This window comes from Oncorhynchus mykiss, chromosome 8, assembly GCF_057628025.1.
Source record: "Oncorhynchus mykiss isolate SJ-2025 chromosome 8, ASM5762802v1, whole genome shotgun sequence".
Taxonomy (NCBI): domain Eukaryota; kingdom Metazoa; phylum Chordata; class Actinopteri; order Salmoniformes; family Salmonidae; genus Oncorhynchus; species Oncorhynchus mykiss.
Genome location: NC_143029.1, coordinates 50,055,763 through 50,127,851, shown reverse-complemented (window position 1 = coordinate 50,127,851; position 72,089 = coordinate 50,055,763). Strand labels below are relative to the sequence as shown.

General features: G+C 42.8%; 1 pseudogene; it reads right to left on the bottom strand.

Annotated features, from left to right (window-relative positions):
- Nucleotides 1-43,910: 43,910 nt before the first annotated feature.
- LOC110530923 (opsin-3-like) lies at nucleotides 43,911-71,885 on the bottom strand (annotated as a pseudogene).
- Between the last annotated feature and the right edge of the window lie 204 nt (nucleotides 71,886-72,089).

Genomic DNA, 72,089 nt, shown 5'->3' with positions numbered 1-72,089 from the left:
TAGCCTAGTCAAATAATTAACATCCAATCACATTAACCGTTACTCTCTCGCAGGAATTCCACGAACAGCCAAATGTAGCTGCTCCTCATGTTGGTATCTGTAGTGATGGCGCAAAAGCCATGACAGGGAGACATAATGGAGTGGTAACGCGTGTGCGAGCAGTTGCTCCCGACGCCACTTGGGTACACTGCAGCGTCCACCGAGAGGCTCTTACTGCCAAGGGAATGCCTGACAGCTTGAAAGATGTTTTGGACACTACAGTGAAAATGGTTAACTTTGTTAAAGCAAGGCCCCTTAACTCTTGTGTATTTTCTGCACTATGCAGTGATAGGGACAGCGACCATGTAACACTTTTACAACATACAGAAGTGCGCTGGTTATCAAGGGGCAAAGTATTGACACATTTTTTTTTTAAATTGAGAGACGAGTTTAAAGTTATATTTACTGACCATAAGTTTGACTTGTCTGACCGCTTGCATGATGAACGAGTTTCTCACACGACTGGCCTATCTGGGTGATGTTTTTTCTCGCCTGAATGATCTGAATATGGGATTACAGGGACTCTCTCTATATATTCAATGTGCGGGACACAATTGAGGCTATGATTAAGAAGTTAGAACTCTTCCTTGTCTGCATTAACAAGGTCAACACATACAGTGGGGCAAAAAAGTATTTAGTCAGCCACCGATTGTGCCAGTTCTCCCACTTAAAAAGATGAGAGAGGCCTGTAATTTTCATCATAAGTACATTTCAACTAATCCAGAAAAACACATTGTAGGATTTTTAATGAATTTATTTGCAAATTATGGTGGAAAATAAGTATTTGGTCAATAACAAAAGTTTATCTCAATACTTTGTTATATACCCTTTGTTGGCAATGACAGAGGTCAAACGTTTTCTGTAAGTCTTCACAAGGTTTTCACACACTGTTGCTGGTATTTTGGCCCATTCCTCCATGCAGATCTCCTCTAGAGCATTGATGTTTTGGGGGTGTTGCTGGGCAACAGACTTTCAACTCCCTCCAAAGATTTTCTATGGGGTTGAGATCTGGAGTCTGGCTAGGTCACTCCAGGACCTTGAAATGCTTCTTACGAAGCCACTCCTTCGTTGCCCGGGCGGTGTGTTTGGGATCATTGTCATGCTGAAAGACCCAGCCACGTTTCATCTTCAATGCCCTTGCTGATGGAAGGAGGTTTTCACTCAAAATCTCACGATACATGGACCCATTCATTCTTTCCTTTACACGGATCAGTCGTCCTGGTCCCTTTGGAGAAAAACAGCCCCAAAGCATGATGTTTCCACCCCCATGCTTCACAGTAGGTATGGTGTTCTTTGGATGCAACTCAGCATTCTTTGTCCTCCAAACACGACGAGTTGAGTTTTTACCAATTAGTTATATTTTGGTTTCATCTGACCATATGACATTCTCCCAATCTTCTTCTGGATCATCCAAATGCTCTCTAGCAAACTTCAGACGGGCCTGGACATGTACTGGCTTAAGCAGTGGGACACGTCTGGCACTTCAGGATTTGAGTCCCTGGCGGCGTAGTGTGTTACTGATGGTAGGCTTTATTACTTTTGGTCCCAGCTCTCTGCAAGTCATTCACTAGGTCCCCCCGTGTGATTCTGGGATTTTTACTCACCGTTCTTGTGATCATTTTGACCCCACGGGGTGAGATCTTGCGTGGAGCCCCAGATCGAGGGAGATTATCAGTGGTCTTGTATGTCTTTCTACTTCCTAATAATTGCTCCCACAGTTGATTTCTTCAAACCAAGCTGCTTACCTATTGCATATTCAGTCTTCCCAGCCTGGTGCAGGTCTACAAAATTTTGTTTCTGGTGTCCTTTGACAGCTCTTTTGTTTTGGCCATAGTGGAGTTTGGAGTGTGACTGTTTGAGGTTGTGGACAGGTGTCTTTTATTCTGATAACAAGTTCAAACAGGTGCCATTAATACAGGTAACGAGTGGAGGACAGAGGAGCCTCTTAAAGAAGAAGTTACAGGTCTGTGAGAGCCAGACATCTTGCTTGTTTGTAGGTGACCAAATACTTATTTTCCACCATAATTTGCTAATAAATTCATGAAAAATCCTACAATGTGATTTTCTGGATTTTTTTTCCTAATTTTTTGTCTGTCATAGTTGATGAAAATTACAGGCCTCTCTCATCTTTTTAAGTGGGAGAACTTGCACAATTGGTGGCTGACTAAATACTTTTTGGCCCCACTGTAGATCTTTCCATCATTGCATGAATTTTTGTGTGCAAATTAACTCAAGCGTGACATAGCAAATCACCTGAGTGAGTTGGGTGCGCAATTACTTTCCAGAAACGGATGACACAAACAACTGCATTCGTTAACCCGTTCATGCCCTGCCTCCAGTCCACATTTTTTTCTACCGTTATATTAATAAGAACAAATTCTTATTGACAGCCTAGGAACAGTGGGTTAACTGCCTGTTCAGGGGCAGAACGACAGATTTGTTAGCTCGGGGGTTTGAACTTGCAACCTTCCGGTTACTAGCCCAACACTCTAACCACTAGACTACCCCACACTTACCCCACCCTTACCGATATCTGATCAAGAGAGCGTCATTGAAATTGCAACAAGCGGTTCTGTGAAAATTGAATTTAATCAGAAGCCACTGCCAGATTTCTGGATTGGGCTGCGCTCAGAGTATCCTGCCTTGGCAAATCGCACTGTTAAGACACTGATGCCCTTTGCAACCACGTAACTATGTAAGAGTGGATTCTCGGCCCTCACTAGAAAATAATTTAGGACTGAGACTCTCTCCAATACAACCAAACATGTATGTTATGTGCATCCTTTCAAGCACATCTTTCTCATTAACCTGTGGTGAGTTATTCACAATTTTTGATGAACAATAAGGTTTTATATGTAAGATGGTTAAATAAAGAGCAAAATTATTGGTTATTATTATTTGTGCCCTGGTCCTATAAGAGCTCTTTGTCACTTCTTACAAGCAGGGTCGTGACAAAAACTCATACTCATTCTTATGTTTAATAAATGTATCGTATAGTGTGTGTGTGGCAGGCTTACAATGATGGCAAAAAAACTATTAATTACATTATTTTGCTCACAAACTAGGTTGTTTTTCAATGTTTGAGTTTGCTTCAACGGTCGTCGGCTACTAGTCAGAATCCTCTCAATCTCACAGGCACTTGACTTGAGGGTGTTGGCACTTACCGCTTCTCCTTCTTCTTCTTCAGGATTTTAGGGCGGACTATATCCCAAAATTGTGTATTGCCGCCACCTATTGGGTGGGGTGAATAGTTCAAATTTTAACATAGAAAAGGGGAATTGGAGAAAGGGTGAAAAATAAATCCCATAATCAACAAAAATGTATAATAAACAAAAATCTATACATTCCTACATTCAAAGTGAAATGTTTACTCAGATCCCATCAGGCTCAGGAGCCTGAGGGGGGAACATATTGCGACAAAATTGTGTGCAATGCTTGGGCTATGAGGTCTTGCAGATCAAATAATCCTTTAGCAGCATTCACAATAATGTCCAGTTTCTCAGAATTTTTGTTAGTTTGGCCAGGACAAATCAAATCAAACTTTATTTGTCACAACAATTACAACATGTGTAGACCTTACTGTGAAATGCTTACTTCCAAGCCCTTAACCAACAGTGCAGTTCAAGAAAGAAGTTACCAAATAAACTAAAGTAAAAAATAATAAAATGTAACACAATAAAATAACAATAATCAGGCGATATACAGGGGGTACCGGTACCGACAGTCAATGAGCGGGGGTACAGGTTAGTCGAGGTAATTTGAACATGTAGGTAAGGGTGACTATGCATCAGTTATCACCTGCACAATAAAAGCAACAAACTCCAGGCCTGTTACCACATTAACCTACCACCCTTCAAGGGGCAGCTGAACATTTGTGTCTCATCTGTGATATTTTGTTTAAAAGGCTCGGGTCACAAAAAAATCTTCAGACCAGATAATCTTGTTTCTCATGATCTGAGAGTCTTTAGGTGCCTTTTGGCAAACTCCAAGCTGGCTGTCATGTGCCTTTTACTGAGGAGGGGCTTCTGTCTGGCCACTCTACCACAAAGGCCTGATTGGTGGATTGCTGCAGAAATGGTAGTCAGAGTGACCATTGGTTTCTTGGTCACCTCCTTGACCAAGGCCCTTCTCCCCCGATTGCTCAGTTTGGACGAGCGGACGGCTTTAAAAAGAGTCTTGGTGGTTCCAAACTTCTTCCATTTAAGAATGATGGAGGCCACTGTGTTCTTAGGGACCTTCAATGCTGCAGAAATTCTTTGGTACCCTTCCCCAGATCTGTGCCTCGACACAATCCTATCTCGGAGCTCTACGGTCAATTCCTTCAACCTCATGGCTTGGTGTTTGCTCTGACATTCACTGTCAACTGTGGGACTTTATATAGACAGGTGTGTGCCTTTCATGACCAACCAATTGACTTTACCACAGGTGGACTCCAATCAAGTTGTAGAAGTATCTCAAGGATGATCAATAGAAACAGGATGTACTTGAGTTCAATTTCGAGTCTCATAGCAAAGGGTATGAATACTTATGTAAATAAGGTACTTCTGCTTTTTATTTTTAACACATTTGCAAACATTTCTAAAAACCTGTTTTCACTTTGTCATTGTGAAGTATTGTGTGTAGATTGACGAGGAAAAATATTGATTTAATCCATTTTAGAATAATTCTGTAACGTAACAAAATGTGGAAAAAGTAAAGGGGTCTGAATACTTTCCGAATGCAATGTCTGTCAGCTAAATCTGAAATTAACTTTCAATTTAAATTTGCGATATTGTGCTGAACTTGAACGATATGGATCAAATCGAGGGGATTTGAAAGGGATTGATTTCGAAGGGATTGATTTCGAAGTCGCTTTGTTGAGTCCAAAACAGGAAGGACAAACTGGATGATATCCTGCTCCTGCTTGGAGGAGTGCCTAGATATATTTGGGCACCATGAGCTCTCGCAAATAAAAATAAATATAATGAAAAAGCAGAAGTTATATTTGACACATGGAGCATCTGAGATCGTCAACAAATGGCTCTGGCTCCAGCAAACACCAGTATAAAAACAAGAAGGGAGAGTAAAATCTGGGACGCTGACATTCCACAGATTTCGCCAACGTTTTCATGTACTGCCTTGAAACCTTGAACCTTTATTTAACTAGGCAAGTCAGTTAAAGAACAAATTCTTATTTATAATGACGGCCAACCAGGAACAACAAGAACTCATGGTAAAGGCCAATTAATTAAGTAATACTTGTCTTGTTAAGGAGATATATGTAGTGTGATAATGCAGGGGTACAATGGTGCTGATGAGCCTCAGTGTCTACAGGATTTAGCTGTGCTGTTGTACTCAAGGACCAAAAGGTTTGTCACCCAAATGACTCATGTGTTTTTGAGCTGCAGTAAACATGAGTAAGACAGCTATATCGGTCCACTAATACAGGTCTAGTAAAGGCCCAGTGTACTACTTTTGTAAAAAACTATAATAATTCAGATTTTTCAGGGGGTCTCTCAGCACGTCGAATTTCCGTGGCTATGCTTTCTGGTCATTCTTAAAGGTGGACTTTGGGCACAAAAAATTGTCCAACTGCGCCTCTTTCTCAATTTTAAAACAGAAATTGGGTGTGCGTTTGGTAGTTCATTGATGTGATATTTCTGGTCCTGTTTGCCACAACCGACGTAGCTAGTTCATTAGCGAAGCTAGCCACTGTAGCTAGCCAGTAACTCCTCCAGTATGTGTTGAACTCATTTCACAGGATTGGTTTTTGATCAGAAGCTGTAGAAATCGGTAAGAAAATGTATTTGTAGCCAATTATCTTACTGATATTATAAAACATTTTAAGCATTAAATTACCTGGAATTATGGTGCATTATTCAAAAATTGTAATATCCTATGTTTCACGGAATCATGGCGGAATGGCGACATGGATATTCAGCTAGCGGGATACACGCTGCACTGGCAAGATAGAACAGCACAAGATAAGGGGGGGGCGGTCTGTGCATATTTGTAAACAACAGCTGGTGCATGAAATCTAAGGAAGTCTCTAGACTTTGCTCACCTGAAGTAGAGTATAATGTGATAGATTACAGGCCACACTACTTGCCTTGAGAGTTTTCAGCTATACTTTTCGTGGCTGTTTATTTACCACCACAGACAGATGCTGGCACTAAGACCGCACTCAGTCAGCTGTATAAGGAATAAGCAAAAAGGAAACCACTCACCCAGAGTGCTCCTAGTGGCCGGAGACTTTAATACAGGGAAACTTAAATCAGTTCTACCAAATTTCCATCAACATGTTAAATGTGCAACCAGAGGGAAAACAATTCTGGATCACCTGTACTCCACACACAGAGAGGCGTACAAAGCTCTCCCTCGCCCTCCATTTGGTAAATCCGGCCACAACTCTATCCTCCTGATTCCTGCTTACAAGCAAAAATTAAAGCAAGAAGTACCAGTGACTCGGTCTATAAAAAAGTGGTCAGATGAAACAGATGCTAAACTACAGGACAGTTTTGCTATCACAGACTGGAACATGATCCGGGATTCTTCCGGTGGCATTGAGGAGTACACCACATCAGTCACTGGCTTTATCAATAAGTGCATCGAGGACGTCGTCCCCACAGTGACTGTACGTACATACACCAACCAGAAGCCATGGATTATAGGCAACATTGGCACTGAGCTAAAGGGTAGAACTTCCGCTTTCAAGGTGCGGGACTCTAACCCGGAAGCTTACAAGAAATCCTGCTATGCCCTGTGATGGACCATCAAACAGGCAAAGCGTCAATACAGGGCTAAGATTGAATCACACTACACCGGCTCCGACGCTCATCGTATGTGGCGGGGCTTGCAAACTATTACAGACTACAAAGGGAAGCACAGCCAAGAGCTACCCAATGACACGAGCCTAACAGACGAGCTACATCACTTCTATGCTCGCTTCGAGGCAAGAAACACTGAGGCGTGCATGAGAGCATCAGCTGTTCCGGACGACTGTGTGATCACACTCTCCGTAGCCGACGTGAGTAAGACCTTTAAACAGGTCAACATACACAAGGCTGCAGGGCCAGACGGATTATCAGGACGTGTGCTCCGGGCATGTGCTGACCAACTGGCAGGTGTCTTCACTGACACGTTCAACATGTCCCTGATTAAGTCTGTGATACCAAAATGTTTTAAGCAGACCACCATAGTCCCTGTGCCCAAGAACACAAAGGCAAACTGCCTAAATGACTACAGACCCGTAGCACTCATGTCCGTAGCCATGAAGTGCTTTGAAAGGTTGGTAATGGCTCACATCAACACCATTATCCCAGAAACCCTAGACCCACTCCAATTTGCATACCGCCCAAACAGATCCACAGATGATGCAATCTCTATTGCACTCCACACTGCCCATTCCCACATGGACAAAAGGAAAACGTATTTGAGAATGATATTCATTGACTACAGCTCAGCGTTCAACACCATAGTACCCTCAAAGCTCATCACTAAGCTAAGGATCCTGGGACTAAAATCCTCCCTCTGCAATTGGATCCTGGACTTCCTGATGGGCCACCCTCAGGTGGTGAGGGTAGGTAGCAACACATCTGCCACGCTGATCCTCAAAACTGGAGGGGTGCATGCTCAGTCCTCTCCTGTACTCCCTGTTCACCCACGACTGCATGGCCAGGTACGACTCCAACACCATCATTAAGTTTGCAGACGACACAACAGTGTCACAACAGTGATCACTGACAACGACGAGACAGCCTATAGGGAGGAGGTCAGAAACTGGGCCGGGTGGTGCCAGAATAACAACCTATCCCTCAACGTAACCAAGACTAAGGAGATGATTGTGGACTACAGCAAAAGGAGGACCGAGCACACCCCCATTCTCATCTCATTTTCACCTGCTGTAGTGGAGCAGGTTGAGAACTTCAGGTTCCTTGGTGTCCACATCAACAACAAACTAGAATGGTCCGAACAGAGGGTAGTGCGTACAGCCCAGTCGTGAAGAGGGCACTACGTATCCTATTTTCCTCCTCAGGAATCTAAAAAGATTTGGCTTGGGTCCTGAGATCCTCAAAAGGTTCTACAGCTGCAACATCGAGAGCATCCTGACTGGTTGCATCACTGCCTGGCACGGCAATTGCTCGGCCTCTGACCGCAAGGCACTACAGAGGGTAGTGCGTACGGCCCAGTACATCACTGGGGCTAAGCTGCCTGCCATCCAAGACCTCACACCAGGTGGTGTCAGAGGAAGGCCCTAAAAACTGTCAAAGACCCCAGCCACCCCAGTCATAGACTGTTCTCTCTACTACCGCATGGCAAGCTGTACCGCAGTGCCAAGTCTAGGACCAAAAGGTTTTTACCCCCAAGCCATAAGACTCCTGAACAGGTAATCAAATGGCTACCCGGACTATATGCATTGTGTGCCCCCCCTCAACCCCTCTTTTTGACGCTGCTGCTACGCTCTGTTTATCATATATGCATAGTCACTTTACTATACATTCATGTACATACTACCTCAATTGGGCCGACCAACCAGTGCTCCCTGCACATTGACTAACTGGGCTATCTGCATTGTGTCCCGCCACCCACCACCCGCCAACCCATATTTTACGCTACTGCTACTCTCTGTTCATCATATATGCATAGTCTTTTTAACCATATCTACATGTACATACTACCTCAATCAGCCTGACTAACCCGTGTCTGTATTTAACCTCGCTACTTTTATAGCCTAGCTACTGTATATAGCCTGTCTTTTTACTGTTGTTTTATTTCTTTACTTACCTATTGTTCACCTAACACCTTTTTTGCACTATTGGTTTTGCACTACCTGTCGTATTCGACCTTGACACTGGTGCCCCCGCACATTGACTCTGTACCGGTACCCCCTGCTATTGTTAATTACTCCTGCTTGAATTATTTGTTCTTCTTATCTCTTACTTTTTTTGTATTTTCTTAAAACTGCATTATTGGTTACCTTACTTTACCCATTTCATAAGAGAATCACCGAAATTGAAAGAATCCAGGCATTTATAAATAAAATCCAGTCTTACTTCATCAAAGGCCTTTTCAAAATAAATACCAGGCCTGGCTTCTTAGATGTTTCATGATGTTCTATTATTTCTAGTAGTTGTCATCTATTATCTCCAACCTGTCTGATCAGGATGAACAATACCTGGTAAAACCTTTTAAATTCTGAGTGCTATGCACTTCGCTAGTATTTTAGCATTAAAACAGTTTTTTTTGATAGACTGGAACATTATATTTGCCATCTAGGTCTTGTTTTAATACTAGTGAAATCAGACCTTCCTGCTGAGTACCTGACAGACTACCATTTCTATAGGAGTAGTTAAAACAATCTAGCAATGGAGCTTTTAGTATATAAAAAAAGGCTTGATATACATCTACCGGTATTCCATCAAGCCCTGGGGGTTTTTCTAGACAGAAAGGCTTTAATAGCCTCAAAATGTTCTCCCTCTGTACTTTGGCCTTTGCACTGATCTTTCTGTACATATGTTAATTTTCCATTTTTTTATTATTTGGAAAGAATTCCTTACCGTAATCTTCATTCAGTGGGAGAGGATGAGATGGAAAAGAGAACATCTGCTTAAAATATTTAGCTTCCTATTTTAAAATATAATTCAGAGAATCATAGATGACTCCGTCTTCAGTAACGAGTTTCTGCAAATTATGTTTATTAGCCTTCCTGTGTTTTTTTGTAATAGATTACATTGGATCTTTCTTGAATAAGTTCCCCGAGTTGTTTTTGTTTTTCCTCTAACTTATTTTGTATCTCTGTAGTATTGTTTTTATTGCTATCTACCTGTACTATTAATTCATCCTTGTTAGTCTGGTCTCTTAAGCCAGAAAATGCTATATTATACTGGAAAAATTCAGTTATAAATGATTCTGTCTTAGTTATAAATAAGTAAACTTTGATTAAATTTCCAATATCCCCGTCCACGTGAAATTCTATAAGAGTTATGTGAAGGCCAATTAGATGATGATCCAATCGCATTCTGTCTCCAATTAAAACTTGTTTAACCTTTGATGCAAGAGAGAAAGAGACAAGAACGTAGTCAAGACGACTAGCTTGAAGTCTCCTTCATGTATATCTAACTAGGTCTGTTTTTTTTTAGTCTCCAAATATCCATTATTTCCCATGTGTTCATAATATTTGTGATTTCCATCACACGGTGATGATAGTTTGTAGAGTGATTACCTTTATGGTCCATTGAGGTACTTAACACTGTGCTATAGTCTCCCACCATAGTGATTTGATCATTTGTTGCCTGTAAATTTAATGAATTGGTATAAATAGTTTCAAATAAATATGGATCATCCTGATTTGGACCATATAGATTAATGAGCATGATCTCTTTTTCATCCACTTTCATTTTCAGAAAGAGCCACCTTCCTGGCGAATCATTCCTGACTATTTGCTCATTCAGATCGAAATTTGTGTTTGAGTTCCTTGTCCATGACAATGACAGAAAATTATTTCACCACCCATTCCTTTTTTCATGCAACTTCATCTAAAGATGTAGAGTGACTTTCCTGTAAACACTATATGTTATATTCCTATCCTTTTAGCCCAGTAAAGACGGATCTTCTTATAATATACTAAACCATTAAAAATATAACTGGCTATACTTATTTCACCCCTTACCATAGCTAGATACTATTCTCAGTCTAAATTGACCATAATTAGTGCTTGTAAAGTTACTGACATAAGAGGTATCAATGACGATCCAAATTAGAGCTTTCAAATGTCTAATATTTAGAATTCAAGAAATAGGTTTGAGCAATATTTGTTTTATTCCCTTGCCTGTTTGCCTGTGAGCCAATGCCACAGATGTTAGAAAATTGAGACAAGATATTATGTGTGAAGTCAATCTGAGTCGGATGATGTGTATGATATTGGATGTGATTTAGTGAGAGTGTGTACAATAACTGTATAAGAGTAAGACTATAATGTGTGATGTCCAAATAAATAATAACCCCGCCAATTTGCATGGTTGAGTGTCTATGTGTGTAACATGTAGTGCGTATAGCCTTAATATTCAGGATGATAATTTGAATCCATATCGTATCACCATCATAGTTGCATCATAATTACCTTTAACATCATTGAAAAACACATCCCAGCATTTCCATAGAAATTGACGTTTCACATGATCATGAAAGAGACCCTCCATTACTATAGAGACGACTTCACTACAGTACAAATGTATCCCGTACAATATGTTATTATTCCCTATTCTGTACAATATGTTATGTCCCTATTCTGATATCTTACCTTTGCTTGTTGTAAACACATACAGTTGAAGTCGGAAGTTTACATACACTTAGGTTGTAGTCATTAAAACTTGTTTTTCAACCACTCCACAAATTTCTTGTTAACTAACTATAGTTTTGGCAAGTCGGTTAGGACATCTACTTTGTGCATGAAACAAGTAATTTTTCCAACAATTGTTTACAGACATATTATTTCACTTATAATTCACTTTATCGCAATTCCAGTGGGTCAGAAGTTTACATACACTAAGTTGACTGTGCCTTTGAACAGATTGGAAAATTCCAGAAAATGATGGCATGGCTTTAGAAGCTTCTGATAGGCTAATTTACATAATTTGAGTCAATTGGAGGTGTACCTGTGGATGTATTTCAAGGCCTACCTTCAAACTCAGTGCCTCTTTGCTTGACATCATTAGAAAATCAAAAGAAATCAGCCAAGACCACCTCAGAAAAAAAATTGCAGAGCTCCACAAGTCTGGTTCATCCTTGGGAGCAATTTGCAAATGCATGAAGGTACCGCGTTCATCTGTACAAACAATAGTACGCAAGTATAAACACCATGGGACCACGCAGCTGTCATAAAGCTCAGGAAGGAGATGCGTTCTGTCTCGTGTAGATAAACATACTTTGGTGTGAAAAGTGCAAATCAATTCCAGAACAACAGCAAAGGACCTTGTGAAGATGCTGGAGGAAACGGGTACACAAGTATCTATATCCACAATAAAATGAGTCCTACATCGACATAACCTGAAAGGCCGCTCAGCAAGGAAGAAGCTACTGCTCCAAAATCGTCATAAAAAAGCCAGACTACAGTTTGCAACTGCACGTGGGGACAAAGATAGTATTTTCTGGAAAAATGTCCTCTGGTCTGATGAAACAAAAATATAACTATTTGTCAATAATGACCATCATTATGTTTGGAGGAAAAAGGGGGAGGCTTGCAAGCCGAAGAACACCATCCCAACAGTAAAGCACGGGGGTGGCAGTATCATGTTGCGGGGATGCTTTGCTGCAGGAGGGACTGGTGCACTTCACAAAATAGATGGCATCATGAGGACGGAAAATTATGTGGATATATTGAAGCAACATCTCAAGACATCAGCTTGGACGCAAATGGGTCTTCCAAATAGACAATGACCCCAAACATACTTCCAAAGTTGTGGCAAAATGGCTTAAGGACAACAAAGTCAAGGTATTTGAGTGGCCATCACAAAGCCCTGACCTCAATCCTAGGAGAAAATGTGTGGGCGGAACTGAAAAAGCGTGCGAGCAAGGAGGCCTAAAAACCTGACTCAGTTATACCAGCTCTGTCAGGAAGAATGGGCCAAAATTCACGCAACTTATTGTGGGAAGCTTGTGGAAGGCTACCCGAAACATTTGACCCAAGTTAAACAATTTAAAGGCAATGCTACCAAATACTAATTGAGTGAATGTAAACTTCTGACCCACTGGGAATGTGATGAAAGAAATAAAAGCTGAAATAAATAATTCTCTCTACTATTGTTCTGACATTTCACATTCTTAAAATAAAGTGGTGATCCTAACTGACCTAAAAGAGATAATTTTTACTTGAATTAAATGTCAAGAATTGTGAAAAACTGAGTTAAAATGTATTTGGCTAAGGTGTATGTAAACTTCCGACTTCAACTGTATGAACATGTAGACATAGACATAGAAAAGATAGACAGAACTATAGAACAGTCCTCGACAATAGAGAGTGGAGGGAGGGAGAGAAGAGAAAAGAGAGAAAGAGAGTGGGAGAAGAGAGCGAGATCAAGTGTGTATGTTTAAGTCTGTATGTGTAAGCGAGCATGTAATGTGTTCATATCCACTTCATAGTGTTCAGATATTTTTACATTTCCTAAGTTTCTTTTTTTCGTAACCTGAAGACCCTGTAGAATTTATCACAGCCATGGTGTTATGGAGCTGTCTCGGAATAGCTGTCCATCTATAAAGACTTTGTCCACAATGAGAAAAGCACGCTTACCCCTCTCCCTCTGTTGCCTCTGTACAGGATACAATCTCTTGCGATGTTTGTTTATCTCTCGTGGAAATTGGTAATTGAGACCGAATTTGGTGCCTTTAAGCTCCCTTCCCCTGCTTTTGATCAACCCCTTTTGTTGGTAGTGTTCAAATTTTGTAATGATAGGTCGGGGACCCTTGGTCTTGTCGCTCCGAGCTCCAAGTCTGTATACTCAGTAGAAAGCCACCTTGTTTACAGTCTCTAGAGGAAGTTTCAAGGCAGATTGCATAAATTCTCTGATCGCACCCTCTGGATTATTGGATGCATTCTCAGGAATCCCAGAAAAGATTAGATTTTCACGCATGCTACGGCTTTGTATGTCTAGTAGCGACTCCCTCATCACCCTGGTTTCCCTGAGTAGACAATCCATGTTGGAATTGTGAATTTTACCTTGGCTATGAGTGCCTTGTTCTCTCCTTGGAACGTGAGAATTTCACCCTGGCTAAACTCCAAACTCCCCCTCAGCCCAACTACCTCCTCACACAACTTTTCCAGTGTTGCATGGATTCCAGGCAGAGCACTAGCCTCTACTTCAACATTAAGGAAATCGTCCGTGTCTGTAGACTAATCTACATCATCATCATAACTATAAAATAAAACACGTGGAATCATGTAGTTACAAAAAAGAGTTAAACAAATCAAAATCTATTTTAGATTTTAGATTCTTCAAAGTAGCCGCCCTTTGCCATGACGACAGTTTTGCCCACACTTTGTTCGCACTGACTGCAACTCCTTGCTAAGAGTCTCAGTGAACTCACTGGCTGTATGTGCTGATGTGTAGAGTCTGCAAACATCAGCATACATAGTCATTTTAGCTTCTTGTAAGACAAGTGGCAAATAATTTGTAAAAATAGAGAAGAGTAACGGCCCAAGGCAAATGCCCTGAGGGATACTGCACTGTACATATCTGATGTTAGAGAAGCTTATATTGAAGCATACTCTCTGAGTTATATTGGATAAGTAACTCTCCATCAATGTGATGGCATGTGATGTAAAGCCATAACAAGTTTGTTTTTTCAATAAGAAATTATGATCAATAACATCGAAGGCTGTACTGAAATCTAACAATAAAGCCCCAACTATCATTGTATTTTCTATTTACTTTAGCCTATCATCAGTCATCCGAGTCAAGTTGAATACCCTTCCCCATATGCATGCTGAAAGTCAGTATTTAACATTAGCATTAGCAAAAAATAGCATTGTATTTGTTCAAACTCAATTCTCTCCATCAGTTTACTAAGAACAGTCATTAAACTGATTGGGCGGCTGTTAGAGGCAGCAAAGGGTGCTTTACTATTTTTAGGTAGTGGAATCACCTTAGCTTCCTTTCAGGCCTGTGGAGACACACACTCCTTTAGGTTTTGGTTAAAGACATGGCAAATACCATTCTCAATAGTTTCCCATCTAGGTTGTCTATACCTGGTGGTTGGATACCAACTGTTTATCCACCTCTTCCACACAAACTTGACCAAATTTTAAAAAAGCAATCCTTCTCTTACATTATTAGATATTCAATACACTAATATGATGGTTCACTGTTCAATGTCATTTCACATCTCAGTTTGTCCACTTTACCTGAGAAAAAGTAACTTAAATGATTGGCTATATCATAAGGTTTTGTTATAAATGATCCATCAACTTCAATGAATGATGAATTGGGTTTTCTGCCCATAATATAATTTAAGGTGCATTTAAGTCTTTCCCCCCTAGTTTTTATGTAATATCTTGTTTTGGCAATACAATTTCTTTAAAAAAAAAAATCTCAAATTGACAGTTTGTCAACCAATCAGCTGAGCAGCCTGACTTGTTTGCCACCTTTTTTGCTTCATACAATAACAGTTCCCACAGTTTCTTAACAGGTGCATGTTTGTCAACAATTTGCAAGAATAATTGTACTAATACTCCCAAGTGTTGTATCTGGATTCTCCTTATACACATCAGGCCAACATACATTTTTTACATCTTCAACAAAAGAGTCTTGAGAATTATTTTTGTATGATCTCTTAAATAACTAAATAACTTTAGCTCCTGCCATTGGTACTTTGGCTTTCCTTGTTATTGCCACAATGTTATGGTCACTACAGGCAATGAGAACGGGTATTGTTTTGGAGCAAAGCTTTGCAGCATTGGTGAAGATATGATCAATACAAGTGGATGTCACAGATCCAACACTATTGGTATACACTCTAGTTGGTTGAGTGATAACCTGGGTCATGTTACAGGAATTAGTCACAGTAAGAAGCTTCCTCTTGAGAGGACAACTAGATGATAACCAGTCAATGTTCAGGTCACCAAGAAAATACATTTCTCTGTTAGCATCAGAGACCTTATCTAACATCACACACGTATTCTCCAGATACTGACAGTTTGCACTTGGTGGTCTATTGCAGCACTCTAAAAGAAGAGGCTTCAGATGAGGCAGGTAAACCTGCAACTACAGCACTTCTACTTCATTTGTCATGAGATCCTCTCTGAGCTTTACAGGAATAAGGCTCCGAATAATACAGAAACACCTCCCCGTAAGCATTCCCTTCTTTTCTATAGATGTTATATCGTTTTATTCCTACTGCTGTATCATCAAGAGTCTCAGAAAGGGATAATATATTAAAATATTATCTAAGATTAGCAAATTACTAATCTCATGAATCCAGTATTTATGCTGCAGTAGTTTATGTGTCGGGGGGCTAGGGTCAGTTTGTTATATCTGGAGTACTTCTCCTGTCCTATTCGGTGTCCTGTGTGAATTTAAGTGTGCTCTCTCTATTTCTCTCTTTCTTTCTCTCTCTCGGAGGACCTGAGCCCTAGGACCATGCCTCAGGACTACCTGACATGATGACTCCTTGCTGTCCCCAGTCCACCTGGCCGTGCTGCTGCTCCAGTTTCAACTGTTCTGCCTTATTATTATTCGACCATGCTGGTCATTTATGAACATTTGAACATCTTGGCCATGTTCTGTTATAATCTCCACCCGGCACAGCCAGAAGAGGACTGGCCACCCCACATAGCCTGGTTCCTCTCTAGGTTTCTTCCTAGGTTTTGGCCTTTCTAGGGAGTTTTTCCTAGCCACCGTGCTTCTACACCTGTATTGCTTGCTGTTTGGGGTTTTAGGCTGGGTTTCTGTACAGCACTTTGAGATATCAGCTGATGTATGAAGGGCTATATAAATAAATTAGATTTGATTTATATGAGCTATCGTTAACTCTTTCTTGGGTAGCTTATATAAAACTGAACTCATAATGATAATAGGTTGTATTTCTAAGAATTATATTTCTTATAATACAAAATAAGGAATTTGTGGATTTTAGCTCGCATGGCCTAAAATTAACAATCGCCGCCTGCCAAATGCAGGTAGATTTTGGCATTGGCGGGTAAGATGCCTATTTCACCATACATGTTGGCGGGTGGACAGCTGGGCTGCACAGTGTGAGCATTTCACTCGCAGTTGTGAATAAAAATGGTCAAGTATGATCACAGTATGATCTGTTTTCAAAGTATTTCTGCTGTTTTCTTTCATGGCTGGTAAATTAATCACACAAAGTAAAATAACTATGAATCCTATCCCACCTTGTGCTGTAACACTGCCTGGCATGTGAAGAGCTGGGTGAAAAATTACTTTTTAGAAGCGCTGCGCACAGGCCGAAAAGTTGGTCTAAGTGGCTGGTGGACCAAAAAGTACATTTCAGGCCCTGTTAGCTCGGCTGCAGCAGGGTGCTCTATTCTTTGTGCCACTTCTCCATAGCTGTGTTGCTGGACTGTTGGTCTCTTCTGATTGGGGTGTTGTCCTGTTAGCATGGTGGATAGTGGGGTGGGAAGGGGAAGGGGCCTGATGGTGCAGGGTGGAGCTGGCCTCTCTGGATTAGGACCTGGTGGTGTAGGGTGGTGCTGATCTCTCTAGGTGGGAGCTGGTGGTTGTGATCTTGGAGGATGTATGGCAGCGTTCCTGTTTTTTTTTTTTTTTTTCAGTTTTCTAGCAAACACCTTGAAACCCTGTTTGTTCAAGTGTACTAGGTTGCACATCAGCGGGTGGTAAATGTCATGGTGGTACGCTAGGTAAACATTGTCCAAGAGTGCACAGAACTCTAGACATCTCAGCATTATTTGCCTTGAATAATGTGGAAGGGCACATTGCAATGTGGTAACAGGGTGGACATAGTGATTTTGGTGTTAGGAAATCTCTCTACAACTCTGGCTGCCACAACTCTGGCTGCATTGCAGGAGCTCCATGTCTTATCATTACCATCAAATCATTAGTACCTGTGTGAATTATAATATGTTTGGCCCAATTTCATTTGTTGCTTGACAGACTTTTCAAGACACTTGCTGTTGTTGGGCACCATAGCTTTCTGACTGACATGCCAAGCAAGGACTAGCAGTTTCTCTATGAGAAATGTCCCAATGGACATATATAATGAAGGCCATAGGGTCCTCTGCTTGTGTGCTGGTGTTCTGGGTTGTGTTGTCTGGTGTGATGTTCTTTGGATGGACTGGGATGGCGAACACAGGTGGCCTTTCGTTGTCTTCCTCTCTCCTGAGGGTCCCAGCATGGCTCCGCTAGCACTGGTGCTCTGGGGCTGGGATGATCTTGGGCAGGTCTGGCCAGACCTATCTGACGAGGGGAATGTGCTGGTGTGGGAGGAGGAGTTGTACTGGGTCTAGCTACTTACCTCTTGGGCTGAGTGTGTGAGTTCCTGAGGTTCACTATGAGAAGCAGTGGTACTGTTCATGAGGGGATGTGAGGGTGTGGTAGTGAGGGTTGCTCCAGTTGTTTTCTTAGAGTGTGGATGATGATGTCTGTGTTGTAACAATTCTATGACAAATCCCTTTGTAGATCTTCCCTGATGTCAGCTACCTCTCTCCTTATGATGCTCTCGACCGTTGCCAGTTTCTCTCTCAGCTCCTCCTTATCCTGCCTCAGAACTGTCACCTTACCACAAAGCTCATTCACCTCTTTAACTTTGGGAGATACTCCCAAAGTCACCAACGTGGTAAAGCATCAAAGTTATGGGACTGTTCTCAGAAATCAGCATGTATCTGATTCTGAAAGGTTAACACGGTGCCAGCTGGCTACTTTGTAACAATTGGCCAAAGCGATAACTATGCAGAGAGCTGTCAGCTGTGCTGTAGAACTCGCAGCACTAATCACGGAAGAACAGATGTCAAGAAATTAAATTTGTACATTAGCTAGAACTTGACTACACTAGCTAGTTAGCTAACTAGAGAGGGTATTCAGCATTGAGTGTGTGTACTGGTGTTGTTAGCATCTCTGCCTTTCATTTAATATGGATTGATTTGAGACTGGTTCAGCCAGCAAGCAGACACTTACTCCTTAACTAGCAAATGTCCGTGCACCTTTTTCAAATGTCATAAATACTGATTCTACCACCACAAAACACATTCGCTAGATGTAGAATTAAGTAGTGAAGGCTTGCTCATGAAAAAAATACATCAATATTAGCTACAGGTTTATAGTTTTTGATAAGATTAACTCTGACTCTTTTGAGGATGAAAGGGGGTTCAATGGATGATGTCACCTTGGTAACATGTTTGAATGTTAGGACTAGGGCTGTGGCAGCCACTACATTTTGTCAGCCGGCTATTGTCATGCAAAAGTCTGCTGGTCTCTCGACAGTTGACGGTTAATTAACATAAATACGTTTAGCATCTCCAGGCCTCCACGCATACAAGCTACATACAAGCCACTGAGGCGCACCTTTGGAACAGCTACATTCAAAAAATTCTAATAAATCAATTTAACATACACCATCACAATAAATCCATTGTTTATTTTAGTCATGTCTAAAGAAACATGATATGAAGAATTTTTGTTTTCTGAAGAACAAAATATGAGTTGGCCTACTGTATGTTATCTGGCTATACTCTAGGCTGCTTGTTCATTTAGCTGACAAGATAAGTACGGTGCCATTATTTAAAATGATATGATTTTATGGTAAGAAGAATACAGTATACAATACATACAAAAAAATACAAAAAAATACAGTTTTATATCTTTATGTTTGAAGCCTGAAATGTGGCAAAAGGTCGCAAAGTTCAAGGGGGCCGAATACTTTCGCAAGGCACTGTATATGGGTTGCATGATGCGACTACAGGCTATTGATAATTTGGAGAAAGTCACAAAAAAGCTTGCGCTCTGTTCCTTGCCTCAGGCTGCACAGCTGTTCTCTCATCAAGTGATCATATTTTCACCCATCAGACTATTCTCAATTAAATCTCTTCTTTACTTATATACTATATATCCAAAGTATGACACTCCTTCAAATTAGTGGATTGGGTTATTTCAGCCACACCCGTTGCTGACAGGTATATAAAATTGACCACACAGCCATGCAATCTCCATAACCAAACATTGGCAGTAGAATGGCCTCACTGAAGAGCTCAGTGACTTTCGACGTGGCACTGTCATAGGATGCCACCTTTCCAACCAGTCGGTTCATCAAATTTCTGCCCCGCTAGAGCTGCCCTGATCAACTGTAAGTCCTGTTACTGTGAAGTGGAAAATCTAGGAGCAATAACGGCTCAGCTGCAAAGTGGTAGGCCATGCAGGCTCACAGAACAAGACCACAGTGCTGAGATGTGTAGAGCGTAAAAATCGTATGTCCTCGGTTGCAACACTCACTACCGAGTTCAAAAACTGCCTCTGGAAGCAATGTCAGCACAATAACTTTTTGTCTGGGGCTTCAAGCCTAAGATCACCATGCACAATGCAGAGTGTCGGCTGGAGTGGTGTACAGCTCGCCTCCATTAGACTCTGGAGTAGTGGAAAAGTGTTCTCTGGAGTAATGAATCACACTTCACCATCTGGCAGTTCGAAGGACGAATCTGAGTTTGGCGCATGCCAGGAGAATGCTACCTGCACCAATAAATATTGACAACTGTAAAGTTTGGCTGCAGCATACAATAACATTCTAGACAATTCTTGTTTCAGCATAACACTGCCCATGTGCATGAAGCAAGATCCATATAGAAATGGTTTGTTGAGATCTGTGTGTAAGAACTTGACTGGCCTACACAGAGCCCTGACCTCAACCCCATCTAACATCTTTGGGATGAATTGGAACTCCAACAGCGAGCCAGGCCTAAACGCCCAACCTCACTAATGTTCCAACATCAAATGGAAAGCCTTCCCAGAAGAGTGGAGGTTGTTATAGCAGCAAAGTGTGGGAATGACGAGCAGGTGTCCACATACTTTTATTAATTTAGCGTATATGAAATGAGTTTCTATTATCAAATGGGCAGAAACAGGGGCAGGGGAAAAAAAGACATCACCTGTATGCACTCAAATAGCGAATGGAGGCATGCTTTCCCGCTAGTCCGTTTTTTTTTCTTAAATTTTGCCTGGAGGCTACTTTGATTTTATAGCAGAGCTGTGCTTATTATGAGCAGCTGAAAAATAAATAGAAGAACACTTATTTCGCTAAAACTCTGTAAGACATGGGCTCTCGAACCCTGTTTCTGCAGCTACCCCATACTAAATTTGGGAAAGCAAGTGATATAGACCAATTAGCCTATGTACCAAAGACATCTTAAGTCAGTTTTATTGTATGTTTTTCTGCCATGCGTAATGTGCAAAATGCGGTAGGCTATGTATTGTATAAGACACAATCAGTGGAGTAGTGGAGGGTATACATAGTAGGTAAGCCATGTAGGCATGTGCCTATACTCACTGATAAGTATCCAAGTAGTGTAGTGGAGGTATATGCCATATCAATTAATAGGGCTGATGGAACAGATAGTAATGTTTAGCTTAAAATGTTGACAAACTATTATTTCTTCACATTTTAGGGGCAGAAATGTACACACTGAGGTAGGCCTACACGTGAATGTTCCAAAATGCAATTTGTGGGAAAACACCTTTCTAAAATCAAGCGGTTTCATGGACAGAGATGGAAATATCAGATGGGAAGAGGGGGGGTTTAAAGAAGCAACAACTATCATGGGCTGCTAATATGAATAGGATAATGCCATTTGGCTGCTAGACAATAAAGAAAGTTGAAAGAAAACTAATAGAACAAGAGAGCGCATATGAGTAAGTCTTTATTATAATAATTGTCTCCAAGATTCTATGGTGGGATATTTTCTAAAGGCTACTTTGTAGAAAGTTAACACATGGCTCATAAAATGAAGTGAAACATCAAGGTTTCAAACAATTTAGGAACAGGAAAAAATATAGCGATGCTAATGATTGGCCTAACAGTCTTCTGGTAGATGGAAAGGCTTTTCCAAAATTCTTCTCTATTAAATGTTAACTACTGTACATACAAAGTAGACTATGCCTACCTGTCAGAATGATATCATGATTATTTGCATCAATTCAGAAACACCTTCAATCAAACAACAGTGCTAGGTGCCTACACATTTGAATTAAAGGGCAAATACTCTCAAAAGTGGTCTCCTGATGTGGGTTAAGCATTGTTATGGAATTAGAACATACATTTTTGTCATATTCTGTAAAAAAAAATATTTAAAAAAAAGTATGACTGAGAATGAAAACCTGAAGAAATTATTTTTGAAAATCTGAAACCTGTGAATTTCAGACTTATATGTTTCAATAGTAGGCCTACCATTAGCCTACTGCACAGTGCAACTTGGTTTGACTGAAAGACCAATATGGGATTTATCATATAAGTCATTCAAAGTTTATGTCACTGTTTGTAATATAATTTTTTACACAGCCTTTCCTTCGCCTGGGCGGGCCTCTTGCATTTTTGGGTGCAAAATTATAGTACTCCTACTTCTCCAGGCACCACTACACCACTGGTACAATTTTATTTATTTTGATTGAACCTTTATTTAACTAGGAAAGTCAGTTCAAAGCAAATTCTTATTTACAATAATGGCCTACCCCGGCCAAACCATCCCCTAACCCGGACAACACTGGGCCAATTGCGTGTCGCCTCATGGGCCTCCCGGTCGTGGCCAGCTGCGACACAGCCCAGGACCAGGCTTCTTTCTTCAAATCGATCATCACATTGAGGTGAGTTTTAAAAGCAGTATACTGTTTCGATGATAACTCTTTCATCTGATTTTCAAATAAATTTGCATTGATATCGGAGTTAGAGGGACAATATAGCCCTGAGTGCCAGGCCATTAGGACCTGATGGTTATTAGCAAGTTGGGTACTACCAAAGAATGTCCAAAATGCACAAAAGGAGATTACCTTGAGTCAACGGTCACATGGAATTTTACTTGCTGTCATGACTCATGACTGCCGGTGTGGCGGTGATAGTCACCGCAACAGCACTAGTTAGGACAGCATTTTGTAGCCAGACTCCTTTTAGCTATCCCATGAGTGTTTGCGAGTTATCAGACAGATCAGTGCAGATGGCCGTCACGCTATCTGACTTGAGACAATGGTGTTGGAAAAAAAACTGTCACTGAGCATGAAAGCAGACCACTTTGGTAACTAACAGCAAGCAACACTTGGTATTAAGTGTGAAGTATTTCAGCCTTCCCTATGGGTCTGCCCTATGTGACAGACCTTGCTAAGTGAAATCATGGCCACGGACAATTTGGATGTGTCAAAGCAGAGATAATCACCTAAAAACCAAGAGATTGAGGAAAAATGACTAAATCCGACAGGTATTCACCACCAAGGGATAAATGTCTGTCAATCTATTGCTGCAAATGTGCTCTTATTTACTCTACACTATTCACTCTAACTGTATTTCAATAAAGTGAACACATAATTGCCGTTTTTTGCCTGTCGAGTGTGTCATCACCAATGTAGAGGGAGGAAAGAGGTGATTATTACAAAAATGTTTTACCATCACAAAATGTAGTACACGGGGAACATGTAACACACAAACAAAGAATTGAATCACACACATCACATTGACACCTGAAAAGTATAATTAAGGGGGTGGTGTCGTTGTTAAAATGACTTCTAATCACTACAAAGCCATGCCCAATAAATAGCAATAGTTGTCTCAACTCAGAACATTGGACACCAAATGTATCATTAAAATAAAAAAGACTACTACTGTATGGTGTCTATGTCAAATGTTCCTCTATTTCAATGCAACTGCTGTGTGGTATCATCTTGACAGCAGTGAAACTGTTTCATGCCTCCTATCGACAGAAAACGGTTGCCCAAACCATCAAAAATTGGACAGGAGATGAGACATGTCTGAAGTGTGTGTTGGAATGGCAATTACGGAGAGGAGAACAGCTTTCATTGCGAATGAAGGACAGTGAACGAGTCAGATAGAGAGTGATGATCAAAAATAGAAGAGAAAAATACCAAAAGGGAGTTTCAGAGAATGAACATATGGATCAGGAATATTGGCTCAGTTCCAAAATGTCAGAATGAAGAGATGTATTGGGTATGCATGCTAACTTTGGAACATAGCCATGGATTGTGATAATCTAAAGGTTTGAATTTCTTTACCTGCAGTTTCACTTAGTTTCACCAGCTAAAGGTTTATCCTATGTAAAAACTCAAATCATCAGCACATTCTCTAAATCCAATTGGCCGGCTGAAGTTTCTCCCAATCTATTAGGGCAGCTTTACAGAAATCAATTTTGTAAACTCACAGGACATAGGAAACCTCAGTCCAAAAATGTGGAATATCCATTGAACCGAGCTTATTTGTTGTAAGCTTTAGAGTGGTTCTGACTTTCTTCAATTGGGGATCATGGAGGTACAATGTTCCATTGATCAAAACATCAAATGGATTATATTTCACACTGTTACCCAATTGAGGACGTCATTTCCGGTCACAACTTGCAGACTTGTTTTTGAGTTGCTGTGCGTTTTGTTGCCAACCTGTTTTGCTACCTGACAACTTTACGGTTTTTACTTTTTAATTACCGTTTATATTTTAGTTTTTTTTCCTCAACTTTTTCACTCCGGACGCTTTATCTGGACACGATTCGTCAGGACCTCCAACAGCCGAAGCTAAGTAGTAACATTAACATGATGCCTTCTAATTGCAGTCGCTGTACTCGCCTTACGGCGAGGATAGCTGTGCTACAAGCCCAGCTTCAGACGCAATCGTTAGGCAAGGGTAATTTCAGTGTAGGAAAGGATGAAACAGCGTCTGTGCCACCAGTAAGTACAGATAGTAGTATAAATCCCCTGGCACGGTCCCCGCAGCCGGACAACTTTCTCATGGTTTCTGGAAGGAAATGCTGTAGGAACGCTCAACCGATGTCGCTCATTCAGCCGACAAAAACTTTCAACCGATTTTCCCCATTAAGCAGCGCGTCGGAGTCAGAGGCTGAGTCTTCTCTGGTCTCTACTCCTCCCGTTACGGGGTCTGAGACGCCGAAGCTTCCCACCATTAGCTCTGACAAATTGAAAACTCTAGTCATTGACGACTCCATTACCCGCAGTATTAGACTTAAAACGAATCATCCAGTGATCATACACTGTTTACCAGGGGGCAGGGCTACCGACGTTAAGGCTAATCTGAAGATGGTGCTGGCTAAAGCTAAACCTGGCGAGTGTAGAGAGTATAGAGATATTGTTATCCACGTCGGCACCAACGATGTTAGGATGAAACAGTCAGAGATCACCAAGCGCAACATAGCTTCTGCGTGTAAATCAGCTAGAAAGATGTGTCGGCATCGAGTAATTGTCTCTGGCCCCCTCCCAGTTAGGGGGAGTGATGAGCTCTACAGCAGAGTCTCACAACTCAATCGCTGGTTGAAAACTGTTTTCTGCCCCTCCCAAAAGATAGAATTTGTAGATAATTGGCCCTCTTTCTGGGACTCACCCACAAACAGGACCAAGCCTGACCTGCTGTGGAGTGACGGACTCCATCCTAGCTGGAGGGGTGCTCTCATCTTATCTACCAACATAGACAGGGCTCTAACTCCTCTAGCTCCACAATGAAATAGGGTGCAGGCCAGGCAGCAGGCTGTTAGCCAGCCTGCCAGCATAGTGGAGTCTGCCACTAGCACAGTCAGTGTAGTCAGCTCAGCTGTCACCATTGAGACCGTGTCTGTGCCTCGACCTAAGTTGGGCAAAACTAAACATGGCGGTGTTCGCCTTAGCAATCTCACTAGGATAAAGACCACCTCCATTCCTGTCATTATTGAAAGAGATCATGATACCTCACATCTCAAAATAGGGCTACTTAATGTTAGATCCCTTACTTCAAAGGCAATTATAGTAAATTAACTAATCACTGATCATAATCTTGATGTGATTGGCCTGACTGAAACATGGCTTAAGCCTGATGAATTTACTGTGTTAAATGAGGCCTCACCTCCTGGCTACACTAGTGACCATATCCCCCGTGCATCCCGCAAAGGAGGAGGGTGTTGCTAACATTTACGATAGCAAATTTCAATTTACAAAAAAAAAATGAAGTTTTCGTCTTTTGAGCTTCTAGTCATGAAATCTATGCAGCCTACTCAATCACTTTTTATAGCTACTGTTTACAGGCCTCCTGGGCCATATACAGCGTTCCTCACTGAGTTCCCTGAATTCCTATCGGACCTTGTAGTCATAGCAGATAATATTCTAATCTTTGGTGACTTTAATATTCACATGGAAAAGTCCACAGACCCACTCCAAAAGGCTTTCGGAGCCATCATCGACTCAGTGGGTTTTGTCCAACATGTCTCTGGACCCACTCACTGTCACAGTCATACGCTGGACCTAGTTTTGTCCCATGGAATAAATGTTGTGGATCTTAATGTTTTTCCTCATAATCCTGGACTATCGGACCACCATTTTATTACGTTTGCAATTGCAACAAATAATCTGCTCAGACCCCAACCAAGGAACATCAAAAGTCGTGCTATAAATTCACAGACAACACAAAGATTCCTTGATGTCCTTCCAGATTCCCTCTGTCTACCCAAGGACGCCAGAGGACAAAAATCAGTTAAACCTCTTCAGTCTACCCCCTACTTTTTCGAACATTCTGTTAAAAATCGCGCAACATTTCAACGTCCTGCTACTCATGCCAGGAATATAGTATATGCATATGATTAGTATGTGTGGATAGAAAACACTCTGAAGTTTCTAAAACTGGTTAAATAATGTCTGTGACTATAACAGAACGTGAACAGCAAGCGAAATCCCAAGAAAAACCTGGTCACAAAAACCACAGAAAAGTATTAATCCGCCAGTCTCTGAATTGTTTATTGCAAGCAAAAATATATAGCAGGGAGCTTGCAGTTCCTACAACTTCCACACGATGTCGTGTAATGACAAATAGATCCTTCATTTCGTCCAGCATACAGCAATCGATTTTGGAAGAGAGACAAAGGACATCGTTTTCTTGAGTAGCTGCTATTGAATAGAGATCGCCCAGTGATCAATTTGATCGCTTATTAACGTTTGCAAATACCTAAAGTTGGGTTACAAAAGTAGGTTGAAGTGTTTTGTCAAAGAATATAGGTAACTTATACAATTTTTTAAAATGACGTTGCGTGTTGGAAGGGAGCTTTTTTCCTGAACCAGACAGGCTATACAAATGGATATTTTGGGCATACATGGACGGATTTAATCGGGAAAAAGACCCAATTGTGATGTTTATGGAACATATAGGAGTGCCAACAAAGAATATCATCAAAGGTAATGAATGTTTTATATTTTATTTCTGCGTTTTGTGTAGCGCCGGCTACGCTAATTATTTTGCTTACGTCCCCTTCAGGTATATTGGGGTGTTGCATGCTATCAGATAATAGCTTCTCATGCTTTCGCCGAAAAGCATTTTAAAAATCTGACTTGTTGGCTAGATTCACAACGAGTGTAGCTTTAATTCAATAACCTGCATGTGTGTTTTAATGACCGTTTGAGTTTTAACGAGTACATTTAGCATTTAGCGTAGCGCATTTGCATTTCCAGGTGTCTAGATGAGACATCTGCGTCTCAGGTAGGAGCAAGAAGTTAACCACCTAACTGAGGAACTCAATTTAACCTTGCGCAATACCCTAGATGCAGTTGCACCCCTAAAAACTAAAAACATTTCTCATAAGAAACTAGCTCCCTGGTACACAGAAAATACCCGAGCTCTGAAGCAAGCTTCCAGAAAATTGGAACGGAAATAGCGCCACACCAAACTGGAAGTCTTCCGACTAGCTTGGAAAGACAGTACTGTGCAGTACCGAAGAGCTGCTCGATCATTCTATTTTTCTAACTTAATTGAGGAAAATAAGAACAATCCGAAATTCATTTTTGATACTGTCGCAAAGCTAACTAAAAAGCAGCATTCCCCAAGAGAGGATGACTTTCACTTTGGCAGTGATAAATTCATGAACTTCTTTGAGGAAAAGATTATGATTATTAGAAAGCAAATTACGGACTCCTCTTTAAATCTGCGTATTCCTTCAAAGCTCAGTTGTCCTGAGTCTGCACAACTCTGTCAGGACCTAGGATCAAGAGAGACGCTCAAGTGTTTTAGTACTATATCTCTTGACACAATGATGAAAATAATCATGGCCTCTAAACCTTCAAGCTGCATACTGGACCCTATTCCAACTAAACTACTGAAAGAGCTGCTTCCTGTGCTTGGCCCTCCTATGTTGAACATAATAAACGGCTCTCTATCCACCGGATGTGTAGCAAACTCATTGTGCCGTGGCGGAGGTCTTTGTGGGCTATACTCAGCCTTGTCTCAGGATGGTAAGTTGGTGGTTGAAGATATCTCTCTAGTGGTGTGGGGGCTGTGCTTTGGCAAAGTGGGTGGGGTTATATCCTTCCTGTTTGGCCCTGTCCGGGGGTGTCCTCGGATGGGGCCACAGTGTCTCCTGACCCCTCCTGTCTCAGCCTACAGTATTTATGCTGCAGTAGTTTATGTGTCGGGGGGCTAGGGTCAGTTTGTTATATCTGGAGTACTTCTCCTGTCCTATTCGGTGTCCTGTGTGAATCTAAGTGTGCGTTCTCTAATTCTCTCCTTCTCTTTCTTTCTCTCTCTCGGAGGACCTGAGCCCTAGGACCATGCCCCAGGAATACCTGACATGATGACTCCTTGCTGTCCCCAGTCCACCTGACCGTGCTGCTGCTCCAGTTTCAACTGTTCTGCCTTATTATTATTCGACCATGCTGGTAATTTATGAACATTTGAACATCTTGGCCATGATCTGTTATAATCTCCACCCGGCACAGCCAGAAGAGGACTGGCCACCCCACATAGCCTGGTTCTTCTCTAGGTTTCTTCCTAGGTTTTAGCCTTTCTAAGGAGTTTTTCCTAGCCACCGTGCTTCTACACCTGCATTGCTTGCTGTTTGGGGTTTTAGGCTGGGTTTCTGTACAGCACTTTGAGATATCAGCTGATTTACGAAGGGCTATATAAATAAATTTGATTTGATTTGATTTGATTTTATTATGTGGTTATAAGACTAATGAAATGAATGGTGAACATGAAGGTATCTCTAATCTCTAATGAATACATCAACAAATGAATTAGTTCATTATACCAAAGAATTCCACATATAAGGTTTCAGATGTGCTCACAAAAATAATCAGATACCACTGACAAAATTACTGAACCGATGGCCTGTGTCAATTTGAATGCGGGCAATTTCCTCTGAGCAAATATACAGCCAAGATAAAATATCATTAAATTAGATTACAGGTATGGAACACCCAATTTCATTACTGTGATAGGCTAGTAACGGACGCTCTTTGGAAACATGATAATTGTCACAAAGTTGCAGGGTTGCCAAATTGAAATATATCAGATGTCAGGTCGGCAGCGCAGGCAGTTAAATGTCAGGTGGTTCCACACTCAGGAACAAAGACATCCCTAAGAGGTGAGCGATTCATTTTTCAGTGGTTGGTGTCAGTCATACGCTGCCACGGCAGAATGGAAGGGAATGACATCTATGATTATGGCCTGGCACGTTGCCATGGAAGTAGTCGTTTGTTTGCTTTTCGTTCCCAATAGTTTAGTCTACAATTTTAAAAAGTTCAATGGAAAGTAGTACTAATCGATTAGTGCTTTTTGAGGTTGGTTCGGTTTCATTTAGATTATTAAAACATAACCATGTTTTTCGATTTCAGTTTTGATTATTATTACATGAAATGCACTATGCATTATGTGGGCTGAATACTGTAACACAGAATACAACAATTAATAAAAATCCAATGATGGTAGTGACTGCCCATTTTTGCTTATTACTTATTAACCATCATTTATTCACATTACTTTACTTTAATAAATATATAATATTTCAGTTGTTGTGTTACGGTGCGTGAATGAGGACCCAAAAGCGAATCAACTTAAACAGAGCTTCTTTAATTACCAAACATGGGTAGGCTCAGATGGACCGGCAGATTCCGACAGGACAGGACAAGGTTACAGCAAACATGACGACAGTCTGGTTCAGGCATGAATGACACAAACAAACAAGAATCCGACAAGGACAGGAGCAGAAACAGAGAGAGATATAGGGACCTAATCAGAGGGAAAAAAGGGAACAGGTGGGGAACGGGGTGAATGGGTAGTTAGAGGAGACAAGGGACAGCTGGGGGAAAGCGGGGGAGAAAAGGTAACCTAACACGACCAGCAGAGGGAGACAGGGTGAAGGGAAAGGACAGAGACAAGACAACATGACAGTACATGACAGTACCCCCCCACTCACCGAGCGCCTCCTGGCGCACTCGAGGAGGAAACCTGGCGGCAACGGAGGAAATCATCAATCAGCGCACGGTCCAGCACGTCCCGAGAGGGAACCCAACTCCTCTCCTCAGGACCGTACCCCTCCCAGTCAACTAGGTACTGATGACCACGGCCCCGAGGACGCATGTCCAAGATTTTACGGACCCTGTAGATAGGTGCGCCCTCGACAAGGATGGGGGGGGGGGGGGGAAGACGAGCGGGGGCGCGAAGAACGGGCTTAACACAGGAGACATGGAAGACCGGGTGGACGCGACGAAGATATCGCGGAAGAAGAAGTCGCACTGCGACAGGATTAATGACCTGAGAGATACGGAATGGACCAATGAACCGCGGGGTCAACTTGCGAGAAGCCGTCTTAAGGGGAAGGTTCTGAGTGGAGAGCCAAACTCTCTGACCGCGACAATATCTAGGGCTCTTAGTTCTACGCTTATTAGCAGCTCTCACAGTCTGCGCCCTATAACGGCAAAGTGCAGACCTGACCCTCTTCCAGGTGCGCTCGCAACGTTGGACAAAAGCCTGAGCGGAGGGAACGCTGGACTCTGCGAACTGAGATGAGAACAACGGAGGCTGGTACCCGAGGCTACTCTGAAAAGGAGATAGCCCGGTCGCAGACGAAGGAAGCGAGTTGTGGGCGTATTCTGCCCAGGGGAGCTGTTCTGACCAAGACGCAGGGTTGCGAAAAGAAAGACTGCGTAAGATGCGACCAATAGTCTGATTGGCCCGTTCTGCTTGACCGTTAGACTGGGGGTGAAAGCCGGAAGAGAGACTGACGGAAGCCCCAATCAAACGGCAAAACTCCCTCCAAAATTGAGACGTGAATTGCGGACCTCTGTCCGAAACGACGTCTGACGGAAGGCCATGAATTCTGAAAACATTCTCGATGATGATTTGTGCCGTCTCTTTAGCAGAAGGAAGCTTAGCAAGGGGAATGAAATGAGCCGCCTTAGAGAACCTATCGACAACCGTAAGAATAACAGTCTTCCCCGCTGACGAAGGCAGTCCGGTGACAAAATCTAAGGCGATGTGAGACCACGGTCGAGAGGGAATAGGAAGCGGCCTGAGACGGCCGGCAGGAGGAGAGTTACCGGACTTAGTCTGCGCGCAGACCGAACAAGCAGCCACGAAACGACGCGTGTCATGCTCCCGGGTGGGCCACCAGAAACGCTGGCGAATGGAAGCAAGCGTACCCCGAACGCCAGGGTGGCCGGCTAACTTGGCAGAGTGAGCCCACTGAAGAACGGCCAGACGAGTAGGAACGGGAACGAAAAGAAGGTTCCTAGGACAAGCGCGCGGCGACGTAGTTTGAGTGAGTGCTTGCTTTACCTGCCTCTCAATTCCCCAGACAGTCAACCCGACAACACGCCCCTCAGGGAGAATCCCCTCGGGGTCAGTGGAGGCTACTGAAGAACTGAAGAGACGAGACAAAGCATCAGGCTTGGTGTTCTTAGAGCCCGGACGATAAGAAATCACAAACTCGAAACGAGCGAAAAACAGCGCCCAACGCGCCTGACGCGCATTAAGTCGTTTGGCAGAACGGATGTACTCAAGGTTCCTATGGTCAGTCCAAACGACAAAAGGAACGGTCGCCCCCTCCAACCACTGTCGCCATTCGCCTAGGGCTAACCGGATGGCGAGCAGTTCGCGGTTACCCACATCATAGTTACGTTCCGACGGCGACAGGCGATGAGAAAAATACGCGCATGGGTGGACCTTGTCGTCAGAGAGGGAGCGCTGAGAAAGGATGGCTCCCACTCCCACCTCTGACGCGTCAACCTCGACAACGAACTGTCTAGAGACGTCAGGTGTAACAAGGATAGGAGCGGATGTAAAACGATTCTTGAGGAGATCAAAAGCTCCCTGGGCGGAAACGGACCACTTAAAGCACGTCTTGACAGAAGTAAGGGCTGTGAGAGGAGCTGCCACCTGACCGAAATTACGGATGAAACGACGATAGAAGTTCGCGAAGCCGAGAAAGCGCTGCAGCTCGACGCGTGACTTAGGGACGGGCCAATCAATGACAGCTTGGACCTTAGCGGGATCCATCTTAATGCCTTCAGCGGAAATAACAGAACCGAGAAATGTGACGGAGGAGGCATGAAAAGTGCACTTCTCAGCCTTCACAAAAAGACAATTCTCTAAAAGGCGCTGGAGGACACGTCGAACGTGCTGAACATGAATCTGGAGTGACGGTGAAAAAATCAGGATATCGTCAAGGTAAACGAAAACAAAGATGTTCAGCATGTCTCTCAGGACATCATTGACTAATGCCTGAAAGACAGCTGGAGCGTTAGCGAGGCCGAAAGGAAGAACCCGGTATTCAAAGTGCCCTAACGGAGTGTTAAACGCCGTCTTCCACTCGTCCCCCTCCCTGATGCGCACGAGATGGTAAGCGTTACGAAGGTCCAACTTAGTGAAAAACCTGGCTCCCTGCAGGATCTCGAAGGCTGAAGACATAAGAGGAAGCGGATAACGATTCTTCACTGTTATGTCATTCAGCCCTCGATAATCTATGCAGGGGCGCAGAGACCCGTCCTTCTTCTTGACAAAAAAAAACCCCGCTCCGGCGGGAGAGGAGGAGGGGACTATGGTACCGGCGTCAAGAGCTACAGACAAATAATCTTCGAGAGCCTTACGTTCGGGAGCCGACAGAGAGTATAGTCTACCCCGGGGGGGGGGTGGTTCCCGGAAGGAGATCAATACTACAATCATACGACCGGTGTGGAGGAAGAGAGGTGGCCCTGGACCGACTGAACACCGTGCGCAGATCGTGATATTCCTCCGGCACCCCTGTCAAATCACCAGGCTCCTCCTGTGAAGAAGAGACAGAGGAAACAGGAGGGATAGCAGACATTAAACATTTCACATGACAAGAGACGTTCCAGGAGAGGATAGAATTACTAGACCAATTAATGGAAGGATTATGACAAACTAGCCAGGGATGGCCCAAAACAACAGGTGTAAAAGGTGAACGAAAAATTAAAAAAGAAATGGTTTCACTATGATTACCAGAAACAGTGAGGGTTAAAGGTAGCGTCTCACGCTGAATCCTGGGGAGAGGACTACCATCCAGGGCGAACAAGGCCGTGGGCTCCTTTAACTGTCTGAGAGGAATGTCATGTTCCCGAGCCCAGGTCTCGTCCATAAAACAGCCCTCCGCCCCAGAGTCTATTAAGGCACTGCAGGAAGCTGACGAACCGGTCCAGCGTAGATGGACCGACAAGGTAGTGCAGGATCTTGAAGGAGAGACAGGAGTAGTAGCGCTCACCAGTAGCCCTCCGCTTACTGACGAGCTCTGGCCTTTTACTGGACATGAAGTGACAAAATGACCAGCGGAACCGCAATAGAGACAGAGGCGGTTGGTGATTCTCCGTTCCCTCTCCTCAGTCGAGATGCGGATACCTCCCAGCTGCATGGGCTCAGCACCCGAGCCGGCAGAGGAAGATGGTAGTGATGCGGAGAGGGAGGCGACGGAGAGCGCGAGCTCCTTTCCACGAGCTCGGTGACGAAGATCAACCCGTCGCTCAATGCGAATAGCGAGTTCAATCAAGGAATCCACGCTGGAAGGAACCTCCCGGGAGAGAATCTCATCCTTTACCTCTGCGCGGAAACCCTCCAGAAGACGAGCGAGCAAGGCCGGCTCGTTCCAGCCACTGGAGACAGCAAGAGTGCGAAACTCAATAGAGTAGTCTGTTATGGATCGATTGCCTTGACATAGGGAAGACAGGGCCCTGGAAGCCTCCTCCCCAAAAACAGATCGATCAAAAACCCGTATCATCTCCTCCTTAGTCTTGATACTGGTTAGTACACTCAGCCCTTGCCTCCCAGATTGCCGTGCCCCACTCACGAGCCCGTCCAATAAGGAGAGATATGACGTAGGCGACACGAGCAGTGCTCCTGGAGTAAGTGTTGGGCTGGAGAGAAAACACAATATCACACTGGGTGAGGAACGAGCGGCATTCAGTGGGCTCCCCAGAGTAACACGGCGGGTTATTGATTCTGGGCTCCGGAGATTCGAAAGCCCTGGAAGTGGCCGGTGGATCGAGGCGGAGATGGTGAACCTGTTCTGTGAGGTTGGAGACTTGGGTGGCCAGGGTCTCAACGGCATGTCGAGCAGCAGACAATTCCTGCTTGTGTCTGCCTAGCATCGCTCCCTGGATCTCGACGGCTGAGTGGAGAGGATCCGAAGTCGCTGGGTCCATTCTTGGTCGGATTCTTCTGTTACGGTGCGTGAATGAGGACCCAAAAGCGAATCAACTTAAACAGAGCTTCTTTAATTACCAAACATGGGTAGGCTCAGATGGACCGGCAGATTCCGACAGGACAGGACAAGGTTACAGCAAACATGACGACAGTCTGGTTCAGGCATGAATGACACAAACAAACAAGAATCCGACAAGGACAGGAGCAGAAACAGAGAGAGATATAGGGACCTAATCAGAGGGAAAAAAGGGAACAGGTGGGGAACGGGGTGAATGGGTAGTTAGAGGAGACAAGGGACAGCTGGGGGAAAGCGGGGGAGAAAAGGTAACCTAACACGACCAGCAGAGGGAGACAGGGTGAAGGGAAAGGACAGAGACAAGACAACATGACAGTACATGACATGTTGTGTATTTGTTTTATTTGATGACTCTATAGAGCTGCTGCCTATGCTGTGCTGTCTGACTAAATCATTATTTTAGTAGTTCTTCAAAGTAAATAAGTCATAATTTATGACTGCTGAATACCAACTATCAATCACTTAGATCATGTATTTTCAGGTAGAGATACCTTGTCAAGCAACTGCTTTCTATCCCTCTTGATCACGCGTTCCCACTTCTCTCCATCTCCATATGTGATCCACATAGATGGGACAAGTAGGCGTGCATGCAATGGATTATGGTCATTGAAGTTAATTATCATGTTTTCTGCGGTAAACTATGTAGATTATTGGTCTGGTGGAAACTACAACTCCCTAGTACATCGCACAGTTCAGGCTTGATCCGATTTATATTTAGAGAAACTGCGCATCGAGCTCACACATTGTCATGCTGAAACAAGAAAGATCCTTCCCCAAATGGTCGCCACAAAGTTGGAAGCACTTACTCGTCTCGAATGTTATTGTATGCTGTAGCGTTAAGATTTCCCTTCACTGAAACTAACGGGCCTAACAGTTACAGTTGGCACTATGTATTGGCGCATGTACCGTTCTCCTGGCATTCGTCCATCGGACTGCCAGATGGTGAAGCGTGATTCATCACTCCAGCGAACGCGCTTCCACTGCTCCAGAGTCCAATGGAGGCGAGCTTTACACCACTCCAGCCAATGTTTGGCATTGCGCATGGTGATCTTAGGCTCGCTATGCACTTCAGCACTCTGTCGTCCCGTTCTGTGAGCTTGTGTGGCCTACCACTTTGGGCCTGAGCCGCTGTTGCGCCTAGACATATCTACTTCACAATAACAGCACCTACAGTTGACCGGGGCAGCTCTAGCAGGGCAGAAACTTGATGAACTGACATGTTGGAAAGGTGGCATCCTATGATGGTGCCACGTTGAAAGTCACTGAGTTCTTCAGTAAGACCAATCTACTGCCAATGTTTGTCTATGGAGATTGAATGGCTGTCTGGTTGATTTTATTCACCTGTAAGCAACGGGTGTGGCTGAAATGGCCACACCCTTTTGAATGTCCACATACTTTTGAATGTATAGGGTTTCTGATTTTTTACATGGGCAGCTTCTCAATCCACCGCATCCGCCTCAATCCACCGTCGGCCTTCCTCATCTACGGTGGAAGGTGGCCGAGCTACAGCGGTGTTTGTCAGACCATGGGACATCCCGAAAATCGGTCTTCTCACAAACTAATTGGACCACTCTATGAAAAGATAAGACTCTCACAATGGTGTTCTCCATTTTCCTCTACGACCCACACAAGCCCCACGGGACTCATCTGAAGTCAGTCATGCTGATGTGCCAACTGCTGTCTGTAGCGTCAGAACCGTTTCAGCTACAATTGTCACCGAACTCGTCTGAAGGTACCCCATACAAATGAATGGAAGTATGAAGGTAGTTTTGTGCCAACAAAAATAAGGGGTTAAATAAAACATTTTCTGAGCTGTCTTATATCTTATATTTTTGATTGTCTTTTTGCCATTTATGAATTTCTTATTCAATGCGTTTTAAGGGCTATAGTAGTAAAGGCCAAATTCAATATTATATCCAATATTTCATATGTTATAAAGTAGAACCCGCTTTCCTTTTCGAAGTTAAAAAACGAAAAATAACTGACATTTCGCTATTTTCTCATTTGAAAGTGCAAAATAATGAAAATCCTCAGTCTCCAGTTCCACAGCAATTGAATGGGTCACTGCTGTCATGTGGTTTCGTAATGTAAAGATTAAATTAGTAGTCGATCCTATACAATAACAGTGATACTGTACATGTACAGTATTCAGTAGATTGTATAATGTAATTTTAGAGCCAGCAATTAGGCCAAGGTCTTTATTTGAAACAATTACTATACATCGACTATCACATGTGTATGAGCATGTGTAATGACTACCATGGGTGTCGTTTCACATCAGTAATAATTTACATTCACAGGAAACTAAGACAGCTCTTCCAACCACACTCACAGCTTGCAAATGGCATCGGGCATGGACAATTTCCCCATTACTTATGCCTCAGCTAATACAAAATAGTAAAGTCCAAAGTGCTCACTTCGCCCAATCCCGAAAACCAGGTACAATTTCACACACTTGTGCACAAATGTACACTAGAAACACAGACGCGCTTTGCTTCACTGCTTCGTTTATCACTCTTAAGATGGGGACTAAAGGCTGGTTTACAGTCCGTCTATCAACATGTCTATAGACAATTGTCGTAGCGACATCATGAACATTCTATTGTCATCCGACATCATTGTCATTATGAAAAAGTATAAACACAAAACGACAGCCTCTGCATGACATCAGCAGCCCGGTGCTCCAAATAGCATGCTTTCTATTTTTTAACTAATAAACCCATCCGCTTAAAACTACATTCACTAAATGTCAACCTAGCATGCCAGGCAACTAAAAACTGTTTTATCAACAAAGGTTTGGTTCGTTGCTAGCTAGCTAGCTGGCAAGATAGCCAGTTCAAATAATGACCAGAGTATAGCTGACAACATCTTAACTTTAACTACTTTTTATTCATCATTACAGGTAAATAAACCCACAACAATATAATTACAAGTCTGGTTGCTGTGGCAGTCTGGTAAACACGACAACGGATGTTGCGACAAACTTTTTTCATGTCTGTGCAACAAGGAAACTGACAGTTGCAGCGATGTTCTACAGACATTCCACTGGAGTATAAATTAAATTGCATTTTGACCATCAACACTTGTCGCATTCTAATTGTCTATAGACATGTCGATAGACAGACTGTAAACCAGCCTTAACACAAAGGCACACACATGTGCACACACACACCCTGGGACCCGTTCTGGTTTCAACAGCCATATTATCAAGCTGGTGGAAGCTCAGCACACAATAGGGGAGAGAATGTGTGTGTGGGGGGGGGGGGGGGGGGTCGAATCCATAGAATTAGGAATTAGAATACTAGAATGGATATGAACCTTCTTATGATAGGATAAAGGTCAGACATTTTGGTCAGTTGGTCAACCATGGTTTTCCAGTGCTGTGATAAGGTTTTGTGTAAAATAATGAATTTGAAGAATTTATCTGCACTGTATGTTTGCTAGCTATCATTCCTCTAAAGCTTTCCTAGAAAACTTCAATTTGAACCCCTAGCACATCAACCACCTATGTTTTCCCTCTGCTAATCAAAAGTCAAGAGTCAAAGAAGTAGCGGATTAATCTGATTCAAGGCCTCGTAGCTACAGGTTAACGATGCGGATAGGAAAGTCTGTATTGTGATGCAAAGGCACAGAGAGACAAAGAGAAAGAGAGAGACACACAGAGCGACAGAGAGAGTGGTTAAGAGATTGAGAGAGATTAGCTAAAATAGAGAGAAACGGAGAGTGAAGGAGCAAGACCTGCCACTTGTGGCCCACACACAAACTGTACAAGAGCTTCCTCAAGATCACTTGCAAAGGTCCCACTAATTGGCATTTTAAAAACATGCAAACTGTTTGAGTCAGATAACCATGTGTTTCTGAAATGCAAGTATACTCTCTAGATGTGTATTTACAGACAAGCATGTGTATGGAAAAGAAAACGCAAGGGATATTACATGGTATGAAATATATGCAACAAATTTTCCACCAACAGTTTTCTGTGCCAATGCACCACACAACAATGATGTGTGGTAAGATTGCTAGTTAGCCTATTGCAGATCTGGACAAATGATCCACCTCCCACTATTGTCACTATTAATGGTGGATAGTGTCACGCCTTGATCTATTTTAACTGTCCTTGTGATTGTCGCCTATCTTCCCTCTTATCCCTTGTGTATTTATACAAGTGTTCTCTGTTGGTCTGTTACCAGTTCGTCTTGTTTGTCAAGTGAACCAGCAGTTTGTCTCGTCTCCTGCTTTTCCCCATTCTCTCTTTTTCTCGCCCTCCTGGTTTTGACCCTTGCCTGTTCGACTCTGAACCTGTCTGCCTGACCACTCCGCCTGCCCCTGACCTTGAGCCTGCCTGTCGTCCTATACCTTTGCCCCTTCTCTGGATTACCGACCTCTGCCTGACCTGACCCTGAGCATGCCTGCCGTCCTGTACCGTTGCCCCACCACTCTAGATTATCGACGCCTGCCTGCCTTGACCTGTCGTTTACCTGCCCCTGTTGCTGTAATAAACATTGTACTTCAACACAGTCTGCATTTGGGTCTTACCTGAAACCTGATAGATAGAGGACAGGACACACCGTTAGGCTGCTACAATTACAGTACCTGTGGTATAGTTAGTGTGCCGAAAAGCGTAGTGCATATGGGAGGTACCAAACACCTTGATAGGGGAGCTGCATGCAATCAGAAAATTTGACTAGGATGGAATAAATTATATACAGTGGCTTGTGAAAGTATTCACCCCATTGGCATTTTTCCTATTTTATTGCTTTTACAACCTGGAATTAAAATAGATTTGGGGGGGGGGGGGGGGTTGTATCATTTGATTTACACAACATGCCTACCACTTTGAAGATGCAAAATATTTTTGGGGTGAAACAAACAAGAAATAAGACAAAAAATAACTATTCACCCCCCAAAAACAATACTTTGTAGAGCCACCTTGTGCAATTACAGCTGCAAGTCTCTTGGGTACGTCTCTATAAGCTTGGAACATCTATCCACCTGGATTTTTTCCCATTCCTGAAGGCAAAACTACTCCAGCTCCTTCAAGTTGGATGGGTTCCGCTGATGTACAGCAATCCTTAAGTCATACCACAGATTCTCAATTGGATTGAGGTCTGGGCTTTGACTAGGCCATTCCAAGACATTTAAATGTTTCCCCTTAAACCATTCGAGTTTGCTTTAGCAGTATGCTTAGTGTCATTATCCTACTGGAAGGTGAACCTCTGTCACAGTCTCAAATTTCTGGAAGATAAACAGTTTTCCCTTAATAATTTCCCTGTATTTAGCGCCATCCATCATTCCTTCAATTCTGACCAGTTTCCCAGTCCCTGCCGATGAAAAACATCCCCACAGCATGATGCTGCCACCACCATGCTTCACTGTGGGGATGGTATTCTCTGGGTGATGGGAAGTGTTGAGTTTGTGCCAGACATAACATTTTCCTTGATGGCCAAAAAGCAACATTTTAGTCTCATCTGACCAGAGTACCTTCCTCCATATGTTTGGGGAATCTCCCACATGCCTTTTGGCGAACACCAAACGTGTTTGCTTATTTCTTTCTTTAACTTCTTGACGCTACCCATCCCTGTCGCAGGATCATTTTCGTCAGCAACCGCTGAATAGCATAGCGCAACAGTCAAATAATATTACTAAAAAATATTCATATTAATGAAATCACAAGTGCAATATTGCAAAACACAGCTTAGCCTTTTGTTAATCCACCTGTCGTCTCAGATTTTGAAATTATGCTTTACAGCAAAAGCAATCCAAGCATTTGTGTAAGTTTATCGATAGCCATGATAAACATGTCAAATGTTTTTTATAATCATTCCTCAGGTAGTTTTTAAAATATATATTCGATAATATATCAACTGAGTGTGTAGGTTTTTCAATAACAGCGTGAGGAACAATGGTGGCTTTACTCAGTTGCGCAAAAACTCACTCTGAGAACCCCCACCTATCCACTTTCGCAATGTGATCTTTCACGCTCATTTTTCAAAATAAAAGCCTGAAACTATGTCTAAAGACTGTTCACACCTTAGGGAAGCCATAAAAAAAGAATCTGGTGTATATCCCTTTAAATGGAGGATAGGCATGCATAGGAACAGAAGGGTTTCAAAATAAGAGGCACTTCCTGATTGGATTTTCCTCAGGGTTTCGCCTGCAATATCAGTTATGTTATACTCACAGACAATATTTTGACAGTTTTGGAAACTTTAGAGTGTTTTCTATCATAATCTGTCAATTATATGCATATTCTAGCATCTGGTCCTGAGAAAAAGGATGTTTACTTTGGGAACATTATTTTTCCAAACAAAAAAATAGTGCCCCCTAGTTTCAAGAGGTTAAGCAATGGCTTTTTTTCTGGCCATTCTTCCATTAAGCCCAGCTCTGTGGAGTGTATGGCTTAAAGTGGTCCTATGGACAGATACTCCAATCTCCGCTGTGAAGCTTTGCAGCTCTTTCAGGATAATCTTTGGTCTCTTTGTTGCCTCTGATTAATTCCCTCCTTGCCTGGTCTGTGAGTTTTGGTGGGAGGCCCTCTCTTGGCAGATTTGTTGTGGTGCCATATTCTTTCAATTTTTTAAATAATGGATTTAATGGTGCTCCGTGGGATGTTCAAAGTTTCAGATATTTTTATAACCCAACCCTGATCTGTACTACTTCTTCGTTTTTTATTTTTTAGACATTTTTGAAATAAGTTATTTTTTTAATTTCACTTCACCAATTTGGACTATTTTGTGTATGTCCATTACATGAAATCCAAATAAAATTACAGGTTGCAATGCAATTTTTGGGGGGGAAATGGCAAGGGGGATAAATACTTAAGCAAGGCACTGTCGTTAAACCTGCAAAACTGTCCCTAAGTCTTCTCTATGCAAGGACAGAGAGAGGGAGCCTGTCCCATGACCAACTCCTCTCTACTAATAAACACCCTTAATTTCCATACAATGCGGCAGCAATAAAAGACGATAACACCCACAATGGGGAAGCTGCATCATCCAAAACTTCCCTCCCTCACCTCCCTTACGTTGATTGGCTATTTATTTTGTATTTCACCTTTATTTAACCAGGTAGGCTAGTTGAGAACAAGTTTTCATTTGCAACTGCGACCTGGCCAAGATAAAGCGTAGCAATTTGACACATACAACAACAACAATAAACTAAACATACAGTCAATAATACAGTAGAACAAAACAAAACAAAAAGTCTATATACAGTGATTGCAAATTAGGTACGTAATCATTGATAAGGTAGAGATGGTGGAGCCTGTCGCAGCTTAAAAGAGATTAATCAATTTTGTTATCCTCATGTGGCCCAGACCATAGACGAGCACTTTATTAGATTGGGGAATTCAATGCTGTCAGCTTCTCTGATTTCATTACTATGCGTCTTCAGAAGACAAAAAAGAAAAGGAAAAAATTAAGAAAGGAGGGATCTGCTTATTAAAATAATGGAAACTTTGGTTATTATTCATGTCACTCCTCATGGTTGTTGATGAGCCGCTGAGCGTTTATCATTTAAGGCATGATGCACAAAGAGTTAAGTGAGCTGTAATCCTGGAAAGATTGCTCTGAGACCGGCTTTCAGAAATCAGAGCAAGGCGAGATCCCCAGGAGGTCTCTCTCTCAGTGTGTGACAACACTTCCTTTACAGCTTGTCTGCTGATAGGCAGAGATGAGAGTGGAAACGAAAACAAAAACTGCCATAGTTCATGATGATTTACTGGGGTAATAATGCTTTTAAGAACATACAAATGTGAGACAAGTTGGAAGTACCGTAACATACATCATTGCTGCACTCTAGACACAATTGTGGTTTAATCCATATACAGTGCCTTGCGAAAGTATTCGGCCCCCTTGAACTTTGCGACCTTTTGCCACATTTCAGGCTTCAAACATAAAGATATAAAACTGTATTTTTTTGTGAAGAATCAACAACAAGTGGGACACAATCATGAAGTGGAACAACATTTATTGGATATTTCAAACTTTTTAACAAATCAAAAACTGAAAAATTGGGCGTGCAAAATTATTCAGCCCCCTTAAGTTAATACTTTGTAGCGCCACCTTTTGCTGCGATTACAGCTGTAAGTCGCTTGGGGGATGTCTCTATCAGTTTTGCACATCGAGAGACTGACATTTTTTCCCATTCCTCCTTGCAAAAAAGCTTGAGCTCAGTGAGGTTGGATGGAGAGCATTTGTGAACAGCAGTTTTCAGGTCTTTCCACAGATTCTCGATTGGATTCAGGTCTGGACTTTGACTTGGCCATTCTAACACCTGGATATGTTTGTTTTTGAACCATTCCATTGTAGATTTTGCTTTATGTTTTGGATCATTGTCTTGTTGGAAGACAAATCTCCGTCCCAGTCTCAGGTCTTTTGCAGACTCCATCAGGTTTTCTTTCAGAATGGTCCTGTATTTGGCTCCATCCATCTTCCCATCAATTTTAACCATCTTCCCTGTCCCTGCTGAAGAAAAGCAGGCCCAAACCATGATGCTGCCACCACCATGTTTGACAGTGGGGATGGTGTGTTCAGGGTGATGAGCTGTGTTGCTTTTACGCCAAACATAACGTCTTGCATTGTTGCCAAAAAGTTCAATTTTGGTTTCATCTGACCAGAGCACCTTCTTACACATGTTTGGTGTGTCTCCCAGGTGGCTTGTGGCAAACTTTAAACAACACTTTTTATGGATATCTTTAATAAATGGCTTTCTTCTTGCCACTCTTCCATAAAGGCCAGATTTGTGCAATATACGACTGATTGTTGTCCTATGGACAGAGTCTCCCACCTCAGCTGTAGATCTCTGCAGTTCATCCAGAGTGATCATGGGCCTCTTGGCTGCATCTCTGATCAGTCTTCTCCTTGTATGAGTTGAAAGTTTAGAGGGACGGCCAGGTCTTGGTAGATTTACAGTGGTCTGATACTCCTTCCATTTCAATATTATCGCTTGCACAGTGCTCCTTGGGATGTTTAAAGCTTGGGAAATATTTTTGTATCCAAATCCGGCTTTAAACTTCTTCACAACAGTATCTCGGACCTGCCTGGTGTGTTCCTTGTTCTTCATGATGCTCTCTGCGCTTTTAACGGACCTCTGAGACTATCACAGTGCAGGTGCATTTATACGGAGACTTGATTACACACAGGTGGATTGTATTTATCATCATTAGTCATTTAGGTCAACATTGGATCATTCAGAGATCCTCACTGAACTTCTGGAGAGAGTTTGCTGCACTGAAAGTAAAGGGGCTGAATAATTTTGCACGCCCAATTTTTCAGTTTTTGATTTGTTAAAAAAGTTTGAAATATCCAATAAATGTCGTTCCACTTCATGATTGTGTCCCACTTGTTGTTGATTCTTCACAAAAAAATACAGTTTTATATCTTTATGTTTGAAGCCTGAAATGTGGCAAAAGGTCGCAAAGTTCAAGGGGGCCGAATACTTTCGCAAGGCACTGTATTGTATCGTATTTAACTTCTGAACTTGGACAATGGCTGAAAAATATTTTAATGCGTGAATCTCTAGTCATTTCCACGTGTTTTTACAACAGCTAGTATATTTACTGCCACAATAAAGTAGCTGCAAAAATACCCCATAGTGTGTGTTGTTATTAGTAAGGATGGGGAGGTCGGAGATGTCTCTGTAACTGCAATTCAGCACTGCCGAGACCAAGGAACAGTAGTCCATGCATTTAGTAGTGTGCACTGTAACAGAGTTGTGTGCAATAGCTACTGTAATGAAAATCAACATGAATAAATGTATGAATTCAGGAAAACAAGTGTGGTTGTCCTACTCACCTGTTTGATTGCATGCAACAGCTTACCATAGCAGTAGACTATGACCAGGAAGGGGATGATGAGGCAGAAAACAAAGAGGCAGAGGATGTACGAGACATTGTTGGCACTCTTGGCCTTCCAGTCCACGGAACAGGTGGTACCGGGCCCCTCGGGGCCGTAGCGGCTCCAGCCGAAGAGCGGCGGCAGGGTCCACATCAAGGAGTAGAACCAGGAGAAAGCAATGCCCAAGGATACCTTCCGGTAGTTGGTGGAGTCGGCCTTGGTTGGGCCCATCATGGTGCTGTAGCGCTCGTAGGAGAGCACGGCCAGGGAGATGAGGGACACGATGCCTGGAAACGAGAACACAGACACTCGCTCAGACTATGTAGAACAGGGTCAATACAGGAGTTCATCGGGTGGTCAAAGACAACACAGACACAACAGTCCAGCCTTAAAACAAACTTTTACCTACGGGGTGTTTAAACAAAAATGCATGCAGAAACATTAGTGGGAGTGCTCATACAGACACAAGTCAATTATGTCACACTTGAGTGTATGCTGGCTTCCTACTGTTTTACCCTGGAAGGGTAAGTAATGCATCCATATAGGTTGTTATTACTTTGCAAAGAGAGATTCCAATGTACATGTAAGTGTGATTGCTTCACACAAAGTAGCATAGGGCATGCAGAATTAAGCTTTTAGACATTCTGCAGGAGGGCCAATGATACCAGTGATGAAGAGATGCCACAAAAGCTTCCATGTAGCATTCTATAATTTCTCACCTTTCAATGCACATACTTCCTGCTCTGCAGCATTTGCAAAGGAGCATTTCATATCCAGTCACTGCTCCCAGAAACCTGACCTCTCATCTTCTTTATCTTGTTTGTTTTTTCATTGAAGTGAAACGTAATATTTGAATGTAATATTTCCGCCATCGTTTCCTATGACCGAAAAGGACATCAGAACAGCGATCACTAACCTTGATTTGGATGAGGATTTCGAGTCGAGGGCGCAGGACATACCACTCACCCCGGACCAGGCCCTAATTTAAAAAAAATGTATTTCACCTTCATTTAACCAGGTAGGCCAGTTGAGAACAAGTTCTCATTTACAACCTCGACCTGGCCAAGATAAAGCAAAGCAGTGCGGCAAAACACAACAACACAGAGTTACACATGGGATAAACAAAAGTACAGTCAATAACACTATAGAGAAATCTATATACAGTGTGTGAAAATGGAGTAAGGAGGTAAGACAATAAATAGGCCATAGTAGCGAAGTAATTACAATTTAGCAAATTAACACTGGAGTGATAGATGTGCAGATGTGCAGTGATAGATGTGCAGATGTGCAAGTAGAGATACTGGTGTGCAAAAGAGCAAAAAGTAAATAAAAACAATATGAGGATGAGGTAGACAGTTGGATGGGCTATTTACAGATGGGCTATGTATCCCAGATACTCGGAAAAGGAAAAGACGGCATAAGAGAGGCCGGCATGCGGGCACCCTTACAAAAGTCTGCAAATAAATTAGCCACCTCTATCCTCCGTTCAATTGGCGAACGTACAATCACTGGAGAACAAACTGGACGAGCTCCGTTCAAGACTATGTTCCTCGGAGTCGTGGCTGAACGAGAGCATTGATAATATACATCTAGTTGGTATTTCTATGCATTGGCAGTATCAAACGGAAGCATCGGGTAAGCTCAAGGGGGGAGGTGAGTGTCTTTTTGTTAACAACAGCCGTAATACTAAGAAAGTCTTGAGGGTTCTGCTTGCCTGAGTTATAATACCTCATGATAAGTTGTAGACCATACTATTAACCAAGAGAGTTTTCATCTATATTCATTATATTTGTCTATTTACCACCAGAAACTGATGCTGGCACTAACACCACACTCAAAGAGATGTATAGGGCCATAAGCAAACAAGAAAATGCTCATCCAGAGGCGGTGCTCCTAGTGGCCGGTGATTTTAAAGCAGGGAAACTGAAATATGTCTTACCTAATTGTCATCTGTGCAACTAGAGGATCAAAACTCTAGATCACCTTTAGTCCACACACTGAAATGCATACAAAGCTCTCCCTCACCCTCCATTTGGCAAAGCTGACCATAACTCTATCCTCCTGAATCCTGCTTACAATCAAAAACTCAAACAGGAAGTACCAGCTCAATATGGAAGTGGTCCGATGAAGCGGATGATAAGCTACAGGACTGTTTTGCTAGCGTCTGGTGATCCGTCTGGTCCTGCAGCTTTGTGAATGTTAACCAGTTTAAAAGTCGTACTCACATAGGCTACGGAGTGCGTGATCACACAGTCATCCGGAACAGCTGGTGCTCTAATGCATGGTTCAGTTGTGCTTGTCTTGAAGCGAGCATAGAAGAAAGCATAGTTTGTAAGCCCTGCCACATCCGACGAGCGTCAGAGCCTGTGTAGTAGGATTTGATCTTAGTCCTGTATTGACCTGTTTGATGGCTCGTCGGTGGTCGTAACAAGATTTCTTAAAAGCGTCCGGATAAGTGTCCTTGAGAGTGGCAGCTCTAGCCTTTAGCTCAGTGCGGATGTTGCCTGTAATCCATGGCTTCTGGTTGGGATATGTATGCATGTTCACTTTGGAGACGACGTCGTCGATGCACTTATCAAGCTGGTGACTGATGTGGTAAACTCTTCAATGCCATTGGATGAGTCCCAGGAAACATATTCCAGTCTGTTGTTAGCAAAACAGTCCTGTAATTTAGCATCTACTTCCTCTGACCCCTTCTGTATTGAGCGAGTCACTGGTACTTCCTGCTTTAATTTTTGCTTGTAAGCAGGAATCAGGAGGATAAAATTATGGTCAAAATTGCCAAAAGGAGGGCGGGGGAGAGCTTTGTATGCATCTCTGTGTGTGGAGTGAAGGTGGTCGAGAGTTTTTTCCCTCTGGTTGCACAGATGACAAAATTTGGTTCAATTGATTTAAGTTTGCCTGCATTAAATTCCCGGCCACTAGGAGTATCGCTTCTGCATGAGCATTTTCTTGTTTGCTTATGGCCTTATAGAGTTGGTTGAGTGTGGTCTTAGTGCCAGCAGCGGGCTGTGGTGGTAAATAGACGGCTACGAATAATATAGATGAGAACTCTCATGGTAGATAGTGTGGTCTACAGTTTATCATACGGTAATCTCCCTCAGGTGAGCAATACCTTGAGACTTCATTAATATTAGACATCGCGCATCCGCTATTATTGACATATAGACGCACACCCTCACCCCTCGTTTTACCAGCTTGTCTTTTCTGCTGGTGCATGGAAAATCCTGCCAGCTCTATAGTATTAGTTTCGTCATTCAGCCACGACTTGGTGAAACATTCAATTTTACAGTTTTTAAATGTCCCGTTGGTAGGATAATCATAATCGTAGGTCATCAATCTTATTTTCCAATGATTGCATGTTAGCCAGTAGAAAAGATGGCAATGGGAGTTTACTCACTCGCCTACAGATTCTCAGAAGGCAGACCGACATGCGCCCCCTTTTCCTCTCTTTTCTTCACGCAAATGATGGGGATTTGGGCCTGTTCCTGGGAAAGCAGTATATTCTTCTTGTCAGACTCATTAAAGGAAAAAGCTTCTTCCAGTTTGAGGTGAGCAATCACTGTTCTGAAGTCCAGAAGTAATTTTTCGGTCATAATAGATGGTAGCAGCAATATTATTTACAAAATAAGTTAAAAAAAACAAGTTAAGTTACAAACAAAGCAAAAAAAATTACGAAATAGCACAGTGGGTTAGGGGCATGTGAAACGGCTGCCATCCTCTTCTGCTCCATCTTAAAACATCTGGATATGCTCCATGCCATAGGCTTGTTCATTTAGCTGACAAGATATGCTTGTAGGTCCTGTAGTTTATATTATTTTATAAAAAACATTTCAATAAGAATAATATAATTGAATTTAGCTGAAGAAAATGGAAAGGATATTTTTCCCATTAAGGAGCGACTCTGCATATGAAGTGGCTATGTTGAACGTATAAGTGATCATTTGAAACGGGTCCTATATTCTAGATTCAGAGTTATCTGGCAACTTTAGTTGTGAATGATACAAACCATAGAATGTCATATAAATCAAAACACACATGGGCTGCATGGCGCGACAATAGGCTATTGATGATTTGAGAAAGTAGCAAAAAAAGCTCTGTTCCTTGTCTCAGGCTGCACAGCTGTTCTCTCATCAAGTGGTCATATTTTCACCCATGCTCCATTTAAAGTCTTTAATCTTGATTTAGAATGGCCGATTATGAAATGAGCAGGAACCGGGGAAGGGGAAAAAAGACATGGCATCTGTATGCACTCGAATGGCGAATGGAGCCAGCAAGGTTTCTGTTACGGAGTCTAGTTGATAGGTAATTGACTAGCCCGACTGTTCCCCGGACTCCAGTTGTAGGGATTTGTACAATGCACAAACAAGGCTATTGAACCTGACATTGGTGTCTGTCTTTATTCCTTTATCTAACATATCATACTAAAACATGGTATCAGAAGTGGCTCGGAAAACACACGTTTGTTATTTTTGTAGCTAAGTACAGTATAGGCGCAGTTACGTTCCATATGCGAACACACGCCGTTTCCTACTCACAACACTGATCAACTCGTTGTTAGCTGGCTAGCTAGCATCACTACCTACGTCGATGACTGAAGGCAAAGAAATCTCATATTCCATTGCTATGGCAGCGAACATTCCGCCACCAAATCCCATGGTTCTCACAGGGGACTGGAATACTAATTGGGACAACTTCAGGGATGAATTCGAGGACTATGCGCTGGCGACCGGTCTACATGAGAAACCCAACGAGGTACAAGCTGCAACTCTGAGGAGTTTAATGGGCAGCGAATGCAGGCATATCTACCGGCACAATCTCACCCTCACAGCACGACAACAGTGTGATGCAAAGGCTATATTGGATGCATTGGAGAATTACTTCAAACCCGCCAGAAACGTAATTTATGAGCGGTTCGTTTTCGGAAGCTGTAAACAGGAAGAGGGTGAGTCAGTACACAACTTTGTAACACGTTTTAGAGAGAAATCCGCCACTTGTGAATACGGGGGATTGAAAGATGAATTGATTCGTGACAAAATAGTGCTGGGAATTGCAAATGAGGATACACGCCGGCGTCTACTGAGAGAGAGAGACTTAACATTAGTAACTGCCATCGAAATGTGCCGCACTGCTGAAGTCACTGACATGAGAATGAGAGCAATGGAAATCGAAACCCCACGCTCCGACGTTGATACTGTTCATGCTGTTGCTAGGCAGACATTCAGACTAAACCAATCGAGGCAGAGCAATTCACCACGAACGGTCAAGACAGAGAGCCCCGTAGCATGTAAATAATGTGGGAATACACACACACGTGGCAAAGAGCACTGCCCTGCCTACGGAAAACCATGCAGAGCTTGTGGAACTAATAATCATTTTGCAAAAGTGTGTCTCAAAAGCAAAAGAAGGGTGAGTGAGGGCAAGATTCACTGTGTTGATGATGTCACTCAATGTTCAGAGCTGAAAAGTGAAAGTGACATTTACATGCATGAATCCATTGGGGCTGTACACTCAAGAGGGAAGAAATGGTTTGTGACACTACGATTACACAACAAGCAACAACAATGTCAACTGGATTCTGGTGCTACATGCAACGTAATGAGCTACAAAGACAAAATCAATCTGGCACCTGACACACATCTATTGCCCAGCGATACTAGACTAAAGCTGTACTCAGGAGAGCTAATGAGCTCTATGGGCACCTTTGAGACCGAATGTGTTATTCGGGGACGCAAACACAAGCTGGAGTTTGAGATTGTAAAAACCAGTCAACATCCTCTCCTCTCAGGCTCTACATGCGAACGCCTGGGACTGATGCAGTTCACTGTACCAAATGACCTGCGCATTGTGGATCATGTCCAGCATGGACCCCTGTGCAAAGAACAACTACTCAGCAGATATGACGATGTATTCAACATGCCCGTTGAATCTGTGCCTGGGGAGGTACACTTTGAAGTGGATGAGAGCATCACTCCAGTCCAGTGTGCTCCTCGCAATGGGCCCATTGCAATGAAAGTGGCTGTGAAGGCCCAGCTGGACAAGTATGAGGCCGATGGCCACATGACATCTGTGACTGAACCAACTGACTGGATCAGCAATATGGTCATAGTGAAAAAAACAGAGAAGCTGAGGGTCTGCATCGACCCAAAGCATCAGAACCAAGCACTGAAACGATCCCACTACATCATGCCGACACTAGAGGATGTCCTCTATAAGCTTCCCAAGGCCAGGATTTTCACCTTGGTGGATGCCCGAGATGCATTCCTTCAATGCAAGCTGGATGAAGAAAGCAGACTCATGACTACCTTCTGGACCCCCTGGGGTCGGAAACGCTGGCTCAAGCTCCCGTTTGGTGTCTCAGTGGCGCCTGAGATATACCAACGTAAGCAGCACGAGTTACTGGCTGGGCTCAAGGGCATTGAACCCATCGCCGATGATGTCCTGATCGTAGGCTGTGGTGACACAGACGAAGAAGCAGAACGCGACCACGATGTGAAGCTCCTGGCACTGATGGAGCTCTGCCGATCAGTTAAGCTTCGCCTTGGCCTGAAGAAGCTGCAGTTCAAGGTGAAAGACGTCCATTTCCATGGCCACAATCTCTCGGCAAAAGGCCTGAAGCCAGACCCAGACAAGGTCAGAGCGATCCTCGACATGCCAAACCCGTCTGATGCAAAAGGAGTACAGCGTCTCATCGGCTTTGCAAACTATCTTGCAAAGTTCATGCCACACCTATCAGCAGTCTGTGAGCCTCTGCGCCGGTTGCTGGACAAAGACACACCATGGCACTGGCTACCCAAGCACGAGGCCGCAGTGCAGGAGATAATCTCTGGCTTCATCCATGCCAGTGTTGCGCTACTACGACGTCATGAAGCCTGTCACAATCCAGATCGACTCCAGCCAAAGGGGACTTGGATGCTGCCTTATGCAGGAAGGCCAGCCCGTTGCGTTTGCCTCGAGAGCGCTCACCCCCACCGAACAAAACTATGCACAAATTGAGAAAGAGTGCCTCAGCATCGTCTTCTCCTGCCAGCGATTCCATCACTACTTATATGGGCGAGACCTGGTCATCGCTGAAACTGACCACAAACCACTCATTGCCATATTCAGTAAACCTTGCCCACAACGCGCCCAAGAAGCTTCAAAGCATGCTCCTGACTCTGCAAAACTACAGCCTGAAGGTCATTTACAAGCCAGGACCAGAGATGTACATCAGCGACACACTGAGCAGGGCAACAACACAATGTACAGGCAGAGGCACTGTCTATCAGCGGCAGGCCATCTGTTCGCTACAGCAGGAACAACAAGATGTTCAACAGATCAATCAGGCAGACTACTTAAACGTCACAGATAACCGCCTAGCCCAGATAAGGCAACACACTGACAAGGACGAACACCTACAGTCACTGAAGTCCATGGCTCTCGCAGGTTGGCCATACCTGAAAGAGGAGACACCTTTCACAGTGAGAGAATCCTGGACCTTTCGAGATGAGATCAGCGTGCAAAATGGCGTCTTGTTCAGAGGTCAGAAGGTCATTATTCCCAAATCACTACGTCCAGAGATGCTTACCCGCATACACTCCAGTCACGTTGGAGGTGATGCATGCTACCGCCAGGCTCGTGAAACATTATACTGGCCAAACATGCAAGCAGAAATTAAAGACTTTGTCAGCAACTGTACCACATGCAACGAGTACGCTCATGAACAGCAAAAGGAAACCATGATGTCACACAAACTGCCCACAAGGGCCTGGCAAATCGTCAGCATGGACTTATTCAGCCACAGACAAAAGGACTATCTTCTCATTGTTGATCACTACTCTGACTTTTGGGAAATTGAACTGCTCCCTGACTTGTCTGCAGAGACGGTCATAAAGCGCTGCAAGACGTAGTTTGCAAGGCAAGGTCAGCCTGACAAGGTAATCACGGACAATGTCCCACAATTCACTGCACAGTTCAAGCGTTTTGCCTCAGAATGGGAGTTTGACCACGTGACCTCCTCTCCAAGACACCCAAAAGCAAATGGCAAGGCAGAATCAGCTGTCAAGATTGCAAAAAACCTGTTAAGCAGGGCCTTGCGCGACAGCAACCACCCATGGAAATCGATCTTACAGTGGAGGAACACACCCACCGAAAACATGGACAGCAGCCCAGCACAACGCCTTCTGTCCAGACATCTGAAGACTACCATCCCCGTAGCTAACAAGCTACTTGAGCCCTGCGTCATGGTTGGCGTCACGGACAAACTGCGTCACAGAAAGCAGCTCGCTAAGTGCTTCTACGACCGGACTGCTCGAGACCTACCAGAGCTGGAGGTGGGTGAAACGATAAGGATGAAACCGCTGCCGGGAGACCACACAGGACTTTGGAGGCTGGGCACATGCCTGCAGAGAGTTGCACCACATTCTTACCTGGTGGATGTTGGTTGCTCCGTCTATCGTCGCAATCAGGTGGATCTGCGCGTAGCAGAGCAGATAAACCAGAACACGCCATACACTCACCTAGATGAGCTGGATCACAGTCCAGGCCTAAGGGTAAGGGGCGCAGAATTGAGACATGGGCCAACTGAAGGTGAGGCTTCTACCCCACCAAGCTCTCCAGCTCATGCCCCTAATCCTACCCCTGTCAGAGCCAATACTTACTCACGGGTGGGTCGGCTGTGCAAGCCACCGGACAGGCTTACTCTGTAAGCAAGGGACTGTTAACTTGCCCTCGGTTAATTAAAATCGATATTTTTTCTTAAATAATTAAATTAAAATTAAAAAAGGAAGATGACAACTGAAGTAAAAAAGAAAATGTAATGCTTTTTCTATTGTTACGACCTGACTGTTAAGAACTTAATGTTATGCCTTTATGTTTGCACTTTCTATTGAAAAGGATGATGTTACGGAGTCTAGTTGATAGGTAATCGACTAGCCCGACTGTTCCCCGGACTCCAGTTGTAGGGATTTGTACAATGCACAAACAAGGCTATTGAACCTGACATTGGTGTCTGTCTTTATTCCTTTATCTAACATATCATACTGAAACAGTTTCCTACCGCTCCGTTTTGTAGGCTACTTCGGTTTTATAGCGGAGATGTGCAGCTGATGAGCAGCTGAGAAATACATATAAGAACACTTATTTCACTCCATGCATCAACCACTGTTTGAGGAGCATGCTCTGTCTGCCCCGAACTATGATATTCCGCTGAAACTCTGTATGCCTCTCCAACCCTGTTCCTGCAGCTACCCAGTGCTTAATTTGGGAATCCAAGTGAAATCTGTCCGGGAACATCGATAGTAACATGTGTACTCAACTAAACATATTTCACTAAACTGTTGACAGCCCGTCTACACGCTCGAGAAAGTAATAAAGGAGAGAGAGAGGAGGAGAAATCATGATGGTGATATATTCTGCATAGCTAAAGGTAGTGTCACCCAATTTATGAAAAAAAGCACTATTACTTAGCTGTTCAAAATGCAGTAATTGTAGGCTAACTGTAAGCCGCCCTGCACAATCAATGAACCAACAGCATCGCCTAGGGCTATACTTTCTCTTCCAGCTTCATGGATATTTTGGGGAACTTAGCATAAGATAACCAGTCCATCCAGTATACATAATACAGTTCACACTCAAAGGTGATTACTTGAATTTGTTGAATTTCTGAGTATATGCTAGACCAATTATGTACCAAAGGCATATTTAATCAGTTTTTAAATGTTTTTCTGCCATAATATGCGGTACGCTATGCATTTAATAATGGGGGGGGGGGGGGGGGGGTTGTACTCATAAGTCTATGCATATGCATAAGATCTACTATGCTTATGGGTGTTTTGAATTAATCATCATCTTAGTAAGTGCTGTCCATTTTTTTTTATGTTAGGCTTTGAAACAACATCCACAACAACCATGTTTGGGACTGTTTTAACCTGCTGTTGAACTTCTTTCTTCAAATTGATCATCACAGTGAGGTGAGTTTTAAAAGTACTATAGTCCTACTGTTTTGATTATAATATACAGTACCAGTCAATAGGTTGGACTAACCTACTCATGCGAGGGTTTTTCTTTAATTTTACTATTTTCTACATTGTAGAATAATAATGAAGACATCAAAACTATGATATAACACATATGGAATCATGTTGTAACCAGAACAACAACCTCTCCCTCAAAGTCAGCTAAATAAAGGAGCTGTTTGTGGACTACAGAAAACGGAGGGCCAAGCACGCCCCCATTCATTCACATCAATGGGGCTGTAGTGTAGTGATTGGTGGTGTACTGCAGAGAGGGTTGTCCTTATGGAAGGTTCTCCCATCTCCACAGAGGAACTCTGGAGCTCTGTCAGAGTGAACATCAGGTTCTTGGTCACTTCCTTGACCAAGGCCCTTCTCCCCCGATTGGGTCTTGGTGGTTTCAAGCTTCTTCCATTTAAGAATGATGGAGGCCACTGTGTTCTTGGGGACCTTCAATGCTGCAGAAATGATTTGGTACCTTTCCCCAGATCTGTGCCTCAACACAATCCTGTCACGGAGCTCTACGGACAATTCCTTCGACCTCATGGCTTGGTTTTTACTCTGACATGCACTATCAACTGTGGGACCTTATATAGACAGGTGTGTGCCTTTCCAAATCATGTCCAATCAATTGAATTTACCACCAGAGGACTCCAGTCAAGTTGTAGAAACATCTCAAGGATGATTAATGGAAATAGGATGCACCGGAGGTCAATTTCGAGTCTCATAGCAAAGGGTCTGAATACTTATGTAAATAAGATATTTGTTTTTAATTTTCTATACATTTGCAAACATTTTCAAAAATCTGTTTTTGCTTTGTCATTATTGTGTGTAGATTGATGAGGATTTGTTTTTATTTAATCCATTTTAGAATAAGGCTGTAACGTAACAAAATATGGAAAAAGAAAGGAGTCCGAATACACTGTTTCTACCTCGATTATCTCATACACCTGCACATCGACTCGGTACTGGTACCCCGTGTATATAGCCAAGTTATCGTTACTCATTGTGTATTTATTATTACTTTAATTATTACATGTTACTACTTTTCTATTATTTCTTTATAAGAATTTCACTGTTAGTCTACACCTGTTGTTTATGAAGCATGTGACAAATAACATTTGATTTGATCCATGAGGCTATCCTTCACGGCCATTGATTTCCAACAGCAATGAAGCAGACCCAACCAGCCCTCTAATTTAAAAGTGTGGGCCAGAGACCTTTCACTGAGCTGCTGTATAGTTCTTAGCTCTCACAGGCAAGGGGAGATATTGCATGGGTTCTGAAAGTGCAGGTTGTTTAGGTGTGAGTGTACGTTCATCTGTGCGCGCACACCGGTTCACAGCAGTGTCTGCATACATGTGTAATATACAGCTGTTGACTGTTTGAGCCGCAGGCAAAGCTCAGAGATATTAATCACATGTTTACCTCATACGACCACGGCTACTGGATTCACATGTGCTTGCTTGATGGACTTAATGGACGTTTTTATTGATACTCTTGACCTATCTGGGCTGGTGAGATGTGTAGCTTTATGAAAGTTATGAAATTGCAATATACTACAAAAAATGACACCAAAATACTACAGCATCTCATGGTTTCAAAACATAGACATCCAGGTAGTCCATTTAATAAAGTGCCCAGTATCTTCTCTGTGCACTGACCCCAGCACATTCAAGCATCTAAACGTATAATAAAGGCGATGCTCTGCTGATGGAGAGCTGTATACAGCCAACAAATTACTCAAATCAAATAGAATTACTCAAAATTAATTAAAGCCTTTCTTCAAAGACGGCGAATATGACATCTAATATTCCCATCATTATGTGGAGGAAACAACCGCCGAAATTAGGTTATGTTAGTTGGCCAAGCAGATGCCTCTGCCCAAGTTTGGACCATCTCGCTAGCATGAAATCAACATGGGACTGCTTATTCAAAGTAGAGCCTTATGGAGTGAAACACCAACTCGATGGACCTCACATCAGAGAGGCCAGCTTAATCTGATATGTTTTGAAATTACCTAAATAAGATGAAATCCACTTGAGCATTTCCCCCGTTTTGGGTTAGTTCCTTGTGCATCGTGTATTTGTCTTTCACAGAAAATCGAATCAAGTAAATGTTTTGTTATTGTACAGTTCTTATCACAGGATGAAATGATACCTACATTTGCCCAATAATTGACTGCAGCGATTTTTCTGCCATTGAAATCCTTGGGTGGGCCGTCTAAGCGTTTCTTTGGAGCGCCTAAAATCAAACTGTCAGAATTACATTTTCAGTGTGGAAAAGCGCTTTCAGTGTTAACTTAAACCAGAGATAAAGTATGAAGAAAAGATAATGGTCCTATATATTTTTTTATAATATAATCTACACAGTCAGGAAGATTTAAAAATTGCAATAACAATGAATTTAGCGGAATGTATTTTGTGTTTACGTTTGAGCAAAAGAACACACGATTAGCCATGGCAAAATGAGTAGAATGACAGGAAATTTGGTTTGAAACTGCAGCTCTATTGAGAACTTTGAGAAAATGATCTCTACATTTCAGCCACAACGAGTGTGCGACCATGCCAGAAAAAAATCCTGAACTGCCATCATTTCTGATTTCCATTTCGGCCAGTAACTCAACATCTGGAAAAGTTTAATCAGTGCAAAAGTTTCCCTATCAAATATAAAGTTGAGAGCTCACCGCAAATGTTTTGCAAAAGGTTTTCATGCACACTATCTGTAGTTCAACCATAGTCAACCTTGTGGAAAAACCACACCAATTTTACATGTGAACAAGTGAAGTGTTTCAAAAACACGTTTTCACAAAATCAGTATAGAATACAGAATCCTTTGTACCATAAGGAAAATACAATCAGCAAGAAAATGAATGAAGGCCCATTGTTAAAAGTTTGGACTCAAATGGATACACTGTTTTATTATGGAGAAGAGGCTCTGTGATTAAATTAATTCAATTTAGAAAGAGGACAACCACTCTGAATGACTTTCAATGTGGGAATGATACAGATTAGAGAAAGGAAGCCTTTGCAAAAGTTTGGGAACCTCTGCTTTATCTTTCATAAGGCCAGAGGAGGTGCATACATTTAAAAGGAATTACAGGCACAAAAGGTCAAAGAATGCACCACTGACAAGATACAGGATCTGAAAGTGGCTTACACAATTAACATAAGCTGTGTACTTTTTTTCTTTGTATGAATAAAAGGTTACGGATAAAGTACAAATGACTGCCTTTGCTTTCGGCACCCAAGGCAAGTCTGTATAGGAATACTAATGCTCTGAAATACCACCTCCCATCATTCATAATGAGTATTGTGAGATGTGTTTATTCACTATTTATTGAACTTGCTCATTACCATCGTATCATGACCTTTACGTTGGAGTGATTTTGCTTCCCTTTACTGTTGAGAGTTCTCACCGACCTTGAAAAAAAAAACACCAGACGAATCCAGGCCATATACAGAATACAGTCTAACTTCAGCAAGAACAGACAAGGTTAGGTTAATTCAAAGCCTGTGTACACCTGAGGCAGATACAATATACAGTGGGGCAAAAAGGTATTTAGTCAGCCACCAATTGTGCAAGTTCTCCCACTTAAAAAGATGAGAGAGGCCTGTAATTTTCATCATAGGTACACTTCAACTATGACAGACAAAATGAGAAAAAATAATCCAGAAAATCACATTGTAGGATTTTTAATGAAGTTATTTGCAAATGATGGTAGAAAATAAGTATTTAGTCAATAATAAAAGTTCTCTCAATACTAGAGCAGTGATGTTTTGGGGCTGTTGCTGGGCAACACAGACTTTCAACTCCCTCCAAAGATTTTCTATGGGGTTGAGAGCTGGAGACTGGCTAGGCCACTCCAGGACCTTGAAATGCTTCTTACGAAGCCACTCCTTCTTTACCCAGGGGGTGTGTTTGGGATCATTGTCATGCGGAAAGACCCAGCCACGTTTCATCTTCAATGCCCTTGCTGATGGAAGGAGGTTTTCACTCAAAATCTCACAATACATGGCCCCATTCATTGTTTCCTTTACACGGATCAGTCGTCCTGGTCCCTTTGCAGAAAAACAGCCCCAAAGCATGATGTTTCCACCACCATGCTTCACAGTAGGTATGGTGTTCTTTGGATGCAACTCAGCATTCTTTGTCCTCCAAACACGACGAGTTGAGTTTTTACCAAAAAGTTCTATTTTGGTTTCATCTGACCATATGACATTCTCCCAATCTTCTTCTGGATCATCCAAATGCTCTCTAGCAAACTTCAGACGGGCCTGGACATGTACTGGCTTAAGCAGGGGGACACGTCTGGCACTGCAGGATTTGAGTTCCTGGTGGCGTAGTGTGTTACTGATGGTAGGCTTTGTTACTTTGGTCCCAGCTCTCTGCAGGTCATTCACTAGGTCCCCCCGTGTGGTTCTGGGATTTTTGCTCACCGTTCTTGTGATCATTTTGACCCCACGGGGTGAGATCTTGCGTGGAGCCCCAGATCGAGGGAGATTATCAGTGGTCTTGTATGTCTTCCATTTCCAAATAATTGCTCCCACAGTTGATTTCTTCAAACCAAGCTGCTTACCTCTTGCAGATTCAGTCTTCCCAGCCTGGTGCAGGTCTACAATTTTGTTTCTGGTGTTCTTTGACAGCTCTTTGGTCTTGGCCATAGTGGAGTTTGGAGTGTGACAGTTTGAGGTTGTGGACAGGTGTCTTTTATACTGATAACAAGTTCAAACAGGTGCCATTAATACAGGTAACGAGTGGAGGACAGAGGAGCCTCTTAAAGAAGTTACAGGTCTGTGAGAGCCAGAAATATTGCTTGTTTGTAGGTGACCAAATACGTGTTTTCCACCATAATTTGCAAATAAATTCATAAAAAATCCTACAATGTGATTTTCTGGATTTATTTTCTAATTTTGTCTGTCATGGTTGAAGTGTACCTATGATGAAAATTACAGGCCTCTCTCGTCTTTTTAAGTGGGAACTTGCACAATTGGTGGCTGACTAAATACTTTTTTGCCCCACTGTATAAGGGCACCCCTTTAAATTAGTGGGTTTGGATATTTCAGCCACATCCGTTGCTGACAAGTGTATATATATTACACAGCCATGCAATCTCCATAGACAAACATTGGCAGTAGAATGGCCTTAATGAAGTGCTCAGTGACTTTCATGTGGCACTGTCATAAGATACGACCTTTCAACAAGTAAGTTTGTCAAATTTAAGCCCTACTAGAGCTTCCCCGGTCAACTGTAAGTGCTGTTATTGTGAAGTGGAAATGTCTAAGAGCAACAATGGCTCAGCCACAAAGTGGTAGGCCACACAAGCTCACAGAACAGGACCGCCAAGTGCTGAAGCGCTTAAAATCATTTGTCCTCGGTTGCAACAGTCACTACAGACTTCCAAACTGCCTCTGGAAGCAACGTCAGCACGAACTGTTCATCTGCAGTTTCATGAAATGGGTTTCCATGGCTGAGCAGCCGAACACAAGCCTAAGTTCACCATGTGCAATACCAAGCGTCAGCTGGAGTGGTTTGAAGCCCGCTGCCATTGGACTCTGGAGCAGTGGAAACGTCTTCTCTGGAGTGATGAATCACGCTTCACCATCTGACAGTACGAGGGACGAATCTGGGTTTGGCGGATTCCAGGAGAACTCTACCTGCCCGAATGCAGAGTGCCAACTGTAAAGTTTGGTGTAGGAGGAATAATGGTCTGGGGCTATTTTTTATGGTTCGGGCCAGCCGCCTTAGTTCCAGTGAAGGGAAATGTTAACGCTACAGCATACAATGACATTCTAGACGATTCTGCGCTTCCAACTTTGTGGCAACAGTTTGGGGAAGGCCCTGTCCTGTTTCAGCATGACAATGCCCCTGTGCACAATGCGAGGTCCATACAGAAATGGTTTGTTGAGATTGGTGTGGAAGAACTTGACTGGCCTGCACAAAGCCATGACCTCAACCCCATCCAACACCTTTGGCATGAATTGGAATGCCGACTGCGAGCCAGCCCTAATCGCCCAACATCAGTGCCCAACCTCACTAATGTTAATTTGGCTGAATGGAAGCAAGTCCCCGCAGCAATGTTCCAATATCTAGTTGAAAGCCTTCCCAGATGAGTGGAGGCTGTTATAGCAGCAAAGGGGGAACCAACTCCATATGAATGCCTATGATTTTGGAATTAGATGTTCGACGAGCAGGTGTCCACATACTTTTGGTCATGTAGTGCATTACCGTATGCAGGATCACGAAGCAATGATGGGGGGAAGGAAGTTCAAAAAGAGGAAGGAAGTGATTTTCAATATAATAGAGGACAATGACACTGCGAGATAAGGATACAAATGCAAAGAGGAGTTGGACTGGCTAAATGGTTGCCCAGGGCTACTAACTAAGCAAGCCCTTTTAATGTGAAATAAGATGTGTGACTGCAATAATGTTTTCCGGTTTTAAACCTGCCTAGTTCTCATCTCAGGCCATTAAGTTGAGGCAGCAGGTTCTAAAGTCATTCCAGACATCACTTAACTACAATAATGGCCGTTCAGGTCCAAAGGCGAGACTGATGTATGCAACATTCAACTGTTTTACAGCCTCAAAACCAAAGCTAATGTCATAATGTCATGCTAATGTCATGAGCACAGCTTCTTGAGGGTCCTCTTGAGGGTAAGTTAGTGTGCTTTTCTTTAGGGAGATTGCTTATTCAGCGATATGATGTTCCTATGCTGGGCAACTAACAACATAGAATAAAGACGGTGTTACAACTTGAGATCTGCACACTTAACACAAATGTCCACATAAGTCACCCATTGACATCAATTAATGATTTTACATGAAAGTCTAAGTTGTGTACACTTACCTCACCTCTGAATTGGCCTGAAAGAGAATATGAAGTGAGAGGTTTTCCTTGTCAGTATTTGTTGTCACACAGCTGTCAAGAAAAACAACCAAGAAAACGGTGCAGATAGATAGGGCAGCAGTATTTTGTTTTTTATGTGTTATTTCTTACATTATTAGCCCAGAATATTTTTTGTGTTATTACATACAGACAGGAAGATCTTTTGGATATCAGAGCGGCGGTAACTCACCAGCATTACGATCAGGAATACGAATTTCCCAAATCACATCCTTTGTTCGTACCCCCCCAGGGCAATTGAACTGATTCCAGAGGCTGATCCAAAATACCGCCGGCAGAGAAGAGGGATTCAGAGTGGACATCAAGTCCGAGTATATTACTCGCTAATGTTCAGTCTCTGGATAATAAAGTTGACGAGCTCACGGAGACGATTTTCTTCCAGAGAGACATCAGGGATAGTAACATACCCTGTTTTACGGAAAGATGGCTCTCTCGGGATATACCCAAAGCTCAGTTCATTGCGCAGACAGGAATACATTTGGGAAGGAAAAGGGTGGGGGTGTATGGTTCATGATTAACTACTCATGGTGTGATTGTGATAACATACAGGAACTCAAGTCCTTTTGTTCACCCGACCTAGAATACCTCACAATCAAATGCAGACTGTATTCCCCCCCCAAGAGACATCTCTTTGGTTATAGTCACAGCCGTGTATCTTCCCCCTCAAGCCGATACCACGACGGCCCGCAAAGAATTTCACTGGACTTTAGGCAAACTGGAAACCACATATCCTGAGGCTGCATTTACAGTAGCTGGGGATTTTAGCAAAGCAAATTTGAGGAAAACGCAACCGAAGTTCTATCAACACATTGACTGTAGTACTCGCGCTGCTAAAACACTCAACCACTGCTACTATGGGCAGATACTCAAACACGAAGTACCAGTGCTAAGGAATATTCAACGCTGGTCTAACAAATTGGAATCCACACTTCAAGATTGTTTTGATCACGCGGACTGGGATATGTTCTGGGTAGCCTCTGATAATAACATCGGCGAACACACTGTGACTGAGTTTATCAGGAAGTGTATAGGAGATGTTGTACCCACTGTGACTATTAAAACCTACCCTAACCAGAAACCGTGGATAGATGGCAGCATTCACGCAAAACTGAAAACAGGAACCACTGCATTTAACCATGGAAAGGTGACTAGGAATATGGCCGAATACAAACTGTGTAGTTATTCCTTCCGTAAGGCAATCAAACAGACAAAACGTCAGTACAAAGACAAAGTGGAGTCGTAATTCAACGGCTCAGACACTACACGTATGTGACAGGGTCTACAGACAATCACGGACTACAAAGGGAAAACCAGTCACGTTGCGGACACTGACTTCTTGCTTCCGGACCAGCTAAACACCTTCTTCGCCTGCTTCGAGTATAACACAGTGCTACCGACCACTGTGGGCTCTCCTTCTCCGTGGCAGATGTGAGTAAACACATTTAACCGTATTAACCCTCACAAGGCTGCCGGCCGAGATGGCATCCTTAGCAGCATCCTCAGAGCATGCGTAGACCAGCTGGCTGGAGTGTTCATGGGCATATTCAATCTCTCCCTATCCCAGTCTGCTGTCCCCACATGCTTCAAGATGGCCACCATTGTTCCTGTACCCAAGAAAGCTAAGGTACCTGAACTAAATGACTATCGCCCCGTAGCACTCACTTCAGTAGCACTCACTACCTGACCTGACACCCTAAACCCACTTCAATTTGCTTAATGCCCCAATAGATCCACAGACGATAGATCCACAGATCCATGCAATCGCCATCGCACTGCACACTGACCTATCCCATCTGGACAAGAGGAATACCTATGTAAGAATGCTGTTCATTGATTATAGCTCAGCATTCAAAACCATAGTACCCTCCAAACTCATCATTAAGTTCGAGGTCCTGGGTCTAAACCCCAACCTGTGCAACTGGGTACTGGACTTCCTGATGGGCCGCCCCTGAGTGGTGGTGAAGGTAGGAAACAACACCTCCACTTCGCTGATCTTCAACACTTGGGCCCCACAAGGGTGTGTGCTCAGCCCCCTCCTGTACTCCCAGTTCACCCTTGATTGCGTGGCCATGCATGCCTCCAACTCAATCATCAAGTTTGCAGATGACACAACAGTAGTAGGCCTGATGACTAACAACGAGACAGCCTACAGGGAGGACATGAGGGCCCTGGGAGTGTGGTGCCAGGAAAATAACCTTTCACTCAAAGTCAACAAAACAAAGGAGCTGATCGTGGTCTTCAGGAAATAGCAGAGGGAGCACCCCCCTATCCACATCGACGGGACCGCAGTGGAGAAGGTGTAAAGCTTAAGGTTCCTCGGTGTACACATTAATGACAAACTGAAATGGTCCACCCACACAGACAGTGTGGTGAAGAAGGTGCAACAGTGCCTCCTCAACCTCAGGAGGCTGAAGAAATTTGGCTTGGTAACTAAATCACTCACAGATGCACTTTTACAGATGCACAATTTAGAGCATCTTGTCGGGCTGTATCACGGGGTGAGTCACGGGCTGTACCGCCTGGTACGGCAACTACACCGCCCACAACCGCAGGGTTCTCCAGAGGGTGGTGCGGTCTGCCCAACGCAACACCGGGGAAAAACTACCTTCCCTCCAGGACACCTACACCTATGTCACAGGAAGGCCAAAAATATAATCAAGGCCATCATCCACCACTGCTTGTTCACCCCGCTATCATACAGAAGGCGAGGTCAGTACAGGTGCATCAAAGCTGGCACCGAGAGACTGAAAAACAGCTTCTATCTCAAGGCCATCAGACTGTTAAATAGACATCACTAGCACATTAGATGCTGCTGCCTTATAGACTTGAAATCACTGGCCACTTTAATAATGGAACACTAGTCACTTTAATAATGTTTACATATTTTGCATCACTCATCTTATATGTATATACTCTATTCGGAAGAGAAGGCTGTCGTTTTACGGTCCCCTAACCAATTGTGCTATCGTGTGTTTTTTCACGTTATTTGTAACTTATTTTGTTCATAATGTTTCTGCCACCGTCTCTTATATAAGGACAGCGATTATTCACCCAGTACTGGAAGAAGATTTTTTCTTTAACAAGTCGGACACAAAGGATTTACACCAGACACAAAGAGACGGAGATATCGGGGACGTAGGTCTGGGTGCCTTGTAATGAAACGGCGGCGAGTGGGTAATCTGCCTTTACCATCGGTCCCTATTGGCCAATGTACAATCATTGGATAATGAAAGAGACAAACTACGAACATGTATATCCTACCAACGGTACTTTAAAAACTGTAATATCTTATGTTTCACTGAGTCGTCTGTCGAGTTTTACGTGTTTTCGGCAAGATAGAACAGCAGTCTCTATGTATATTTGTAATCAACAGCTGGTGCATGAAATCAAAGGACGTCTCAAGGTTTTGCTCGCCTGTGGAAGAGTATCCCATGATAACCTGTAGACCACACTATTTACCAGGAGAGTTTTGATCTATATTCTTCGTAGCTGTCTATTTACCACCACAAACCAATGATGGCACTAAGATCGCACTCAATTAGCTGTAAAAAAGAAAAACACTCATCCAGAAGCAGAGCCCCTAGTGGCCGGGGACTTTAATGCAGGGAAACTTAAGTTGACCTAATTTCTACCGGCATGTTAAATGTGCAACCAGAGGGAAAACAGCTCTAGACCCCCTTTACTCCACACACAGATGCGTACAAAGCTAGCCCTCCATTTGACAAATCTGACCATAATTCTATCCTCCAGATTCCTGCTTACAAGCAAAAACTAAAGCAGGAAGCACCAGTGACTCGGTCAATAAAAAAGTGGTCAGAGGAAGAAGATGCTAAACTACAGGACTGTTTTGCTAACAACAGACTGGAATATGTTCTGGGATTCTTCCGACGGCATTGAGGAGTACACCACATCAGTCACTGGCTTCATCAATAAGTGCATTGATTATGTCGTCCCCGCAGTGACTGTACGTACATATCCCAACCAGAAGCCATGGATTACAGGCAACATCCACACTGAGCTAAAGGCTAGAGCTGACGCCTTCAAGGAGCGGGACTCTAACCCGGAAGTTTATAAAAAATCCCGCTATGCCCTCCAACGAACCATCAAACAGGCAAAGTGTCAATACAGGACTAAGATTGAATCGTACTACACTGGCTCCGAAGCTCGTCAGATGTGGCAAGGCTTGCAAACTATTACAGACTACAAAGGGAAGCACAGCCACAAGCTGCCCAGTGACACGAGCCAACCAGATGAGCTAAATTACTTCTATGCTCGCTTCGAGGCAAGTAACACTGAAACATGCATGAGAGCGTCAGCTGTTCCAGACGACTGTGTGATCATGCTCTCTGTTGCCGATGTGAGTAAGACCTTTAAACAGGTCAACATTCACAAGGCCGTAGAGCCAGATGGATTACCAGGATGTGTACTCCCAGCATGCTCTGACCAACTGGCAAGTGTCTTCACTAACATTTTCAACCTGTCCCTGATTGAGTCTATTCCACCAACATTTTTCAAGCATCTACCCAAGAACACTAAGGTCACCTGCCTAAATGACTACTGACCGTAGTACTCACGTCTGTAGCCATGAAGTGCTTTGAAAGGCTGGTCATGGCTCACATCAACACCATTATTCCAGAAACTCTAGACCCACTCCAAATTGTATACCGCCCAAACACATCCACAGATGATGCAATCTCTATTGCATTCCACACTGCCCTTTCACACCTGGACAAAAGGAACACTTATGTGAGAATGCTATTCATTGACTACAGCTTCGGGTTCAACACCATAGTGCCCTCAAAACTCATCACTAAGCTAAGGACCCTGGGACTAAACACCTCCCTCTGCAACTGGATCCTGGACTTCCTGACGGGCCGCCCCAAGGTGGTATGGCACAATTCCAAACTCCAGACATGTACTCCCTGTTCACTCATGATTGCATGGCCAGGCACGACTCCAACACCATCATTAAGTTTGCTGATGACACAACAGTGGTAGGACTGTTCACCGACAACGATGAGACAGCCTATAGGGAGGAGGTCAGAGACCTGGAGCCAGGACAACAACCTCTCCCTCAACGCAATCAAGACAAAGGAGAAGATTGTGGACTAAAGGAAAAGGAGGACCGAGCCAGCCCCCATTCTCATCGTCTGGGCTGTAGTGAAGCAGGTTGAGAGCTTCAAGTTCCTTGGTGTCAACATCAACAACAAACTATCATGGTCCAAACACACCAAGACAGTCATGAAGAGGGCACGACAAAGCCTATTCCCCCTCAGGAGACTGAAAAGATTTGGTATGGTTCCTCAGATCCTCAAAAGGTTCTACAGCTGCACCATCGAAAGCATCCTGGTTACATCACTGCCTGGTACGGCAATTGCTCAGCCTCTGACCGCAAGGCACTACAGAGGGTAGTGCGTACGGCCCAGTACATCACTGGGGCTAAGCTACCTGACATCCAGGACCTCTACACCAGGTGGTGTCAGAGGAAGGCCCTAAAAATTGTCAAAGACTCCAGCCACCCTAGTCATAGACTGCTCTCTCTGCTACCGCACGGCAAGCGGTACCGGAGCACCAAGTCTAGGTCCAATAGACTTCTTAACAGCTTCTACCCCCAAGCCATAAAACTCCTGAACAGCTAATCAAATGGCTACCCAGACTATTTGCATTGTCTCCCCCCTCTTTTGTGCTGCTGCTACTCTCTGTTTATTATCTATGCATAGTCACTTTAACTCCAACTACATGTAGATTTTACCTCGATTAACCTGTGCCCCCGAACATTAACTCTGTACCGGTACCCTCTGTATATAGCCTCGCTATTGCTATTTTACTGCTGCTCTTTAATTATTTGTTACTTCTATTTTTATCTTAACACTTATTTTCTTAAAACTGCATTGTTAGTTAAGGGCTTGTAAGTAAGCATTTCACTGTAAGGTTTAAACCTGTTGTATTCGGCACATGTGACAAATAAAATTTGATTTGATTATTTTCTACTGTATCTTACTATATGCCGCTCTGACATTGCTCGTGTGTGTGTATTGTGTGTATTGTTGTGAAATTGGTAGATATTACTGCACTGTTGGAGCTAGAAACACGAAAGTTTCGCTACACCCGCAATAACATCTGCTAAACACGTGTATGTGACCAATAACATTTCATTTTATTTTGATTTGATGTTGCAGCAGAGCTCAGCTTAGCGAACGCTTGTGTATATGGAAAGATGCTTAACAGTATATGTGTGGGTGCTGACTACTGCAGCCTCTTGGTTTACACTATCGTAAATATTTGATACCAAACACATTTAAATTGTGTGTATACTATAAATGTGTATACTTTCTGTTTTGTTCCCCTCTAAGTGATTATTTCTTAGAAGGATGATTTATGATACATTTATGATTGTTCTTCCACTGAGTATTTTTCTGACAAGCCTGCATAAGACAAATCCTACAAGCCTGAGTGTATAACACTGAAACTGAGAAATAATCACTTCAAGAGTGACTCTGAGTAATTCCTCAGCCACAGCCAATGGAAAATCGAGCCTTGTTGATGTCTGGGAGCAACAGTGCCCAGCGACCACACACCATGCCTCAGATTCAGATGCCAAAACTTGTCAAAGGGTTAGTAAATTGGCTCCTTGTGGAACGTACTGTTATCACTTCAGATAAGTAATGCGGAACCACTAAATGTCTCATATAGTGGGTAACTTAGTAAGCAATAAATCAAGACTAAGAGACTTGAAATGATCAAAATGAAATGTCCCAGGCAAAACTCTGGGAGCTGGTGTGATGCTATGTGAGCTTCCTTTCAAGTTGGAGGCAAAAAAACTATTTAAGAAGAGAAAAAGTCAAGATAGTTCTGTGAATATAAAAAGTTTTAACAATGTCACAAGGATACCACTTATCTAACCTGAAGGGATGCACTAACAATGTTTCTGTATGAAATTAAGTTGTAAATATTTTATGATACTGCCCATAGCTCTACCGAAAAGCACCCTTTTTTTGTTTTAGAAGTAAGCCGTTGAAGAGAAGAAAATAACAATTTTCTGTCCATTTCAACTTAATTTCCCAAAAAATTTATGAATTAAACCATGCAGGAGTATCACTAAACATAATTTTTTTTATGAAAAATGCATCTGTATTTAATAGGCCTAAACGATGGTTGTATTCTGTTGTTCGCCATGGCTCACCGCCACTGCCAAACCAGTGTGGAAAAGCTTTTTAATGGAACATGCATTGTTTAGCAAAATTCAATTGAAAAAAAAATGGATTCATGATACAAAGTCAGATGTGCCATTTTTAGATTTTAGCCCACTGAATGTCTCTGCACTGCCTGCATCTCTTAAGGGGCAGATGGAAAATCAACACGTACAGTATATATCTTCGTGACAACATGTCTTATGGGCTGACATTCCAGCTTTTATAATGTGTGGTCAAAGGAGAGGGACTAGTATTGGGTGTGATTGGGGCAGTTAAAACTGGTTTGGATGTACAATACTGGGTTGAAACATGACATTTTATTGGTGCCAATGGGTATTAATGCAGGTCTGGACACATTTGCCAGTGGTGTTTTAAACAGGCTTATGGAGACTATTAAAAAGAGCTATAGCTGCTAAATGCTGTTGTATAAAGATAGCAGAGAGCCTGAGATGTTATAAAAAGAGGATATGCACTGGTTCTGGCCTAGAACAACCCGAGCAGCCCACATATGGCCAGTTTCAATAAACTTGTGTTTATTTCAGGAAAAAGATCACAGGAACATTGGTGATTCTTTCTTTACAGCCTATTGAGGCCTGGTTGGATGGACTAATGGACTTTGGACAGTTTAATGTGCAAGGCAGCAAATGAGCGGGGCTTCGGGCAATTAGGAGAGATTAGGAGGGTGCCCAACTCCAAAAACAACAGTAAAAACCACACAAAGAGGCAGACCGATATCTCTGAATAAGCCCCAGTGGAGTATTTACATAACCTTCATGATCTAACACTCAGACAACTTAACTCATGAGAAGCCAATATGGCACAATTCCAAACTCCAGACATCTGTGAGGGACTGAAGCAGCATCACAGAGTAGGACTGATAAAATTACTCGGAGTCACTGTTGAAGTGATTATTTCAGTTAGCTTGAAATCACATGAAATTAAGTCATTGGTATCCTGAATCTCTGGTACAGTGTAAAGCCTAGTGTTTATGATCTGAACACATAACTAAACTCTTTTCTGTAACACTTTTTAAATGCGTCAAGGGATTTAGAATGTCAATGAAAACATGTCATAGTGTTTTTAGATCGTAAACACCAGAACATGTTTATTCGCTGTAACACTTTTTAAACACATTAACACGTTTATTCTCACAATGTGCTTCGGTTTAAAACACTAAACACTGGGAGTGTTGTTTTTACACTGTGGGGTGTAAAATACGTATTTTCATATTTCCCAGCGTGCCTTTTGAGTGAATGAGAGAGATACCCACCAATGACTGTGTTTGTTAGTGACAGAGACCTGGTTGTTGCATTACATAAATTATACTCCTGAAGCTTTCACCAAGTGACTGCCTTAGTGAATTTGTTTCAATTAAAAGTAAACTCTTTATGGCAACATCTTATACATTACATAATGCCTTTAGTTATGGCCTAGTTATCCTCCACATTGCGGTCTGAAAATCCTGGCTCACGGGCCACATCAGACCTGCATGTCACAATACGCTGGTTTGTGAAGTGAGGGAGGATATTCAAGAATTTGAATATTTTATCACACTCAACCTGTACCCTGAATGACTACTATGGTGATGGAATTAATAAACAAGACTAGCTAACAGATTGGATTAGTTTAGAAAAATGTCAGTTATTTATCTTTGTATAGATTCATTAATTAATCAATGTGCATGAGGAAATGAAATAGATATTAAAACAAACTATTCTAAAAATCTCCCTGCAACAAAGCATACTGGGAAAAATTATAGGAGGAGGAGGCCCCTCCTACATCTTTTTCACTTTGAGTTAACAGGAATAGATTTAACAAGGTGTAACAAGGAGTAATAACACCACTCAATTAAAAATATGCATTAAATTAAATGTCATGTTCAGTTGTGCTGAAATGTAGGTAAGGTGACAGACATTCCTAACACTGAACTGAATAAAAGACATGGAAGGTCACATACATTTCTAATGATTAGATGCACTCAAAACAGGATGATAGGAAAGTAAACACTTGTGTTTCAAATCGAAACGCTCAGGAGATATAGATGTCCTCCTGGTTGGAACTGACTGGAAAAGGCTGACTATCATGATTAATTCTGTATTCTGAACGCCTGTGTTAAAGATGAGAATACTAGCAAATCAAAATACCTAATGTGCCTAAATGCCTAATGTTTAATAAGTTTTAAACATTGACGTTTTGGTTATAAACGTGTCAGATGTCATGGTTTTACACTATAGGCATCGGACCATATCACTGCATGGTTTATCAGTAAATAGACAGCTATAAATCCACACACACCGCCACAGTTGATTGTGACTAAAGCTCTTGAAGCATCTCCCGTGCAATACAATTGTATCTATACTCTCATTCTTGGCGAGGAAGCCTATGGTGAGTCTATCTTCGACTTTACAATCTTGCACTCTTGCTACAGTCTCCCAACAAAAAATGTGACAGACAGCACACTGTTGTTAAAACAATCTGGTCTTTGAAAGGACATGATAGCCGACCTGTTGGTGCCCTCACATGCATTTCATGATCCTTTTAAGACCGCATATGAATCGTGTGAAAACTATTATATTTTAACAGACTAAATAACCAATTTGACTCACAACACAGTCGGGCGTGCACTTTAAACACTAATGAAGACTAAACAAAATGTCTAAACACTGTAAATAAGATTCGTTTTTGATGCCAGAGCTATTTTCATGTAGCCTACAGTGAACACCATAATGCAGTTTAATCAAGCAGAGATAATGTTTAACTAGCCTGATTTAATGTGTATGACAAGATATATATATATATATATATATATATATATATATATATATTTTTACATCTATCACATTATCTATCACAAATGAGTCAGAGACTTCAGAAGGGTATGTCGAAACAAGATATTAATTGATGATATATGGAAGTTTGAATAGAAAGAACCCATCATTCATCTAGACCTGCATGCTACGGTTGGAACTGATGACTATCGATATGCAATTGTGATATTCAAATTAAACTATAAAAAAAAGAATACCAAGCATATCCCCTCTACGCATTGTGCTGGCCAGATTCCAAAAGCGCACACCACATCGAGGATTGCCTATATCTATTTTACAACCACATTTGAAACATAACCAAACGCTAATAATGAAGCAACTCTGTAGTACACTTACCAAATAGTGAATTGGCAAAGCCGTACCATACACATCCACTTTTTCCTATGAGCCATCTTCCTTGCGTACTTGCCGCGAAACTGAACGGAGTGCCCACCACACACACAAGCAGATCGCTGAAGGAAATGTTAATTAGTAGCAGGTTGATAGGCGAGCGCAGCACCTTGTAGCGGCAGAAGAGGACGAGAACCAGGAGGTTGTTGAGGAATCCGAAGGTACCAATAAAGCCCAAACACACAGCGACTATCAGGTTCCCGGTCGGGCTTAAGGTGGTGCGGTATGACGCTTCCAGATTCCTGTCTCCAGCACCCGCACACAACGCGCCATTGGTCCTTGTGCAGCCGCCGAGGCTCACGTTGGGCACAATCATCGCAATCCGTTTTCTCAGCACAAGCGTGTGGTTGGCATTTTTAGGAGGGACGAAAAATGTGGGATTCTGAGTTAAAATCCATTAAGGTTGATTGCAGAGAAACGTTTTGCTTTGAATAATTTGTTTTCCAAATGTATAACTTTGTTTCCCAGTTCATGGTTTAAAACCAGAACAAAGTTTGATAAGGCTGTGCTCCACCATGTGGTAGTTAAAATCCACACACCGCAGGACTAGACTCTCTCCGTCTGTGTTGATATTATTGTACTACTTTCACAGATGACGTGAGCGCCGTGGAACTGAGCATTTTGTATTCGCAGGGGGTCCAAATGACCTGAAAATGCAGTGAGGGTTAAAAGGCCAACGCAGATGAAAGCGAGCGAATAGAAGTTATACTGCGGCTGCCTGACCTCTGCCACT